The following is a 72,089-nucleotide window of genomic DNA, read 5'->3' as shown; positions in this document are numbered from 1 at the left end:
CCCCAGTAGTGGTCTCCCCACTTGTAGTGCCCCCCCCCAGTAGACACACGTAATAAAAAAATTAAATAAACACTTACCTGAATCCACGCTCTCGCCGCCGCCATCCACTCCTCCGTCTATCCTCCCAGGCTGGCCCGCTCTGCATTATGGGAGAGACGTCATGATGTCTCTCCCATTACCCACTGCAGGAGCCGGAAGATGGAGTGGCTCCGGCAGTGGGCGCAGCAGCAGTCAGTTAGAGTCTGACAGACTCTCATGGCTGCTACTTAAAACAAACACACAGCTGCCGGCGCCACAGCTGTGTAGCGCTGACCAAACTCTGTCCGATCAGCGCTACACGCGCGGTGCAGGCAGAGACACAGACTGCCCTCGGCCCACGACCCGCATGGCTCTGCGGCCCGGTGGGCACATGGCACCCGGCCCAGCCCGCCTCTGCCCTGCCCCATTGGAGCTTACAATCTATATTCCCTACCACATCTACACACACATACACACTAGGGTTATTTTTGTGGGAGCCAATTAGCCTGACAGTATATATTGGAGTGTGTGGGAGGAAACCGGAGTACCCGGAGGAAACCCACACAAGCACAGGGAGAATATACAAACTCCACACAGGTAGGGTCATGGTGGGAATTGACCTTAGTGCTCTGAGGCAGTAATGCTAACCTTTACGCCGTCTGTGCTGCCCAATGTGTACCCATCTTTAAAGGTTAAAGGCTCATATAGAGGAATATTTATTGGTGCATTCGATGCTGACATGATACATTATGTGGATACACAGGGGCTGATTCTAAGTCAGATGCAGCCACGTCCGTGGGCGCATCTTTTATCACTGTAAACCTCTTTTATCTCTGTGACTTTATGCAAATACCGGTACAAGCCCTTCCCTGGCGTACAGCCATGCATCTGACTGTGCAAGAACTGAGACTTCCACTTTGAGCATCTTTAGACGCTGAAATACTGCTTGGTGCTTCTTTGGATGCAATCATCGATCGCACTATTAAAACATGCTCCCGCCCCATGCTAGGTGAAAACTCTCCCTCAGAGTATAGCCTCCATTGTGAGTTCGCAACCACTTCAGCAACACACCCATAACACTCCCATAAGATGGTGCATCTCCATGCGTCTGAATACACACCTCCCAATCATCGCCCAGGAAAGCCCAATACATGTCTTAGACTGTGTGTCTCAATTGGTCCTGCTGTTAATACTTGCATGGAAGCCTATTATACTGAATGCATGGAAACTATAACATCGATTTCTTAACATAACAAAGTTTGAGCTTAAAGAGTGCATGGAATATTATGAGCTTTTCAATAGCTCAATGGAACTGTTGCTTGCACAAATAACTGACTTTTTAACCCAGACCTTTTCAGCTGCTAAACTATAATTACATTCATACTAACAGCTTGCTTGGCTAATCTATTGCTTATTAATATTTAGAGATGAGCAGGTCCAGTTCTCAGAAAACCGGACCCACCCGAACTTCACAATCCGAGTCCTGCTCAGGTTTTCCCGTCTGACTATGATCCCAAAACTAGGCAAAAATATGAGATATGGTAAGAACTTACCCTTGTTATCTCTATTTCTACAAAGTCCATAGGGTTCCACAGGATACCTTGGGGTATAGGTGTGACGTCAGTCATCGGGCACCAAAGAGTTAAGCTTTCAGCCTCCCAGGATGCACTAGGTCCCCCTCCTATACCCCGCCCCCGAGCCAAGGCATCTCAGTTAGTTACCAAGCCATAGGCCGGAGGAGGAGAAGGAAGAGAGAGAACAAAGATCTGGACACATACAAGAATCACATTCTCACCAGAGGGAGACGGAAAACCGGTGACCAGAGCAAAGCCCATCTGCAGCACAGGTGCGACAGGGCAAGTTCTTACCATATGTCATATTTTCTACTTCAGGGTCCATAGGGTATCCACAGGATACCTTGGGGATGTCCCAAAGCAGTATCCTTTAAGGGTGGGGATGCTCCTGTGCAGAAAGGAGAATCCGCCGCCCGAAGGAAGCATCCTGAGAGGCGAAGGTGTCAAACCTGTAATACCTCACGAAGGTATGGACAGAGGACCATGTAGCAGCCTTGCAGATCTGGACTGCAGAGGCACCACGTCGAGCTGCCCACGAAGGACCCACAGACCTAGTGGAATGAGCCTTCACAGAAGGAGGAACCGGCAGGCCTTCATGAAGATAAGCTTCAGAAATAGCCATACGGATCCAGGCTGCCAAAGTTTGCTTTGAAGCAGGCCAACCCTTTTTACGGAAGCCATAGAGGACAAACAAAGCGTCCGACTTCCTAAACGAAGAAGTGCGGTCAACATAAGTCCTTAAGGCCCGCACAATATCCAAAGAGGCCTCACCCACGGAAAGACCCTGTGAGTTAAAGGCCGGAACAACGATTTCCTCGTTAACATGAAACTGGGAAACAACTTTGGGAAGAAACTCGGGCCGAGTGCGGAGCACTGCCCTGTTCCCATGAAAAACCAAGAAAGGGGGTCTACAAGAAAGAGCCCCTAACTCAGAAACACGTCTGGCCGAAGCAATAGCCAGAAGGAAAACAGTCATAGCTGTTAGCCATTTAAGATCCACTGAGCCCAGTGGTTCAAACGGCGGTCCTTGGAGAGCCCTCAGGACCACAGCCAAATCCCAAGGCGCCACAGGTGGAACAAAGGGCGGCTGAATGCGGACAACACCTTGCATAAAGGTGCGCACATCCGGGATTGTAACAATCCTACGGTGAAACCAGACAGATAGGGCCGAAACCTGTACCTTCAAAGAAGCAAGGCGAAGCCCATGATCTAGTCCCGCTTGTAGGAAGGCGAGAATCCGAGACAGACGAAACTCCCTCGGTGCATAACCTCTCGGTCAACACCACTGGAAGAACGTATGCCACACGCGATGGTATATCCTCGCGGAAGACGGTTTCTGAGCTCGCAACATGGTACGCACCACAGAGCTGGAAAACCCCCGGGACCTCAGCATGGCCGTCTCAACAGCCACGCCGTCAAAGACAGCCGAGTCAGGTCCGGGTGAAGACAAGGACCCTGAGACAGAAGGTCCGGTCGTAGCGGCAACCGCAGATGACTGTCCACGGACAGACCCTGAAGGTCTGAGAACCAGTGCCGTCTGGGCCACGCGGGAGCTATCAACAGGAGCGTCCCTCCTTCCTGTTTGAATTTCCGGATTACCCGTGGAAGAAGGGAGACCGGAGGGAACAGGTATGCGAACAGGAATGTCCACCGGACGGACAGAGCATCCACCAGAGACGCCCCTTCATCTCTTGTGCGAGACCCGTACACCGGGAACTTGTTGTTGTGCTGGGACGCCATGAGGTCGATCTCTGGAAGACCCCACCTGTCCACCAGCAGTTGAAAAACGTCCGGGTGCAGGGACCATTCCCCCGGATGAACGTCCTGGCGACTTAGAAAGTCCACCTCCCAATTTAGCACTCCCGGGATGAAGACCGCCGATATGGCCGGAAGATTGCGCTCCGCCCAAACCAGGATCAGAGAGACCTCTACGAGAGCCGCCTGACTGCGGGTTCCTCCTTGCCTGTTTATGTAGGCCACGGTGGTAGCGTTGTCCGACTGGACCTGTACCGGGTGACCCTGGAGAAACCGATGTGCCTGCTGGAGAGCATTGAAGACCGCACGGATTTCCAAGATATTTATGGGAAGCTCCGCTTCTGTCGGACCCAAAACCGCTCCCCAGCCCCGAAGACTGGCGTCCGTTGTCAACAGGACCCAATTTGGAACCCAGAACGGACGTCCCTTGTTGAGGTGGGTCGTCTGTAACCACCAAACAAGGGACAGGCGAACCTCCGGGGTGAGCACAATCGTCTGGGACTTCAGAGACTGAGGCAGCCCGTTCCACTTGGACAGGATCAGGTGCTGCAGAGGTCTGGAGTGAAACTGGGCGTATTCCACCATGTCGAACACCGACACCATGGAGCCCAGTAACCTCATCGCCGAGTGTAGGGACACCCCGCGGCTGTGCAGACAACTGCGCACCCTTGACTGTAAAGCAGAGATCTTGTCCTCCGTCACGAAGATCCTTTGCTGTCCCGAGTCCAATAAGGCTCCAAGATGCAGAATCCTCCGAGACGGGATTAGAGTGGACTTCTGCCAGTTGATTAGCCAGCCATGCCGTTGCAGCAGTGCAATGGTCAGGTCCAAGTGGCGTAACAGGAGCTCTGGAGATCCTGCCACCAATAACAGGTCGTCCAAGTACGACAACATGCGGACTCCCTGCAGCCGCAGAGAAGCCGCCATGACCGCCATCACCTTGGTGAAAACCCGTGGTGCTGTCGCCAGGCCAAAAGGTAACGCCCGAAACTGGAAGTGGTCGCTGCGGATTGCAAACCTGAGGAACTGTTGATGGCGCAAAAGAATAGGGACATGCAGGTAAGCGTCCTGTATGTCCAATGACACCGTGTAGTCCCCAGGTTCCAGCGCCAGAATGATGGGCCGTAGGGTCTCCATCCAAAACTTCGGTACCCGCAAAGACCTGTTGAGTGCTTTGAGGTTGAGAATCGGACGATACGACCCATTGGGTTTCTGTACCAAAAAAAAAGATTTGAATAGAAACCCTGGCCCCTCTGGGAGAATGGAACAGGCACTATAACTCCAGCCTGGAGCATAGTGTGCAATACCTTCCGCTGCTCCGTAGCCTTGTTCCGGTCTGATGGTAGACCCGTGGCGAAGAATCGAGCCGGGGGTCTGTGCCGGAAGGAGAGGGCGTACCCGTGGGAGACCACCTCCAGAACCCAAGTGTCTGTCGTAGTGGTCGACCAACACTGGGCGAACTGCAGCAGGCGGCCTCCCACCCTGGGATCCCCCAAAGGGAGGCCTGGACCGTCAGGCCACAGGCTTGTCATCTGGCTTGGGGGCCGGACGTCTGGTACTCCATGCCTGCTTCCGGGGCTTGACCGATTTCTTAGGGCCAGCCTGTCGAGCCTGCCCTGGGCCCTAGATGACCGAAAGGACGATGGTCCAGAACCAGAAGGAGCAGCGGCCCACGGGAGACAAGCCGATTTGGCTGCCGCCAGCGTGGCCACAATCTTATCCAGATCCGGACCGAAGAGAACTTCTCCGGTAAACGGCAACGCCTCCAGACCCTTTTTGGAATCTGCGTCCGCCTTCCAGGATCGCAGCCACAAGGTGCGATGAGCAGCTACCGCTGCTGAAGAAATCCTAGACACCAGAGTACTAATGTCTAGGGCCGCCTCGTTGATATAGGTGGCCGAATCACGGAGATTGCCAATCAACTCTGCCTGTTCGGCCGGACAGTCGGAATCAAAAGAAGCCTCTAATGAATCCGCCCAGCGCTCCATCGCCCTGGCAACCCAGCAAATGGCCATAGCCGGCCGTGCTGCCCCCCCCCTCAAGGGAATAAGCGGACTTCAGGCAGATCTCCACCTTGCAGTCCGTAGCATCCTTAAGGGAGGACATGGATGGCATCGGCAATGTGGCACTACGGACAAGACGGGTCACGTGAGAATCCACCTGTGGAGGGGATTCCCACTTTGCAAAATAATTATCCGCGAACGGATAAGCCACCGCCAGGCGTCTCTGCGGCTGGTATCTTTTGCCAGGCTGTTTCCATGCCTCCTCTAAATGGTCCACCAACTGACCCGAAAGAGGAAAGACTGTGGCATCGCCCTTCACATCTTTGAAAAAGGCATACTTATATTTAGCCGCTGGGTGAACTTCGTCCTCAATCACCAAGGCTGTGCGGACCGCCCGAATAAGTCCAGGAATATATACTTTGGACTTAGCATCAGCGTCCTTAGCATGGAGAGGTTCCTGATCGTAAGGATCCAGAATCTCCCCATCATCAGACGTCCCCTCGTCATCCTCATAAGGAGCCGACAGAGACGCCACCGGCCGTTTATGCAGCCGCATCACAGACTCCCCTTGCAACACATCCGACAAGTGCTGTACAGAACTCGTCAGGGAGTTAACCCATGCTGGCTCCTGAGAAACCGGGAGCGGGGAAATAAGGAGACTGTGGGGTACCACCAATTGTCGTGGGAAACCCTGCATGGGTGACGACACCACTGACTGCTGGGACAAACCCATCGGTGTAAATGCAGGCTGCGGAGCTAACTGGCCCACTAAGGCTGTAAGAGCTTGAGCGAAACAAGCCCAGGGCGGCTCCTGTACCGGTGCAGTAACCGTAAGAGGCCGCGCCATAGACAAACACTGCCGGCAGAGGCCCTCCGCGCTACCCTCCCCCTCCGCTAACGGTACTTTACTCGTAGTACACTGTAGCCGGAGGGGAAAATCACTTTCAGACATGATGGCACCACGTATGTGACCCCTCTCACCAATTATATATTTAAGAGGCGAGAGACCACCCTGCAGCACCGCACCGCAAGGGCTTAGCAGAAAAAACAGGGACAGTATAAAGCTGACAGTTTAGAAAAAAAGTTACAGGCAGCAGCGCTAGCACAGTCACATACAATGCAGAGAAATAACAATTACTGCACTAACAGCGCTGATCACTCAACTACACAGACACAGGGCCTGGTAGGACACAGCGCTGCATACACAGACCTGACCACAGCGGAGGAGAGGTATGCGGGGGGACCCAGACCACGATGCTTCCAATGCAGGCTTCCAGCAGTGTTCACCATGCTTCAGAAAAGATGGCCACCGAGGAGCAGAGAGAAGGCTGGCCTGGGGGAGGAGCGCTGACACAGGGCCAGTCAGCACAGTGCAGAGAGGGCTGTGTGCAGCGGGGGAGGCGCCGGCTGTGAGACAGGGAAGGCGCGCTCCGCTGGCATGCATTTAACCCCCTGGGACGCCGCAGCACTACCGCTCTGCTGCGGTCCGCTGTCCCAGGGGGTAGTGGAAGCACAGGTTGGTCGCCTGGCTCCACGCTGCAGCCAGTCCCCAGGGAGCCCCCTGCCTGGGGACTTAGGACCATGTGATCAGCGGGGACCCCGCTGCTTACCTCTGTCCCCCTTGAATCCGGCCATGGTCCGGAACATCTGGGGTCACCGCTAGCTGTGACCCCAGATGTCCACCAGCATCCCCGGATCAGTAACGGCGTTCTGGTACCGGCGGGGTGTAGGGAAGACAGCATGGACGTCAGGACTGACTATCCATGCTGTTCATCCAGATGTGCAGCCACAGCTGCATGAAGAAAAAGCTTCAGGGGCTCTTCTAAGCCCCACTCTAGCAGGTGCCTCCGACTCCGGCCGGGCACCAAACGAAACTGAGGTGCCTTGGCTCGGGGGCGGGGTATAGGAGGGGGACCTAGTGCATCCTGGGAGGCTGAAAGCTTAACTCTTTGGTGCCCGATGACTGACGTCACACCTATACCCCAAAGTATCCTGTGGATACCCTATGGACCCTGAAGTAGAAACTTCATCATCCCGCTGTCAGATTCTCATGGGTTTTGGATTGTATAGAAGTCCCTCCCCATGGTGATCAGGGCCATTTGCTTGCTGAGTCCCGAGCTGTGCGGTAGTGCGGTGCTGTGCTCTGTTGAGGGAGGGCTGTGTTGTCCAATACAGGGCTGTGCAGGGGTGTGCTGTGTTGCCCATCAAGGGGTTTTCTGTGCTTGGCTGTGTTGTCCAATCCAGGCAGGGTGTGCTGTGCTCTGTCCATGGGGCTGTGTTATTATCATTGCTAATCCAGGGGTGTGCTATGTTGTCCATAAAGGGGTGTGCTGTCCAGGGGTGTGCTGTCCATCCAGTGAGCCGTCTGTCCATGGGGTGTAAAAAAAAAAGTAACTAAAAGTTTTTTAAAAAATAAGTAAAAAAAAAGTAAAACATATTTTTTTGTGCTGTACCCCACACACAGTGATGCTGTATGCCGAATTCCCCCCCCCCAGTGTATCCAAAGCACTGTGACGCTGCTGTTCATATTGTGAATGATACTGTAGGTTCAGCATACTGCAGTGTATAATTCATAAAGTATTGTGAGTGACCCTGTCGGCCAGTAATACCGCAGTGTAATATTATTCATACAACTATTGTGACACTATTGGTCAGTAATACCACAGTGTAATATATTCATACAAGTATTGTGACACTGTAAGTGGTAGCACAGTGTATTATTCATAAAAAATATTGTGACACTGTAAGTGGAACCGCAGTGTAATATTCATGCACGTTTTGTGACACTGTAAGTTGAAATGCAGTGTAATATTCATAAACAGTATTGTGATACTGTAAGTGGAAATGCAGTGTAATATTCATAAAAAATAGTGACACTGTAAGTGGTAATATACCGTAATTTCATCCAAGTATTGTGACACTGTAGGTGGTACTGCAGTGTAATGTTATTCATACAAGTATTGTGACACTGTTGGTCAGTAATACTGCAGTGTAATATTCATAAAAATATTGTGACGCTTTAGATCATTGATACCACAGTGTAATATTTAAAATTGGTACAAATTTACGTGTATGCTGTACCCCACTTCATTCGTGTTTGTTGAAACGGAGAACGATCAGTTGAGAGGAGAGCCAGAACCAGATACTAGTGTTGGAGCTGCTGCCAGTGCCACCAGTCTACTAAAGCTGAAGCCCAAGGGCATACACTGCTTAAGTCAGGGCACCTAAAATCAAAGAACCAATCTTTTACAGTGGTAAAGAAAAAAATCAAAGGAAAACTTAGCTGCAGAAAGACATAAAATTGGCAATATGCCTTTCACCACACGAAGTGGCAAGGAAAGGCTAAGGCCTTGGCCATTATTTATGACTGGTGGTTCTGCCTCTTATGATGATGTAAGCCCTTTGTCACAATCCTGGCTAGTTTTTACCTTTTGTGACTTACCTCTGCTAGCTGCTCCATGGATCTGTGTTTGTAATTCTCCTGGGACATCTGCTCTGGCTGAATCATGCTGGCTGTTACATCTCTGTGTGTGCAGAGCTCTCACCTCCCCACACTGATTAAACACCTGGACCCTGCACTGTCTGTGAGCATTGCTAGTCTTAATTGGAATCACAGGTGTGGTCCTGATTCTCAAGGGCTGCAGAGATGAATACTCCCTCTGCATGCTGTGCCTTGCTCCACTCTGAATGCCACTGCCAGACCACCTGTCTGTATCCACCAATCGCTGCCAGACTCTAGGTATATAGATCCTCCTCTAATAGCACTCAGGGCTTGAACATCTCGTTACATTCCGTGGTGTACTACTTGTGCTATAGCTGTACCTCTGTGTTCCAGTATGTCCCAGGCTCCTGCTGGTTCCTAGACCAGTGCTATCCGTAAGTCTGCTGCGCTCAGCTATCCATGCTACCAGCTTCACCTACGGCTCCCAGGCCGCTCCAAGTAGCTTCCACGCTACCAGCTTCTCCACACGGCTCCCAGGCCGCACCAAGTAGCTTCCACGCTACCAGCCTCTCACCTACGGCTCCCAGGCCGCTCCAAGTAGCTTCCACGCTACCAGCTTCTCCACACAGCTCCCAGGCCGCACCAAGTAGCTTCCACGCTACCATCTCTCACCCACGGCTCCCAGGCCGCACCAAGTAGCTATCCACACTACCAGCCTCTCACCTACGGCTCCCAGGCCGCTTCAAGTAGCTTCCACGCTACCAGCTTCTCCACATGGCTCCCAGGCCGCACCAAGTAGCTTCCACGCTACCATCTCTCACCCACAGCTCCCAGGCCGCACCAAGTAGCTTCCACGCTACCATCTCTCACCCACGGCTCCCAGGCCGCACCAAGTAGCTATCCACGCTACCAGCCTCTCACCTACGGCTCCCAGGCCGCTCCAAGTAGCTTCCACGCTACCAGCTTCTCCACACGGCTCCCAGGCCGCACCAAGTAGCTTCCACACTACCATCTCTCACCCACGGCTCCCAGGCCGCACCAAGTAGCTTCCACGCTACCATCTCTCACCCACGGCTCTTGCCGCTCCACGTAGCCACCCAGCTACCAACATCTACCCACGGCTATCCAGCCACTCCACGTAGCTACCCAGCTACCAGCGTCTACCCATGGCTATCCAGCCACTCCACGTAGCTGCCCAGCTACCAGCATCTACCCACGGCTATCCAGCCGCTCCACGTAGCCACCCAGCTACCAGCGTCTACCCACGGCTAACTGGCCGCTCCATGTAGCCACCCAGATACCAGCGTCCACCCACGGCTATCCTGCCGCTCCGCGTAGCTACCCAGATACCAGCGTCTACCCACGGCTATCCAGCCGCTCCACGTAGCCACCCAGCTACCAACGTCTACCCGTGGCTTCCCAAGCCACAACAAGTAGCTTCCACGCTACCATCCATCTGCAAGCCCATCTACTAGTAACCCGACCAGCTCAGTCAGCCTTCCTGCCGGTCCCAATCCGGTTCCTCCAAGTCCACTCACCTCACGGCTCATTAGCTGCACCAAGTAGCTTCCGTGCTACCATCCATCTGCAAGCTCATCTACTGGTACCCCGACCAGCTCAGTCAGCCTACCTGCCGGTCCCAGTCCGGTCCCTCCAAGTTCCTTCTGGTCTCATTCCAACGTCTCCAGTTTCCAGTTCCAGTCACTCATCACCAAAGGCAGTTCTCACTGCTACCCACTTCTTATAATAAAAGAGCTATTCATGTTAACCATGGTTCCAGTCCAGCCGGCCTTCAGTGATTCCAGTTCATCACCTGATACAGGTAACTCACTAGCACCAACTGTGACAGTATGTTCAAGCCTAACGATGGTAGCGGATCAAGCACCTAATCCTGGATCAAGTGCTTTCCGTAACCTAATCACTCGTTTGGATTCACAGGAGGCGATACAGCATCAAGTACTACAGCTTCTGCAAATTCTGACTAACCGGCTAGATGATGCCCAAATCTTACCTGAACCCCTAACTACTTTCCATCAACTGCTGGAACAGCTACAGGCTCTACTCAACAAAATCTTTCAGATCATTCCTGAATTTCTTAGAGCTACCTCTGTTTCAACTAAAAACTCTGTCTTGGAATCTCTAAGAACCAAAGATTCTTCCATGCCAAGTAAAGTGAGACATCGAAGTTACCCGTGCTCCAAGCTCTCTGTGGCTGAACGCCAGCGGCATAAAGATTTACATCTCTGTCGCTATTTGGAGCTTCTGACCACTTTATCAAAGGCTGTCCCCTTTGCAATTCCAGCAGTATAACAATGTGTCAACGTCTCAATGCCTGTTCCGGTCCCGTCCCGGATTCTGCCTGTTCCGGTCCCATCCCGGATTCTGCCTGTTCCGGTCCCAGCCCGGATTCTGCCTGTTCCGGTCCCAGCCCAGATTCTGCCTGTTCCGGTCCCATCCCGGATTCTGCCTGTTCCGGTCCCATCCTGGATTCTGCCTGTTCCAGTCCCGTCCCGGAATCTGCCTGTTCCGATCCCATCCCGGATTCTGCCTGCTCTGGTAGGGAGTTGGCAACCCCAGGAGGGGTCTCCAGAGTCTCAACCCCAGGAGGGTCCTCAAGTCTCATAACCCAAGAAGGGGTTTTGAGTCACTCACCCCAGGAGGGAGTCTCTGTCCTCGCATCCCAAAAGGGGGGTTCATGTTCCATACCCCAAAAGGAAAAGTTGAGTCAGCTTCCCCAGAAGGGGATTTTGGGTCCCATACTCCAACAGGGAGTGTCAAGTTCTGTACTCCAGGAGGGGACCTTAAGTCTCTCACCCCAGGAGAGGGTTACAAGAATTATGCCCCAGGAGGGGGTCTCAAGACTCGCACCCCAGGAAGGGGCCTCCAGTCTCGCACACCAGGTAGGAGCCTCCAGTCTCGCACCCCAGGAAGGGGCCTCCAGTCTTGCACCCCAGGAGGGGGTTTCAAGTCTCGCACCCCAGGAGGGGGTTTCAAGTCTCGCACCCCAGGAGAGGGTCTCAAGTCTCGCGCCCTAGGAGGGGGTCTCAGGTCTCGCACCCCAGGAGGGGGTCTCAGGTCTCGCGCCCCAGGAGGGGGTCTCAAGTCTCGCACCCCAGCAAGGGGTCTCAAGTCTCGTACTCCAAGAGGGGGTTTCAAGTCTTGCACCCCAGCAAGGGGCCTCAAGTATTGCACCCCAGGAGGTGGTCTCAAGTCTCATGCCCCAGGAGTGGGTTCTAGGTTCCAGTTCCCAGGGAGAAGTGTCATGTACTAATAATCCTGATCATGGCTCCTGTTCAGCATCTCCTGAAAATATCGTTCCAGAGGATGACAGTTTCTGTATCCTGTTCTCAGCCTCGAATGTTGAAGCTGCTGTCTCTGGCTCCTCAGGACTCCTTCCAGTTCCTTTAGTTGGTCCAAGTACTGAGCAGCTGTCAACTTCAGTTGTTTTGATTCCTCAACAATCAAAGCATTCTCAAGTCTCTTTCAGCCCTGCACCTGAATGTGCTCCACAATCCTCGAACACACAAACTTCATTGGATACTCCAGGATACATATATTTTGATGGGGACTTATCGCAATACTTTGCATTACTGGAGCAATATGCTGCAATCATGGAAGCAGATCCAGCTTGTGGTATCACTCCTACCAACTTTACTAAGTACCTTCTCTCTTCCTTTAGAGGTAAGGCGTTGGACTGGGCCAATCCTCTCATCGAGTCTAAAGATCCTGTGCTTCTAAAAATAAAGACTTTCAGTGAAGCTGTTATTAAAGAATTTGGTCTTAAACCTGTCAAACGAAATTCTAGTGAAATTCTCAGTTCTGAAAATCGGTCCAAGCAGTCTGTCGGTCCTACTAAAGAATCATCCTCTGCTGAGTCCTCCACTTCCCTGAACATGAGATGTGCACCCACCTCCTTGTCCTCTTCATACTGCGGTAACTCCCAAAACACCATCAAAATTGGTTATATTTCGCTTAGTTCCTCCCAGGAGTCCTATCAATGTTCAAGTCCTACTAAACCTTCGATTTTACCTCTAGACACTGACTTGGAGTCTGAACTCGATCCTGCATATGATAATTCTCTATTCCCTGAAAACCATCTGCCATTTGACCCTGTCCTTTCCAGTCATGTGTTTCCACAGGAGTTACCAGAGATCCCATGTCCGTTGGTTGGCACAAAACGTTCTCGCAGCAGAAAGAAGAATCGACGAAGGTCTTGAACCATCCCCTTTGAAGAATTTCCACTCCTGGTATCCCAATAAATGTAAGAATTAAGAGGATGTCTAAAGAGATGTTTCTAGAGTGATGGTGCCCCTATGTTTGAAGCTCCTGTAATGTCATGTTTGGAAGAAAGTTTTTCAGTTTCCTGGGTGTCTCAGTTTTTCATGTTCTCCTATGTATTTATTTGGGTGTTTAGAGTCCACCAATGAAGAGGGGGGTACTGTCACAATCCTGGCTAGTTTTTACCTTTTGTGACTTACCTCTGCCAGCTGCTCCATGGATCTGTGTTTGTAATTCTCCTGGGACATCTGCTCTGGCTGAATCATGCTGGCTGTTATATCTCTGTGTGTGCAGAGCTCTCACCTCCCCATACTGATTAAACACCTGGACCCTGCTCTGTCTGTGAGCATTGCTAGTCTTAATTGGAATCATAGGTGTGGTCCTGATTCTCAAGGGCTGCAGAGATGAATACTCCCTCTGCATGCTGTGCCTTGCTCCACTCTGAATGCCACTGCCAGACCACCTGTCTGTATCCACCAATCGCTGCCAGACTCTAGGTATATAGATCCTCCTCTAATAGCACTCAGGGCTTGAACATCTCGTTACATTCCGTGGTGTACTACTTGTGCTATAGCTGTACCTCTGTGTTCCAGTATGTCCCAGGCTCCTGCTGGTTCCTAGACCAGTGCTATCCATAAGTCTGCTGTGCTCAGCTATCCATGCTACCAGCTTCACCTATGGCTCCCAGGCCGCTCCAAATAGCTTCCACGCTACCAGCTTCTCCACACGGCTCCCAGGCCGCACCAAGTAGCTTCCACGCTACCAGCCTCTCACCTACGGCTCCCAGGCTGCTCCAAGTAGCTTCCACACTACCATCTCTCACCCACGGCTCCCAGGCCACACCAAGTAGCTTCCACGCTACCATCTCTCACCCACGGCTCCAGCCGCCCCACGTAGCTACCCAGCTACCAGCGTCTACCCACGGCTATCCAGCAGCTCCATGTAGCCACCCAGCTACCAACATCTACACATGGCTATCCAGCCGCTCCACGTAGCTACCCAGCTAATAGCATCTACCCACAGCTATCCAGCCGCTCCACGTAGCCACCCAGCTACCAGCGTCTACCCACGTCTATCCAGCCGCTCCACGAAGCCACCCAGCTACCAGCGTCTACCCACGGCTATCCAGCCGCTCCACGTAGCCATCCAGCTACCAGCGTCTACCCACGGTTAACCGGCCGCTCCACGTAGCCACCCAGATACCAGCGTCCACCCACGGCTATCCTGCCGCTCCACGTAGCTACCCAGATACCCACGGCTATCCAGCCGCTCCACGTAGCCACCCAGCTACCAATATCTACCCGTGGCTTCCCAAGCCACAACAAGTAGCTTCCACGCTACCATCCATCTGCAAGCCCATCTACTAGTAACCCGACCAGCTCAGTCAGCCTTCCTGCCGGTCCCAGTCCGGTTCCTCCAAGTCCACTCACCTCACGGCTCATTAGCTGCACCAAGTAGCTTCCGTGCTACCATCCATCTGCAAGCTCATCTACTGGTACCCCAACCAGCTCAGTCAGCCTACCTGCCGGTCCCAGTCCGGTCCCTCCAAGTTCCTTCTGGTCTCATTCCAACGTCTCCAGTTTCCAGTTCCAGTCACTCATCACCAAAGGCAGTTCTCACTGCTACCCACTTCTTATAATAAAAGAGCTATTCATGTTAACCATGGTTCCAGTCCAGCCGGCCTCCAGTGATTCCAGTTCATCACCTGGAACAGGTAACTCACTAGCACCAACTGTGACATCCTTCTCCCTGTAAACGTTTCAAAAAAATTCAAATTGTTAAGACACAGGAACCAACTGTGTGCTCAGAAATGTCACAAATCCTTGAGGAGAGTCTAAGGGGTAAATTTACCAAGATTCGATTTGGTCCCAATTTGCATTCTTGGGTGATAATACCACTTTTTTGCAAATCGTGAATTTACTATCATTAAAGTTGGGTGATTTGTTAATTTTTTCAGTTTGAAATCGGGTGGTTTTATGCCGCAAATTCATCCATTTTGAACAATAGAAATGATATCACCATTGGCTCAATTCGGAAGTACTGTACTTTTCATTCATTTCTGCCATATCTGGAATTTACCATTATTCGTGTTGCTAATTTTCAGCCATTTTACACTCAAAACGGGGACTCAATAGAAGTTTTAAATGCACCACCTCCAGAGCTGCAATTTGCAATCCAACATGCACAAATCAGTGTGATTTGTGTATGTTTATGAATGTAAAGTGTGTTGTAAGGGCTAAGTTTGAAAAAAAATTTACGTGGGGTCCCTCCCCCAAAAGCCATACCCAGCCCCGGACTTGTCAGCCAGTCCTGGTTCCTAAAATTACGGGAAACAAAATGAGTAGGGTTCCACCATAATTTAAGGCCTGTCCTGGTTTTAAATATAGGGAGAAAAAAATTGCGTAGGGGTCCCCCTATATTTAAAACCAGCACTGGACCCAAAACGACTGGGGTGTAATGCCACAGCCCGGAGACCCTATTACTGGGTCTCCAGGTCCAAAGCATTATCACCTCAAGCCACTCAGGCCAAGCCGGGGATGTCAGGGGAGGTGGGAACTCTATAAAAAAGGGGTCCCCCCTCTCCCGGCTTGGTCTGAATCCCGGGGCTCTTCCCCGCACCCCTGGAGTGGTGGATACATGGGTAATGGGGGGGCCAAATAAAGTGTGACTATTGTATTTTACCGTGGAACTACAGTGCCAGCTGACGTGTCTGCCATTTGGCACTTGTGGAACTACAAGTGCCAGCTGACATGCGGCACCCATACCTCCACTGTAAAATAAATACTTAAAAAACCACATCACTCACACACCATAGAAAGTAGAAGTTTATTGCACACCTACCACACTCTCACATACTTACCTGCTGCCCAATGTTCACGTCCCCTTGTCAACGTAAAGTATCCATGGATGTACCTGCAAAAAAGTTTCAATACTCACCTTTTGTCCCACGATGTTCTCCGCAGAAATCCATTATGGACCACAGACTCACTGTAAGTACATGCTGAAACATGTAGTTACATTACGCGAATGACAGCTCATGGGAATGAGCTGTCATTACTCCTGGGCCGCGAGCCAATGAGCGGCAGCTTTACATTAGCCCCCGCTCATTACCTTATTTTTCCTGCCAGTAGCCAAACGGACTGTCTGACATGCCTATTTGGATGCTACCATTAACATTTTTTAAATAGTTCTCAACCATTTGAATGGTGACCATATCAGATGGAGTCACGGTAGAGGTGTCATTAATTGTAGGCAATTCTGACTCGACCAGATGTCAAAACTTGGTTGTGTTAACTGAACTGCATCACCAGTGGGTGTGTTGAAAGTTTAGTTTTTTCTCAGCAGATGCACTTGCTGGAGAAATTGAAGGAGAAGCCATCGCTGCATCACATGCCACTTGAACTGACAATTTGCTTATCAACAGCTCTTTACATGTCTTCAGATCTGTGTCCATTGGGAAGAAGAAACAACGTCTTCATCCCTTCTGGGATGAAAATCCACTCCCAGCAGCAGGCATGGCACTCAAGGATTCTCAAGAAAACACAATCTGAAATCTTGCATTTGCTCTGTTCCACTTGTCCATCTGTGCTGGTTAAGTAGACAGTGGGTAAAACGGCAGTTTGAAGGCCACTAACTATGTTTTTTCTAATGTCCCTGTACAGGTTGGGAAAAAGTTTCAAGTTAAATCTTTGCAAAGGATTATTTAACAGTCAATTGTTTTGGAAAGCACTCTTCCTGGTCCCCTTCTGGATTTAAAATCCACTCCTAGCAGCAGAAGCAGGCAAAGGATTCTCAAAGAAGACACGTAAGATTTTAAATTTGAAATCTTGCATTTGCTCTGTTCCGCTTGTCCATCTGTGCTGGTTAAGTGGACAGTGGGTTCAATGCCAGTTTGGAGGCCATTAACTAACTATGTTTTTTTAATGTCCCTGTACAGGTTGGGAAATGCTTTTCAAGTGGAATCTTTGCAAAGGATTTTTTAACAGTCAATTGTTTTGGAAAGCACTACTAAAAGTCTTCCTGGTCCCCTTCTGGGATGAACATCCACTCCCAGCAGCAGCAGGTATGGCACTCAAGGAGTCTTCTGGGGCAAGGACTGATGTGAATGAATAAAATATTTTTTGTAAATGCCACCCCTCCCCTTCTCCCTCATAAATTTACTTCAGAATCAAAAATTTTTATAATATTTACTACCAATTAACCCTTCCTATCCCTGCATTCAACTACATACATACTCCAACTCCCTCAGGCCTCTTGAATAATAAAAACATTTGTTTCCTGATGTGCCATGTTGGAAGTTGAACTGCCACGTGTTTGTGCCGCCCACTGCTGCCGTTTAGCTTAGTCAGCCAGCTAGCTTGGTGCAAATTTTGGGCCTTAACTGGATCAAAACAATATTGTGGGCTGTGTGGTGGTCAAAAATGACTGGAAGTGAGTGGAAACAAATGTTATTGAGGTTAATAATACTGTAGGAACAAAAACAGACCCAAATTATGTGATTTTAGCTGTTTTTATGATTTTTTTTTAAAAAACTACAGATCCAAAAAGCAAAACATGCAAGGGCGGTTTTGGCAAAACCAATCCAGATCCAAAACAAGAGGAGATACAGATCCAAAACCAAAACACGGGGGTCAGCACACGTCTCTAATTTAAACTAATACTGCCAACACAGTTACAATGCTTTAACTTACATTAGTAATGTGTCGGCATATCCTGCTGGACATGAAGCTGTTGACAAAATAATTGTCGACATTGTTATGGTACCTCTGAAGGTGTACACAATTGGGGTCCTCCATTTTTTTTTTCTAAACAGGGCCCTATAGCAGCCCATTTAATTGAGTTAGCAGAGCTGCAGTGAACTTTGCATGACCCCTTCTATACTGCGCATGTGCACTGGCCGGCAGGACTCCACGGCCACTCAATAACAGAAGAAACCTGGAAAAATTACCCCCACCTGATTGGTGGTCCCGGTCTCAGGGCAGAAGGTGCAAGGGGCTGGCTGGTCTACCCTAGCCAGTGAGGAGCCTGAAGGTAGGTGCTGGAGGCCAACCTAGGAAGGACTTGGTGAATAAGAGGCTCTGTGGAAGGCTCGGGGGTCTGCTGAGGCTGCTGAATTGTGACAGTGCTGCTGTCACAGAAAAAGTGACTGCTGCTGCTTGATTTCAGAGGGGAACTGCTGTTGACTGGTGAGGGATCCCTTCCTGTGCAGGATAGTGGGAGCCTGGAGAAGAAGACCTGCTGCCACTGTAAGGATTGACAGCTGGAGAAGAGGACCCTGCAGATGCCACTGCCACCTACCTGCTCTATGGACCTCTCCACAGGTGACTGCATGCAGAATACCATGAAGACCCCATCGAGTGACTGCTGCACTGCCATACCCAGTGCACCAAGGAGCCTGCACTGAGGGCTGCCGAGGAGGGGATCCCGCTGAAAGGACTTATGCCAGACTGGTGCAGGAATTGCCTGCTGCCCAGAAATCCTCGCCGGACAGACGAGCTGTGCCTGATGGAAAGAGGAGGGGACTGCTGCTCAGGGTCAGTGCAAGGTTTCTTGGCAACCTAGTCATAGCTTCAACCTTGCGCCCCCTCCACCCTCGGATAGCTACACAAGCCCTTATGCAGTGCCCCCAGTAGTGGTGTCCTCTATGCAGTGACCCCAGTAGTGCCCTTTATACAGTGCCCCCAGTAGTGGTCCCCCCTATGCAGTACCCCCAGTAGTGGTCCCCCCTATGCAGTGCCCTCAGTAGTGGTCCCCCCTATGCAGTGCCCCTTATATAGTGCCCCCAGTAGTAATCCCCCCTATGCAGTGCCAGACAAAGACACACAAAACCCCCCAAAAAAACACCTGAATCCCCACTCCTGTGCCCGCTGCCGTCCTTTCATCTGTAATCCCAGGCCAGCCCACTCTGCATTATCGGAGAGATGTCATGACATCTCTCCCATCACCCATTGCGGGAGCTGGAAGATGGAGCTCATGAGTAAGTTCCAGCCCGGTTCCGGCAGTAGACGCAGCAGTCAATGAAAGTCTGTCTAACTCTTATCGGCTGCTAAAACAAACACACAGCTGCCACATAAGTGTGGTCCACACTAAACTTAATGAAACCATCGGCGCCCTCCAGTGGCCGGCGCTCTAGGCAGCTGCCAAAGCTGCCTAATAGTAGCGCCGGCCCTGCTGCCACTGCAGAAGGATCACTGGAGCTGTGGACTGCCCTGTCTCCGCCTGCTGGGAACAAGACTACTTTTGCTTCCACTGGCTGACTGGGGAGAACTGGACCCTATAGGAAGGAAGGAGCCCTCGGGAAATTGGCTTCCCCACTGAGGAGACTGCCATCACTGATCACCATGGAGGACTTCTGCCAGGAAGAAGAGGACCCAGCACCTGCTCCTCTGGACATAGCACAGCCCGGTGTGGTGCCTTGCATCCCGGGTCTGCGGCCTGCTGTTACTCTGGAAACGTATTGGGTGGAAGAGCCCATGCAGGTGGTCAGAACTTCTGCCCCTACCCCTTTAGTGCCCTTTCAGTAATATACTCCCTCCCCTTTATGCCACACTTAGGCTGTTTCCCCTTTTGCATAAGCTGCAGCTCCATTGTTATGTAATGTATAATGCTGCAAATGTTTTACGGCCTGATTCGGTACAGATCACAACTGCAATCATGGCTGCGATTACGCACGCAGTCTCACTGCAATGATATGCTAATCCACTGCTTTCGCTATGCCATCGCAGCACTACATAAGGACGCCCACCTTACCTTACACACATCCGTAATACTTTGCAAGTCGGCAAAAACATTGGTAACATAGGCCCTCATTCAGAGCCGTACGCTCTGAGCAGAGCGCACGCTCTGAATGAGGGCCGTCCTCCATAACTATGGAGCGTCCTCCTGGACGCTCGTATAGCTGTGGGTCACCACCCACAGCCTATACGAGCGTGCAGTTTGATGGCCGCGATGATCGTGACCATCACGACCATCGAAACTGCGAGCCGGAGCCTGCGGTTGAGGTTTTCAACCGCAAGGCCCGGAGTGATTTTGGCTCTATCAGAGCCAAAATCACTCCCATTGACATCACTAGTGATGTCAGTGGGCCGGCTTCTGACGGTAGGCGTTCCCTTAGGAACGCCCCCATCAGGGAGGCACGCCCCCGGCACGCCCACCAAAGGGGGCGTGCTGTCAATCAACATCGACAGCACGCCCCCTTTGATCAGACACAACGAGCGAAGGACTTTCCTTTGCTCGTCGCGTCTGGCGCATGCGCACGACGGAGCTCCCTCCGTCATGCGCATGCTCAGTGCAGAACATCGACCCACTTGCGAGCGGACAGCCGCTTGCGAGTGGGTCTGAATCAGGCCCATTGACTACAATCGGAGTTTCACGCACACTTGCACAAGGTAAGATCTTACTAACCTCATCGCACGCAGTGATACCCCAAGCTGCGTATGCATTGCAATGGCTAATTTATGCATGCCCCTGCAACACCGTTCAAACGCACCGGCATGCCTGCATTTCGCCGACAACCCCCCCATCACTTCCCCCAAATGGTACTTCCTTTCAATCAACTCTGCAATGTGTCTGCATAGTCTCTGCGATCGCAGTCCCGATCGCAGTGGCTCGTTCGTGCATGTGCACTGTGATGCATGCGCAGAACGCAACATTCGGCCGATTGTGGGCGTAATCGCAGTTGCGATCCTTGCTGAATCAGGCCCTTAGTCTGCATAGTGTACCTCTGCTTCTCTACTGCACACTGTTTCCCACCATTGGACCGCATTGTTTCAGCTTAGCAAAGTCTGTGTTATCCCAGTGGTCTCCAGGTGCCCTGTTGAAGTTGCCTGGTGTATATCTAAGTACCTCTGCTTCTCTACTGCACACTGTTTCCTGCTATTGGACCGCATTGCTTCAGCTTAGCAAAGACTGTATTATACAAGTGGCCTGTAGGTGCCCTGTTAAAGTTGCCTGCTGTATAGCCAAGTGTCATAATTGCAAAGTGTACCTCTGCTTCTCTATTGCACACTTTTTCCGGCCATTGGACCGCATTGCATTAGCTTAGCAAATACTTTGTTATACAAGTGGCCTGCAGGTGCCCTGTTAAAGTTGCCTGCTATATATCCAAGTGTCATAAATGCAAAGTGTACCTCTGCTTCTCTATTGCATAGTTTCTGGCCATTGGACTAGCTTAGCAAAGACTGGCCTGCAGGTGCCCTGTTAAAGTTGTCTGCATTTATGACACTTGAATATACAGCAGAGTGTACCTCTGCTTCTCTTCTGCACATTGTTTCCCGCTATTGGACCGCATTGCTTCAGCTTAGCAAAGACTGTATTATACAAGTGGCCTGCAGGTGCCCTTTTAAAGTTGTCTGCTTTATATCCAAGTGCCATTACTGCAAAGTGTACCTCTGCTTCTCTACTGCACACTGGGCCTGATTCAGGTTTGTTGGCACGGAAGCGATCGCACGCACCCGGTCGCTGTGAAAATATGCTAATGAATGCACGGCAACTGCAGCACTAAATCAAGACTCCCACCACTGTATAAAGCCTGCCCACTTCCCATGACATGCATCATCAAGTCAGCGAAAACATCGGTAACATTGAGTAACATCGGAACCACTTGTACAGTTGTGGTTGACCTGTCCCTGCCGCACAAGCTGCTAAACTTCCTGTCATCTGCTTCTGCAATCGCAGGGGCTTAATTATGCACGCCTCTGTAATGGCGTTCAAACGCACAGGCATGCCTGCGTTCCACCGACTACCCCCCTCTCCACCCCCAAACGGTCACTTCATATCTATCACTCTGTGAAGGCTTTGTGTGCTCGCTGCAATCAGTTCCCGATCGCAGCGGCCAGTTCGCGCATGTGCACTGCGATGCATGAGCAGAATGCAAACATCAACTGACTACGTGCGAACGCAGCCTTGCGACCGGGTCTGAATCAGGCCCACTGTTTCTCTTCATTGGACCGTAGTGGCCTGCACGTGTCTATTGTGTATTGCCTGGCTATATACATGGTAGTTACATTGTTTCATTGTGCAATTCTCTTGTTACAATTTAATATTCACTATCGTACCAAATTGTCCAGCTCTCATTTAACTGGTTGTGTTTTTTTTTTCTCTTTTCTTTCCCAATTGCTGTGAATCTAAATTAGTAAATAAACATCTTTGTTTTTCTAACAATTCTGTGTCAGTCTGGTTTCTGAAAAATGGGGATCATCCACCAGTTTGCCGCTCTTCCACGGTGTGATAGGACGTCCTGCGGCTACCAGATACCACAAACCATGGGAAATGGTCACACCCAGAACCTATCCTGTAATATTCTCACCTCAGTAACAGTAGAGTGTATTATATTGTGACTGTCGGAAACCTCACTACATCTCTCTATTTAGGGCTGTTTTTACATTGCATGAATTGCAATGTGTATATCATGTATAGTACAATAAAGAAGGCTTCGACTTTTCCTTTGAATTAAATTGGATGTACAGTAAGAACTTTGCATGACAATCTCTCAGTACGATTTACAGATCGCTCACACTTTCTATTTCACTGGTCATGTTACATGAGTTTTGATTCTTCCTTCACTCCTCCTCCATTGTTTCTGTTTCTCTGTATTATGGCCCTCATTCAGAGCCGCTCGTTAGCGGCAGTACGCTCGTTCCGAGCGATGTTTGCACATCTGCGCATGCGTACGCGTTTTAGTACGCATGCGCGAACCAGTCAGTGCGGCCGAAAATCCTTTGTACGCTATATAGCGAGTGCCTGCTATTTTGAGTGACAGAATGAGGCGTATGTGGGTGGTAACAGGGGAAGGTGCTTGAAAATGGGGAGTGGAGATCCGAACGCAGGCGCGCTTAAAGGTCAAAACGGGCGTTTTATGGGTGTGTATATTTAAAACAGCAGCGTCATTGACCACGTCACTGGGTTATTTTATAGCCAGAACTGCACGCAAATTTGTGGTAGCAAACACCAACCACAAGAATAGCGAGCAGTTCATACGCTGGTCGATGTACTCGATTAATCTAATAAATAGCGGACATGACGTAGGATGCGAGCGGCCAGGGGGCGTTTTTAAGAAATAAACGAGCGTATGTTTTGCACGCTCGTTCAGACTTAGAGGTGTGAACAGACAGCAATGTGCGTACGGATCATTTGAATAGCCACCCCTTGTTTTTAAACGAACGACCGCAAATAGCGAACGGCTCTGAATGAGGGCCAATGTTCCTTCAGTTTCATTTCTCCCCTTACTCCTCCTCCCAGTACTATCCATTAGCAGACTATGGCCCTCATTCAGAGCCGCACGTTAACAACAGTACGCTCGTTGCGTTCCGATGTTGACTAACTGCGCATGCGTCGGTGTTACACTGCGCATGTGCGTACGGCAGATTGCGAGTTTTTTTTCTCTCGTTCCTAAAATAGCGTACAGGAAGTGACATGTCAAATGTGATTGACAGAACAGGGCGTTTTTGGGTGATGACGGGGGTGGAGATGAAAAAACGCAGGCGTGGCGAGGCGTTTTTGGGGCGTACATACATTAGCAGCTGCGAACGTCAAATGTGTTCGGACCGTCTCATACGTCAGTGGAACATCCGCTTTCCCTTCAAAATGCTCGCACAGCTTAGGGTCAGGATTACTCGACCACATTGGCGATGGCCTTCTCCTCCGTCCCGGGACTCAACGATGGTGCTGCGATTAATCGCGGCTGGTCAGTAAAGTAATTAGTGTTGGATTGAAAACCGGCTTGGTATGTGTTTGGAAAGCAGTTTATTGGGATAGCACAAAAGCGTACGCAGGTGGAAATCAGAGCTGCTAATGTCATGATTACACAATCAATTAACGTACATTTTTGGTGTTTTATTTTGGCCACAATTTGTTGGTTATGGCCTATTGTAACAATAATGTCATCATGTTTTAATTAGCTCCCCTTTGTTTTGGTTTACTGTGGAATTTGCATCGCTATGTGATTTTTTAAACGTTCCTTAAAGAGGCCTTTTTTTTTTTTTAGGAGGGTCAGTTTTTGCCTTTAGGGCCAGGATTAAATGTAACCCATTTGTACAATAATGTCACAATACAATGTCAGTTTTTTGTTTGTTTTAAATTTATTGTTTAAACACAAACAAATTGGCCTAATATTTTGTTGCCTTTTTTTTGTGGCAAAGATATTTGGAAAAAAAAAAAAAAAAGCCATAACTGGTAACATAAACGTAAATACCAAATTAAAAAAAATTTCACAAGAAAGGAGAGGGAAGTTTTGACCAGAAAGGAATATGAGCCAAGCACAGAAGGAGTGTGGGAAAAGTCGCCATTGCTGTCACCGTTTTCTCGCCCGTTTGGCTGGGTGAGGGTGGGCGCCAGACCGGGTCCGGGATGCCATCGGGCTGGCCTGTCCAGAGGCAGATGTTGTGGCCTCTGGACTAGGCACAGGGCTAGGCACATTTGGAGGATTGGCTGATGTTGTGCCAGAGGTGGAGGATCCGGATGTTCCGGCAGGAAGGGAGGTCGTCTCCACCATGTGCTGGCGAACGAGCTGCTCCAGGGCATCGGCGATGCGGATGTTGGCCCTGGTATTTTCCACCAGGGCCTGAGCAATGGTCACGTTGGCCGCAGCATTTTGCTCCAGGGCCTCAGCCACCCGTATCAGACTGGCGTCCATCCTCTGCAGAATCTCCGTATGGAAATCCGATTTAAAATTGAGTTCTGTGAGGAGGCCCACTGCCTGCGAGGGGGCACGCCCTGGACTGGCTTCTGCAGGGTCCTCAGCCGGATGTACTGGTTCCTCCCCTGCAGAGCCAGCAGAAATTCTGCGGCCAAGGCTCCCCTCTGGAGCAGACTCATCCGCCTCTGTCTCTGTTAGGAAAAATGCGAAAAGACTCACATTAGAATGTACATATTGGCACAATAGCATTTCAGAGTTGGTGACATCACAAGACTTACCTTGGCCAACATGAGGAGCCGCAAAGTCTGGCATGTCCGTATCCATGTTGGACACGCCAAACACCTCCACAGCCTGCACACACCCCTGTGCCAGCTCTTCTAAGTCTGTCAACTCCAATGACACAGGGGTGGGACCCCCACCTGTCCCCCTTGCATGCCTAGCCCTGTCGGCAAGTTTTTGCTTGAGACGATATTTGAAGTCTGCCCATCTGTGGAATGAAATTGGAACCATTATCCTTTTTTTTACAATGGGGTTTGTTTATAGGATGGGAAAGTGTTTACTTACCGCCGTTTGACATCCCGGGCTAGACGGACATAATCACCCACCCTATTGACAGCAACGGCGACCTCCTCCCACATTCTCCACTTCTGGCTTTGGCTCATATTCCTGGCTGCCTGGGGCAGGATGTCAACGCACTTCTGGATCAAAACCTCCATCTCCTTGCTTGTGAAATGTGGCTGCCTTTTTTTTTTGGCAGCTTTGGCGGGTTGACTGGGGCCAGCAGTCTCTTCCATGTCATCCTCCTCACCTATTTGGGTAAATATGCAGATTTAGCCACTTCACAACTTGCACAATATTATGTTTTAAAAGAATCATTGAGACAAAATGCATGAAGGCCTTACCGCCGGAATTTTGGCCATTGTTTCCCTGGTCTGAAGCCATGTCTCTGCTTCCAGAATGAAATCAACCAGAAATTAAATGTGATTTCGTGACGTATTTATACATGCGTCCTTAGTTTGCGGCCGCATCATTGATTGTGCGTCCCTATGATTCATCCTTAATTTGTGCGGGAAAATAAACACTATTTATGGCTTGGTGTGTGTGGAGTCGAGGTTGCGTTGTTGGATTGTTGGCGGTTAAGTTGGTTGGATTTGGTTGTTTGCGGTTGGAGGATTTGGCGGTGTTTGTATTTTTTTTGGTTTGCTACAGTTGTTTTGGTTTTCCGTTCGCATTTTTTTTGTTTATTTTTTGCCATCGTTTCCTGATTTGGTAAGTTTTGTGCAGTCTAATTTGTGGCCAATTGGTGTCTACTTCTATTTTTTTGTTTTATATTTTTTTTTTACACTAATTTCATCTATTTTAGTTTGTTTTGGCTTTCGGACCCAAAGACCTTTTTGAGGGAAATCTTATATATTCGATTTTGGTAAGTCCATTATTTTTCTGGCATTTGCGAACTAATTAACGCATTTTTGACTGTTGGTGTAGTGACTTGCATTTGCGAACTAATTAACGCATTTTTGACTGTTGGTGTAGTGACTTGCATTTGCGAACTAATTAACGCATTTTTGACTGTTGGTGTAGTGACTTGCATTTGCGAACTAATTAACGCATTTTTGACTGTTGGTGTAGTGACTTGCATTTGCGAACTAATTAACGCATTTTTGACTGTTGGTGTAGTGACTTGCATTTGCGAACTAATTAACGCATTTTTGACTGTTGGTGTAGTGACTTGCATTTGCGAACTAATTAACGCATTTTTGAGTGTTGGTGTAGTGACTTGCATTTGCGAACTAATTAACGCATTTTTGAGTGTTGGTGTAGTGACTTGCATTTGCGAACTAATTAACGCATTTTTGACTGTTGGTGTAGTGACTTGCATTTGCGAACTAATTAACGCATTTTTGACTGTTGGTGTAGTGACTTGCATTTGCAAACTAATTAACGCATTTTTGACTGTTGGTGTAGTGACTTGCATTTGCGAACTAATTAACGCATTTTTGACTGTTGGTGTAGTGACTTGCATTTGCGAACTAATTAACGCATTTTTGACTGTTGGTGTAGTGACTTGCATTTGCGAACTAATTAACGCATTTTTGACTGTTGGTGTAGTGACTTGCATTTGCGAACTAATTAACGCATTTTTGACTGTTGGTGTAGTGACTTGCATTTGCGAACTAATTAACGCATTTTTGACTGTTGGTGTAGTGACTTGCATTTGCGAACTAATTAACGCATTTTTGACTGTTGGTGTAGTGACTTGCATTTGCGAACTAATTAACGCATTTTTGACTGTTGGTGTAGTGACTTGCATTTGCGAACTAATTAACGCATTTTTCGAGGCTTATTCATCATGTAAACCAGTTTTGCTTTTCCCTTTTCCATTTTTGGGGTCCATTTGACCCTTATTTGACGTACGGTGTGCAATGTCGTTTTCATCGATGGCCAAATGTGTGTTTCGCCTATTTTATGTGTTGGCTTGCACCAATTTGACAAACATAAAATGACCCTCTAAATTTTTGATGTCTCATTTTTGGCTTTTTTACAGTTTATACGTATCATGACAATACCCCGGCATGTAAGCAGCTATGGATGGTATCATAAAGCTAAGTTGTTTTATGTTACTTTTGGGGTGGCTCAAAAGCCTTACATTGTAAACTTTGAATTTCAGGTAGATCTGGGGCGAATTGTTCTGGCCCTGCTCCCGGAAGACGACCAACCTCAAACTCGTCCCAGGCGTAGGCATCGTAGGCATGCAAGGCCCCAGATATTTCGAACACGTGTCACCCTTTTTGGAATGCCCGATGATGAGGTTTTAAGACGCTACCGTCTACCTCCCAAAATCATCATAGACACTCTCTCATTAATAGAAAGTGATCTTGAGCGGCAAATTGACAGTCCAACAGCAATACCACCACTGACGCAATTTATGGCGGTGTTACATTTCTGTGCCTCAGGATCGTTTCAAACAACGGTGGGAATAGTGGCGGGCATCTCCCAATCCTCCTTTTCCCAGATCCTGAGGGCAGTGATGGAGGCACTTTTCAAGCACCTCCATCATTTTATTAAAATGCCTTTGGATATGGGTGCCCTTAGTGTGGCCAAGGCCAATTTTTACCAAATAGCTGGCTTCCCACACATCATAGGGGTTATGGATGGTACTCACATACCACTTCAGCCTCCAGCACGGCTGGAGGCAATATTTAGAAACCGTAAACACTATCACTCCCTGAATGTAATGGTGGTATGTGATGCCTCCCTCCAGATCCTGTCCCTGAATGCTAAATTACCAGGAAGTGCTCATGACTCCTTCGTCATCCGGCAATCAGGGATATGGCAGAAATTAACCAACCTACAAGCTGGTGATGCGTGGCTTCTGGGTAAGTGGAGACCTTTAGTACATAACAATGTTAAGCTTGATACACAGTGTTCCTGATGTTGTCTATTTTTTTTCACAGGAGACAGTGGATACCCTTGCATGTCCTGGCTGCTCACTCCTTATTTGGCTCCCACACCAGGGCCACAAAGTGCGTATAATTCCGCACTTACAGCCACCAGGCAAGTGGTGGAGCGCTGTATCGGCCTTTTAAAAGGCCGATTCAGATGTCTCCACCGCTCTGGTGGCGAGCTCATGTATGTGCCGGATATGGTGTCTAAAATTGTGGTCCTGTGTGGGATATTTCACAACATTGCCATAAGGAGTGGTGTCCCAATGCAGCCAGAGGATGCCTTACCTGAGGATGGCCCCCCCGAGGTTGGTCGGAGGTCAGTATGTGGGGGGGCCATACGCGATGATGTGGTGGCCAGATTTTTTAGGTAAGTTGTAACAAAACTACAGTGTTTATACCTAATGTGTTTGTGTTTGTTTGCGAACATCTAATTTTGTGTTTTTTTTCTCACCATCTTCTGTTTGTTCACATAATCTTTGGCACTCCAACGCTCACTACTTCCTGCTACCCTTACCAAACCTGGATCTGGTCCTTTTGGGCATATATTCTGGAACCCATATCGCAACGCCATGTTTGTGGAATCATGTTGGCATGGTCCTTCATCAAACAGTTCTTGATTTTTTGTTTTTATTTAATTATTTCTTGGTATGTGTTGTATTTGAATTTATCACTGTGTTCTTTTTTTGGGAGTGACCACTTTGTTTTCTCTGTTATGTTGTGAATAAATGTTTGGAGAGTGAAATGGTCTTCCTTTTTTGGGACGTTAACAGCAAGTGTAACCAGGTTAACACAAGTTACATTTGACTAAGGGGTAATCCAGTACTGACGCCAGTTGAGCTAAACTGAAATATGTTTTCAGCTTCCCAACCCACACCAAAAGGAAGCCTGGCCCAACCTTGGGATTTGTAAGATTGGCCTAAGCAGCTTGCGCACCAACTAGGAACCTGTAAAATGTAGAAATATGTAATTGACACTACACCCAAAAAGGGAAATGACATTGTTACTGTTATGTGTTTCTTGTGTCTGTTTGACATACAAAGACAAAACACAATCTAACTTTTAAAAAAGGGAAATCCTTGCAGGAACAGTCTACTTATGTCATGCTAAACTATCTTGTTTTTGGATTTAAAAAATGAGCCAGAACGTATATTTGTCTGAAAAAATTTATTTTGAAAAGTGAACAAAAATAAAAAAACTACTGGCGAAGGAGGCCAGACAGCCGGTCGAGGGCCACAAGAATGCCAATTACATGTTGGCGCATCTGGCCAACACAATCCGCCACCTCTTGCCGACGCCTCTGTTCCTCTGTGGGTGAGAAAAGTGTGTGGGTTAATACAACAATAGGGAATCCACATTAAAAAAACAAAAACACAACGAAATCACTCCTAAACCTAAAAAAAAAAAAAAAAAAAAAAAAAAGGGGGTGCTGCCAAAAATACAAGGCCTATGTACAAATTCCCACAGGTGTGATATGTGTATGTTGAAATCACCAGGAAGAGGTAAAGGCAAACTGCAAAATCACCAAAAGTCAAGCCACAAAAACACGAAGAAAGGCACGACACATGATTACATACAAACAGTTTGTGCTTTAAAAAAAAACAAAATAAAAACATACCGGGAGCCAAAACGGGAGCTCCGGAAATGCCTCCATGATCCTCCTCGGAGGATCCGTCATTCCCCAAAGAATGGGGAGGAGTTATGATGGACTCCGGGGAGGGGGTAATTGGAAGAGGGGTGGGTGGAGGAGAGGGGGAAGTGGGACGGAGGGGAAGGAGGCCCGACATTTCCGGGAGAGGGTCTGGGAAGGATGGGGAGGAGTGGGGAATAGGGGAAAGATTTGGGGTGGAGTGTTGGCTGGGGGTTGGGGATAGTGGCCGGGAACGCCGTCTGGACGGACGGTGACGGCGGAGTCTTGGCTGTCCCCCTAAAATATGTCAAAGAAATTGCGGTTAGTTTATGGACAAATCCGGGGACCAAAACTAAAAACAAAAAAACCCCCCCAAAAATAAGCCAAATAGGAGTAGAATGAATAAATCAGAAATAGAGGGAAAACATGCACACGCAGATATGAGTACAAATAATAAATAGGACAGACAGGAAAACATGCACACGCAGATATGAGTACAAATAATAAATAGGACAGACAGGAAAACATGCACACGCAGATAGGAGTACAAATAATAAATAGGACAGACAGGAAAACATGCACACGCAGATATGAGTACAAATAATAAATAGGACAGACAGGAAAACATGCACACGCAGTTTGCCCCACAAACACAAACATTAAAACCACAATACATAACACTTACTTTCCTCGATCTGCATGTGAAAGCATGCCAGCAAGCGGGGCGTTCGCCGTTGCAGGTCGGACCACCTGCGCTCCAGCTGCCCGATGTTGCGGCGTGAGCCGAAGGACCGCAGGCGGGACCGTGCCTCCGCATACGCGGAGCGCTTCTGCCGGTTGGTCATGGGTTGAGGTTGGCTGGTGATCCGGCGATCCATGACCTCCGTAAGCACCAGCAGCTCGCGCCTGGTGAATGCGGAGGCTCTCATGATGGCAATGGTGTTTTTCTTAAAAATCATTTTTGATAAAGTGTGTAAAAATTTACTGATTGGCTAATGTATTTTGGAAATTAACAGGAGCAATTTTATTGGTTAGTGTATGAGTCATGTGTTCGACAGGGCCAGAAATCTCTGGAGAGTTATGATAGGCTTGATGCAGTGACATGCGTAAGCAAATTTAAATAAAGAAATGAACCCAGGGAAATATGCGGGGATCCACAGCAATAGAACAATTGTTTAATTGTGGTTCACATGTTTTTTGAACAATAAAAGCGAATGTTTCATCCGTACGTATTCTGCGGGTAAACACAAACACGGACAAGAGTAAAGTTTCTTGCATTGTGTTGAAAAAAAACAAACAATTAAGCTAATTGATACATTGATTGGCATGATACGATTGATGGAGGTAGGCAGAATAAAGGAGCAGGTAATCGACATCTGACAAGGCCACTTCCTGTTTATACTTGTGCGTGCGTTCCTTTCAAGCCATTTCGGGGATGTACGCTCGCTATTTCGTACGCTCGTTAGTTAGAGGAGGGGTCGTCAGAGTTTAGGGAGGAATTTTAGATGCGAACGAAAATACGAGCGAGCCATTGAATTTAAATATTTTTGTACGTACGCCTAACGTACGTGCGCCCGCTTGCGAGTGGGTCTGAATGAGGGCCTATAAAAGCAGTGTCATAGTAAGCAGCTCATTCCCACAGCATTGAGAAGTTGCCTGTTATCTTACTGCAGTGCTGAGTGTGGTGACACAGACCCTGACAGAATGAGGTATAGTAATATAACCAGTTCCTTTATGATATTACCACATTGCGAGTAATTGTTTTATTTAGTATTTTATAATGATTTATTTAGTTACAGTATTTTTAAAATACATATATGACAGTGATCTGGAATCAATGTAGAACTTTTATGATTAATTACACTTTTAAAAAGCATTTGCACTAATTCTTCAGAGTCATATTGTGTGCAGTTATCTAGCTGTGTGGTTGTAAAGTGGAATTTTCTGTACTCACTGTACAGTATTATTATTCAGCATGCAGTAAAAGAATAGCCTTGAACAGTTATTGTATACTTGCCTACTCTCCCGAAAGTTGCTGGAGGCTCCCATTTTTTCGGGTAACCCCCCACACCCCTGAAAGAGTAGGCAGATCTCCTGCATTCTTCCTATTGAAGTGGGCACGATGGTGAAATTTTATGGGAAATTTGCAGGTCTGTGGGGAGAGGCAGGGCTAAATGACACTAATCGCGTTATTTAGCCCAGCCCTCTCCTTGCGGACCCACGAATTGGGGACTTTTCCTGTGATGGCTACAGTCTGGTCCCGCCTCCCAAAGCTGAGAGCACCATCTCCTCTTCAAGACCATCGCGACCATCGGGCTTGCGACGAGACCCTTGCGGTAGAGCCAAAAGCACTCCCACTAACATCACTTGTGATGTCAGTGGGGCCGGCCCTAGACGGTAGGCGTTCCCATGGGAACGCCTCCACCTGGGCAGCCACGCCCCTGGCCCGCCCACCAAAGGGGGCGTGCTGTCACTCAACATTGACAGCACGCCCCCTTTGTAGCGAGACCCGGAGCGACGGCTTGCCCGTCGTTATCCGGGTCTCGCGCATGCGCACGACTGAGCTGGCACCCGATGTACTGATGCTTGCATGCACTTCCTGGAGATTACGTGCATTAGAGGGCGTCTTAAGACAGTTTGGTGGGTGTCTGCATACACAAAGTGAACGCACGCCAAGACATAGTGGGCGTGCTTATGCCTTGCCGTGGGATCACCTGCCATGCCGTCACTTAGCTGAATTTGCATACGCTGGGAGCGAAAGATCGCATCTAGCAAGCGGGTTTGAATGAGATCCAGAGTTCCCTTACCAGTTTTATTAATAAGGAAAAAAATATCACACTAAGGCCCTCATTCAGACCTGCTCACAAGTGCTATGCGCTCGCAAGTGGGGCGATGGAGGGGCACTGCGCACGCGCCACGTGCGCACTGCGCGTGCGCAAGCCCCGGAGCGAGAGAGAAATTCTCTCACTCCGGGGCTCGCTACAAACGGGGCGGCTGTCGATGTTGATCGACAGCTCGCCCCGTTTTGTAGGTGGGGAGGGGGCGTGGCTGGCCAAACGGAGGCGTTCCCGAAGGAACACCTGCCGTTTGGGGGCGGCCCTACTGACATCACGAGAGATGTCAGCAGTGAGCTTCCGGCTCTATTAGAGCCGAAAGCTCACTATGGCTTGCGGCAGACGAGACCCTACCACAAGGGTCTCCTCGCAAGCCGCGATGGTCACCCACAGCTTAGTGAGCGGCCAGGAGGCTGGCTTTCAAAACAAAAGCGGCCACCCTCATTCAGAGCGAGCGCTCGCTTTTTGCGAGCGGCTCTGAATGAGGGCCTAAGGCCTTCCGAGCGATGTTCGCACATCTGCGCATGCGTACGGATTGTAATACGCTTGCGCGAACCAGTCAGTGCGGCCGAAAATCGTTTGTTCGCTAAATAGCGAATGCCTGCTATTTTGAGTGACAGGAGGAGGCGTATGTGGGTGGTAACAGGGGAAGGAGCTTGAAAACGGGGAGTGGAATTTAGAATGCAGGCGTGCTTAAAGGTCAAAACGGGCATTTTAAGGGTGTGCATAATTAATACAGCAGCGTCATTGACCACGTCACTTGGTTTTTTATAGTCAGAACTGCTCGCAAAATAGCGGTAGGAAAAACCAACCACAAGAATAGCGAGCAGTTCATACGCTGTTCGATGTACTCGATTAATCTAATAAATAGCGGACATGACGTATGATGCGAGCGGCCAGGGGGCGTTTTTTTCAAAAATACGACCGCAAATTTTGTTTGCTCGTTCAGACATAGAGGCGTGAACAGACCGCAAAGAGCGAACGGTTCATTTGAATAGCCACCCCTTTTTTCTGAACGAGCGAGCGCAAATAGCGTCCGGCTCTGAATCAGACCCTAAATTCAGTTTTGAGATTGTTCCAGAGTTTCAGCAGAGCTGTAGGAAAGGTTATTAACCTAACAAATATTTTATTATGAAAAATATTTGATGAATAAAGGAGACATGCTGTACATTATTTTCAAAAACAGCTTAAGAACAAAATATTTTAAATGGAATATATTCGGCATATCGGCGTTTGGGATGCCGGCGGTCGGGATCCCAGCGGTCAGAATCCAGACACCGGCATCCTGACAGGGTTAGAATACCGACACTTTGTCCCTACCCAAACCCTAACCCTCCCTTCCCAGTGCCTGAACCTAACCCCCACTAGTGCCTACACCTAACCTCCACCTCCGTGCACCCTATACATCCCCCTCAGTGTCTAACCCACCCCCTAACCCCAGTACTTACCTTTGGGATCCTGGCAGTCGGGATGCCAGCTCCGGTATTCTGACTAGTGTCAGGATTCCTGCATCGGCATTCTGACCGCCGGAATCCCATCGGTCTGGATATTGGCCGCATCCCTTTTTAAAGATGTACGCTAATGCCCTTGCAGCTGCAATCTTGTACTCAGCTTCAGGGCCTGATTCAGAGCCGCTCGTAAGCGGCCGCTCGTTCCCTCTGAGCGATGTTCGCACAACTGCGCATTCGTAGGGGTCGTAATGCACATGCGCAAACCAGTCATTGCGGTCAGAAATCGTGTGCTCGTAAAACAGCGAGGGGCTGCTAATTTGATTGACAGAGTGTACCGTTTGTGGGTGATAACAGGGGAAGGTGCTTGAAAACGGGGGAGTGGAGATCCGAACGCAGGCGTGCCAAACGGTCAAAACGGCGTTTAATGGGTATGCATAATTAACAAAGCAGTGTCATCTACCACGTCAATTGGTTGTCTTTTAGCCTGAACTGCTCGCAGTGATTGCGGGAAGTAAATCCTACCACAAGCACTGCGAGCAGTTCAGATGCCTTTCGATGTTCCCGATTAATCTAATAAATACAGGAGATAACGTATGATGCGAATGGCAAAGGGGCGTCTTTACAAAATAGCGAGCGCATTTTTCGGACGCTCGCTCAGACATAGAGGTGTCCACAGACCGCAAAGAGCGAACGCTCAATTTAAATATCCAGCCCTTTTTTCAGAACGACCGTCGGCAAATAGCGTCCGGCTCTGAATCAGGCCCTCTGTGCAAAGATATGCAAATGTTACAGATTCCAAGGAATGTACTGAGCTGCCCATCTATGGCTTTGCAAATCCAAGCACCTGCATATAAGATGCAGCATCAAAGGCAGATCATTTCATTATCGATCTTCTGATCTTCTGATCTTCTGCACACGTTTATCGGGAGGCTCCCGCCCGAATCGGGAGGGTAGGCAACCCTGCGTTAATGTGCCTTGAGGCATGCATAGTTTACCGATAATACTCAACTGCGTAAATAATGGTATTGCGTACATCTTTGAATCAGGAAGTATGTTGTCAAAGCTATCGATCATCGGTGGCTTTGACCAATAGATTTAAAAGAGTAATAACGATGAATTATAAACCAGTCTTGTTTAGCATTTATTCCTATTGCTGTTTTAAATCCATTGGTCAAAGGTTCCTGACAGCGAATTTTACAACCCACTCTTTAGTAAATCTACCTGTGTGACTATTAGCAATGTCAAAGGCTGGCAATGCTAGATAGCAGTGCCGATATGCTGGGCAATGTATGAATGGTCAGTGGCACTGACTGTTCCGACAGCTGGAGCTACTGTCCCTGCAGCGGTGGCTCCCGGCTCCGGGCTGCACGCAATATCTCGCGATGCTTGTAAGATCCCGTGCATGCCCATCGCAGCGGGCTGGGAAAGGAGACTCAGCTCATCAGCACTAGGTTGATTCACTGTGTGCTCAGGCAGGGATCACCGGAGGAGGGAGTTTTCACTCTCTCACTCTGGCAGATGAGATGTTATTTCATCGGTAGTGTAATAGCAGCACGATGCGTGCCACTATAATACATTTACCCCAATATCAGTTGTTGTTTAATGCTGTATCCTCTAATTAGCCTGTTATCCTGGCTTATAGGTTTATAACCCAAAACTTACCTAAAGGAAGCAAGAGAATCAGGTGCTAAAAAACAAGAAATAACATATTTTCCCACTTTGGGACACCACCTTGGCACCAGACACTAGGGGCCCTGATGAAGCCAGTTTGGCAGAAATCCTTGATACAATCAGATAAGCGCATTAAATATTTTTTAGAATATATGTACTTTCTTATATATATTATCATTGGCATAGAAGTTTGCCTAAATGGTATTATACTATGTACATTTTTATCTTTTTATCCTGAGTGATTAATAAAAGAAGGTTTTGACTGATCTTACAGTTTGCTGATTCCTGGAATTACGTTTAAGACAAACAGATAAGCTATAGTTTATATAACTATTGGTACAGAACCACTTTTTTTAAAGCACATTGGTGATTGCACAAACAATATTGCACTACTTTATAATTTTTAGGTTCAGTGCAGTGGCGTAACTAGGGTATTTGGAGGCCAGGGCAAATTTAAAAATGGAGCCCCCCCTATATGTGTATGGTCACTGAAAAATTGGGCTTGTCAACATGACACACACCCCTTTCTCGTCACCTTAATGCAGTCCCCCTATGCAGTGCCCCAGCAGTGCCCCTTATACAGTACCCCCAGTATGCAATGCCCCCAGTAGTGGTCCCTCTTATGCAGGCCTCCAGTAGTGCCCCTTATACAGTACCCCCAGTAGTGGTCCCCCTTATGCAGCCCCCCATTAGTTCCCTTTATACAGTGCCCCCAATAGTGGTCCCCCTTCTGCAGGCCCCGAGTAGTGCCCCTTATACAGTACCCCCCAGAAGTGGTCCCTCTTATGCAGCTCCCCATTAGTTCCCCTTATACAGTGCCCCCAGTAGTGGTCCCCATTATGCAGGCCCCCAGTAGTGATCCCCCCCTATGCAGTGCCCCTTATACAGTGCCCCCTGTAGTGGTCCTCCCTATTCAGTGCCCCCAGTAATGATCCCCCCTATGCAGTGCCAAAGGAGTGGTCCCCCTTATACAGGCCCCCAGTAGTGCTCCTTGTACAGTGCCCCCAGTAGTGGGCATCCTTATGCAGGCCCCCTTTAGTGATCCCCCCTATTAAGTGCCCCTTGTACAGTGCCCCCAGTAGTGGTCCCCCCTTTGCAGTGCCCCTTGTGCCCCCAGTAGTAAGCCCTATATATAGTGCCCCCAGTAGTAGTCCCCCCTATGCAGTGCCCCTGATATAGTGCGCCCAGTAGTAGCCGCCCCTATGCAGTGCCCCCAGTAGTGGTACCCCCTATGTAGTGCCCTTTTATATAGTGCCCCCAGTAGTGGTCCCCGGATTCAGTGCCCCCAGTGGTAGACCCCCCTATGCAGTGCTCCCAGTAGTGTGCCCCCAGTAGTAGTCCCCCCCAGTAGGGCCCCCAGTAGTGGTCCCCCGATGCAGTGCCCCCAGTAGTAGTCCCCCCCAGTATTGCCCTCAGTAGTGGTCAGCCCCCAGTAGTGATCCCCTGATGTAATGCACCCAGTAGTAGTCCACTCCCCCCCAAAGACACAAGTAAAAAAAAACACTTACCTGAATCCACAATCCTGCTCCCGCCATCCGCTCCTCCGTCCTCCCGGGCCGGCCCACTCTGCATTATGGGAGAGACGTCATGAGGAAGCCGGAAGATGGAGCTCATGAGTGAGCTCCAGCCCGGCTCTGGCAGTGGGAGCAGCAGTCAATGAGAGTCTTTCTGACTCTCATTGGCTGCTAATTAAAACAAACATGCAGCCATTGGCGCCGGCATCTGTGTTGATCAATATAGTTCTTATATTTTACTGTTGTTACTGTGGGCAGAATAAGGAGAATTTTCTTGCGGACCAGCAGGTCCGCGATTAGGGGGCGTGACCTAATGGCGCGATTCTATGAGAATCGTCTCATTTGGCCATGCTCCTTTATTTAAATATGCAGCATTCATGGCAAATTACAGTGTGGGGGCGGGGCTTAATAATGCGACCCATCCAGCCCCGCCCCCAACACCTCCCACCTGCTACTCCTCCCCGGGGCTCCCCTGGGGAGGAGAAGGCAAATGTCGGCAAGTATGGAATATATGTTGCTGTTAGTGTCATCAGATCTTGGATTATGATATATATATACTGTATATACAGGCCCGGTGACAGGGGGGTACAAGAGGTACACCTGTGCCGGGCCCCGATGTCCTGAGGGGCTTCGAGGGCTTAGGGGCACCAAGAGCATCTGCCGTGGGTCCGCGGCTAACAGTAAATAATAAATTCCCCCCCGCCGCCGCCCGCCTGGCACGTATTACCCCTGGCTCTCCCCAAGGTTGGTATCCCCGGTGGCCCCGTCACCTGTACTTTGTGTGACCGCGCTGCAGGCACATTGCGTCATTACGTGACTGTGCGCCGGCCCTCTGTGTCCTTGGCCTGCTGCTATGATGTCGGAAATGTATAGACGTCCAGGACATGGAACCGGCCGCCACACTGAGCACACAGACAGTCCAGCACACTAGTTCAAGCTGTGCCTGCAGCTCTGCACCTCCACTGTCTGCCCCAGTGGATGTTTGTGGGGGTAAGTGACATCCATGAGAGACAGTGATTTATTTTATTTCAGATTGATATTAACAAAGTGCCCCTTTTATTAATTTTATATAGTTTTGTTATATATATATACAGTATATATATACATATATCTACAGTATATATACATATCTTTAATTGTGCATATATTGATATATATGTATAGATACATATAGTATATAGCCCACATTGATCTAAAAAAATATATAATTTCACTATAAGGGGTAAATTTTCTAAGCTGAGAGTTTGGGCATTTTTTACCACTCTCAAATTTACTAAAGTCAAACTCGGGAGAGAAATCTCCTTTGCTACGGGAAAATACTGGAGAGTTAGCAAACTCTCTTCAATTAACCATCGGCAAAACTCGAGAACCTTTTCACTGGTGAAGATAGGATTCTGGAATTTACCAAGCAGAGAGTTTCTGAACTCTCATGAGATGGAAAAACTCTCCTGTAAAAACTTGTGAAATAAATTTACCTGCCTGTGATCTGAGAGTTTGTCAGAAACATACACAGATCATTGTGACCCATGTATGTTTCTGCCTGTAAATTTTAGAAAAAAGGTTAAAAGTAAAAAAAAAAATGACAGCCAGTCCTGGTTCTTAAAATTTACAGGGAAAAAAATGTGTAGGGTTCCACTGTAATTTAAGAACCAGCACCAGGCAGCAGGGACAGAGCTGGTTTTAAATATAGGGATAAAAAAAATTGGTGTGAGGTTACCCCTATATTTAAAACCAGCTCCAGACCCTTTCTAGCGCGGGACTGATGCCACAGCCAGGAGTGCCCTTTCACCAGGCCCCCCAGCCGCAGCATCAGCCCTGACCGCTAGTCAGCCCAGGCCAGGGATCCCTGGGGAGTTGGGAACCCCCCCCAATAAAGGGGTCCCCCTCTCCAGGGCACGCTTGTCCTAGGCTGATAGCCTGGGGCTATCCTCGCCACCCCTGGGCGGTGGGTGGCAGGTTGATAGTGTAGGTGTAGTGTGTAAAAATAAGAATAATTCACATTGTCTTTACAGAGGAACTACAGGTCTCAGCAAGCCTCCCCAGCATGCTGGTACTTGGAGAACCACAATGCAGGGCATTAAGGGTCTGCTGGTCCATCTAGTTCACTGTAAAGAAATGTGCAAAAAAAAGACACACACCGTGAATATAAAGATTTATTACATCCATACACCATGGACCTCATTCAGTCTCTCGCAAGCGCTGTGCGCTCGCAAGCGGCCCGATGGTTTGCAAACGTGCATGCGCATGCTACGTTCTGCACGTGCGCGAACTACTCTGTGCGAGCACAGCCCGCTCTCTCGCCCAGCAAAGACAGCCCAGTGAAATGAGTGACAGGAGAGGCCGTTTGTGGGTGGTAACAGGGGCAGGACACTAATAACGGGGGAGTGGAGTTGCAAAAGCAGGCGTGCCTGAGTGTTTCAACGCCGTTTTTAAGGCGTGCATAATTAACAGGCAGCGTCATAGTACACGTCACCTGGTTGTTTTTTACACTGAAGTCCTCGCAGTGCTTTTGGCAGGGTAAGGCAACTACAAGCGCTGCGATCGCTACCGATGGTGCTCGATGTACCAATGTTTTAATACACTTCCTGGAGGTGACATGCGCAAGTGGGCGTCTCAACATAGGCTAATGAGTGTCAGCATACACAGAGCGATCGCTCGCACAGCCAAAGTGGGTGTGCTTATGCTTTGGCGAGCAATCGCTTCCCATGGCGTCACTTTGAAAAATTTGCATACGCTGGATGTGAGCGAGCGGCCGCTTGCGAGAGACTCTGAATGAGGTCCCATATCTTTTTTTACACATTTCTTTACAGGTGAACTACACGTACCAGCGGGCCCTTAATGCCCCGCATGCTGGTTCTCCAAGTACCAGCATGCGGGGGAGGCTTGCTGGGACCTGCAGTTCTACTGTAAAGACAATGTTGTTCAGTCTATTTTTAACACTACACCTACACTATCAACCCGCCACCCGCCACCCACCACCCAGGTAGATCGTCAGATAATAATTGCAAACGATCATACTCAATTATTTGACTTCGACACTGTCAACCCGCCACCCACCGCCCAGAGGTGGCAGGGATAGCCCCGGGCTATCAGCCCAGGTCAGGGGTGCCCTGGAGAGGGTGACCCCTTTATTGGGGGGGTCCCCAACTCCCCAGGGATCCCTGGCCTGGGCTGACTAGCGGCCAGGACTGATGCAGCGGCTGGGGGGCCTGGTGAAAGGGCTCCCCTGGCTGTGGCATCAGTCCCCCACTAGAAAGGGTCCAGAGCTGGTTTTAAATATAGGGGTGACCTCACACAAATTTTTTGCACCCAATATTTAAAACCAGGTCTGGCCCTGCTGCCTGGTGCTAGTTCTTAAATTGCGGTGGAACCCTACTCATTTTGTTTCCCGTAATTTTAAGAACCAGGACGGGCTGGCAAGTTTTTTTACAGGCTAGAACACAAGCAGCTTACAAATATCTCACTGATATGTGCAGGCTGCTTGCTCGGGAGAGTTTTGCAGAGAGAAGACACTGCAATCTCGGGTGAGTCATCTCCTGCAAAACCTGCTACTCGGGTATATGGTGTACTACTGTGTGGCATAAAGTGCATATGGGGTACTACTGTGTGGCATAAAGTGCATAAGGGGTACTACTGTGTGGTGTAATGTGAATGAGACACTTCTATGTGGTGTAATGTGAGTCTGGGGCACTACTGTGTGGGGTAAATTGAATTGGGGGTACTATTGTGTGGCGTTATGACACGGGATCCCGACACTTGTTGGTCAGTATGCTAACCATCCCCCTCCCCCTACCCTAACCTTCCCCCTAGTGCCTGAACCTAACCACCCCATCCCCTCCCCGCACCCTAAACCTAACCCTCCCCCCTTAGTGCTTAACCCTAACCCTCCCACTAATGCCTAACCCTAACACCTAACCCTTCCCCCAACCCCATTACTTACCTTTGGCATCGGTATTCTGGCACCGGTAATGTAAGCATCCGCATCCTGACCGCCGGGAAGCCGAAAGCATACCAATTTGGCTAGTCTAAACTTTTCTTATCAAATAGGACAATATCTTCTCAATAGCAATTACAGTGTCCCGGTCAGAGGTCAAGCAGCCACTCGTTTGAAGTACAACTGTTCTTCAAGCAAGTGGCTGCAGCCTGAGTTCTCAATTGATTCCTCCTAATCACTTTAGTACACAGGTTCTCAAACTCGGTCCTCAGGATCCCAAATAGTGCATGTTTTCCAGGTCTCCTCACATAATCGCTAGTGAAATAATTAGTTCCACCTGTGGATCTTCTAAAATGTGTCAGTGAGTAATGAATACACCTGTGCACCTGCTGGATGAACTGGAAAACGTGAACTGTGTGGGGTCCTGGGGACCGAGTTTGAGAACCACTGCTTTGGTATAAGGCTAAATAAACCTTGAACTTATTCATCTGCATATATATCCTGCTGACAAGGCTGTTACCTACTGAACTTTAGATGCCAATTCCTGCTTGTTCCTCCCTGGTAATCCATTGCTGACTCAGCAATTCCTGGTGGGTGAATCCTCAATGACCGCAAGCATACAAGAGTGAATGGCAGCCAGAGGCATCCCTGTCTGGTGATACCTGGTGTGCACTCTGGGCTGCCCCCAGAGGCTTGTGCCTGCACTGTTGGCTCCTCCTCTGTGACAGGAGCTGAGTGTTGCAGGAGAATGTCACACTGCAGCATCCGGATTCTGTCACTGAGGAGGAGTCAGCATTTTGGTGTCACCCCCTCTGAGGGAGAAACTTAGCGGATACTGACTGATTTTACTTTAGAACAGTCGTCATCCTTTCACAATGTCGACTGTTCAGTTTTTCAAAGTCCAGTGTTCAGAGATGGCATGGCAGGTAGTCACTTACCAATATAGTTGCAGTGGGTAATTTACATGCAACAAGTTCACCCCTTCCCCCTTTATGCACTTCTACATGGTGATACTGTAGCCACTTTTGTTGTATAGCCTTTCCTGCAAAACATAAATGCAATTTGAAACTTTTGCAAAGCTCTGAGCCTTGGGACTTAAACTCCATCTGCTATATACACTATGTGGAGTGCTAAATTATTGTCTTGACGTATGGAGAATGAATTACAGTATTAAATAATCTGCAAATGTTGTGTACCAAACTCATATTTGCAGCATGTGTGTATTTACCAATCTAACAATACTAACCACTTCTCTTGTTTGCTTACTATAGCGATTCTCTAGTGATTGCCTTGAAATCTCGCCTGCTGCAGCTAAAATGCCATTTCACTTGGAGGCTTCTGGAAAAGGACGCTGATATTGATGAAATAGAAGAAAGACTGCACAACCAGTTGACATTTTTGGTCACCAAAAACAAATACATGGTGTACAATCTACTGGCCTACATAATGCACCTTAAAGGCGACTACACAAAAGCCATTGCCAATCTAGAGGAAGCGGAAGGAAAGATTAAAGAGAACAATCCAGATGGGACAGACAGAAAGTATCTGGTGACATTTGGGGACTATGCCTGGGTGTTCTACTACTTAAAGCGATATGAAGATTCTGAGAAGTACATAGATAAGACAGACCAAATTATTACAGAATTAAAACTTTCCCTGAATGATAGTAAAGACATAGCTGAGATTTATGGGGAACAAGGTTGGTCATTGCTAAAATTTTGTGGGCAATATTATGAAAAAGCTAAAGAATGTTTTGAGAAGGCTCTTGAGCTAGACCCAGAAGATCCTGAGTGGAACACTGGCCACGCAACAGTGATTTATCGATTGGAAGGATTTAATGGCAGAAAATGTACTGCTTCAGAATGCAGATCATTACCGCTGTTGAAACGTGCTGTAGCACTAAATCCAGAGGATGCTGTGGTGAAGGCACTTCTTGCACTGAAGCTACAAGACCTAAACAAAGATGCTGAGGGAATAAAATATGTTGAAGAAGCTCTAGAACAAGCTCCAAATCTTCCATATCTACTTCGCTATGTGGCAAAGTTTTACAGACGAGCTGGACTGGTAGATGAAGCGCTGCGAGTCCTAAATAGTGCACTAGATCTTATACCTTCCTCTGGATTTCTACATCACCAAATAGGACTATGTTACAAACAGAAGTTAAATGATAAAAAGAAGATATTTGGCAAGATGAACAACCAAAGTAGACAAAGGAACACAGGAGAATTTGATGAATTCATCCAAAAAGCCATATTTCACTTGGAAAAAACGCTGGAATACAAGAAAACATTTGTATATGCATACATAGACCTAGCAAATATGTACAAGGAAGCAAATGAATATAAGAAAGCAGAAGATACATTTAAAAAAGTTTTGCCATTCTCCGATCTTATAGATGAAGACAAACAGGCGATTCACTTCAATTATGGACGTTTTGAGGAATATAACAAGAAATCTGAAAGTGATGCTATAAAACATTATAAAATGGGCCTCCAGATAACCGAGCCAAGCCGAGACCGAGATAACTGTGAGAGGGCTTTAAAAAAATTAGCAGAAAGGAAGATTCGGGGGTGGCACACAGATCCTCTGGGGTTCGGTTTGCTTGGATTTGTCTATAAAGCTAATGGGAAAACCTCAGATGCAATTGAGTGCTATGAAAAAGCCTTAAAATATGATCCTTACAATGAGGAATATCTGAGCGATCTCTGTGAGCTGAAGTTGATGATATAAAAAACTAATAGATTTGATTATAAGAAGAGTATTATGGGAATCATATAGAGTCAGAAGCATAGCCAGATACAGAGCCTAAATTCACTAAAGGGGAAACCACGTTGCAATTCAGGGGATAAACATGTAATCTTCTTGCATGCATGAAAAATGCTCCTTGCATGCAACACATATTTACTGGGCAATTTTCATATACGCTACATATGAGATCTCATTTAGAATGTAACCACCACCCAATCCTGACTCTATTTACAGATTTTAATCCAACATAGTTTGCCAAGGTGTGAAATTGCACACTGCACCTCAATTTATTCCTGACTCGATATGAGGTGCAACAGTATATGTATAAATAACATTTCATGCTGATTTAGAGGTAGGTACAAATTTTACTAGAGGTGAGTGGTTCGGGTTTACTCGGTTATGTTAAGATCTTAAAATCAATAAGCGTTTCCTATCTAAACATGTATACCAAAACCCAGATGAGTAATTCTATATTCCTATAAAATACTCGTCCCAATGATGTCAGGTGTCCTTATTCTGAAACAACAAGCGTGTCTCTTGGGGTAGTAGCTGAATACTCCTTTTGTGCAATTTCCAGTTGCATACTCTATTTTGAACAGCACACTGTTTATAGCACTTTATTATCTATCAGATTGTAAAATCGGCATCAAATTGATTATCCAGCTCTCACGTGTTTTGGATAACCAATAAGACCAATAAGATAAATCTGAACTAATATGAACTTGTGCTTATATGGCAAAAAGAACCAAGTCACAACCAAACCTCACATCTCTAAATATTACCTTATTGCATAATCTGCCGTCTATCACACCACGTTGTACTGCAAGGGGTGGAAATGCATACACTTGGAAACAGGGCAAATCATACTTACCACTCATGAGACATCATAGGGGGTAGATACATGTGATCGCTGTGGGGGTCGGGGCTGGGCGTTTTGTGTGAGACTCTTTAAGAATTACATCATTGCAAACCCAGTTATACCCATTTCACTAGGAAGTGGGCAGGATGTGATCTACGATGCCATATTTGTGAGTCCCCTGGACATTCTGAGACTGTAGGGAGGTATGGGGCAAATACAGCATCATTTGCATGCTAGCACACATACCAGCCGGCTCCATTTTTGTACTGCATTTAGAGCAGGGCTAGGCTACTTTCCCTCTCACAACTATAAGTCAGGTTATGTATTCTACATTTTCCACTCTGCAACATAGAATAGTTTTCCATGTGCAAATGATGCACCCAGCACCTGGATTAGCTCCTGGCTCTACATCATCCTCTGTATATGTAAAGAAGGTCTTACCATGTAGCAATATGTAACTATTTGTGTGTATACTATAATTAAAGGACATTCTTGGTAAAAATAAATTGCCCTCACAGAGGTCCAGCACACTGAGTGCCCATATACTACAATGTACTATATGAAGGATTTATTAATAACAAATTAAAGTGCAGCTAATATTTTGAAACTGATTTGCTCCTTTCTGTTTATTGACATCTCAGCATCACCAGCTGCATTATAGGTTGAAAGTCTGGAGCTGGAAGAAATAAATGTAGAAGACATTCTAGAGAAAGGCCCAGACAATCTGCATGAGTTGCATGTAAATCCATTTAGTAGATGGATTTTGCATCATTTCGCATTATCCATAGCTATGTGCACGGGATAGGTACGGAATGCCAGTGCCCAGGATCCCGGTGGTCAAAATCCCGACGCTGGCATCTTGACAGGGTTAGGATACCAACAACTGTCAGTAGGCATCCTAACCCCTCCCCCTACCCTAACAGCCAGGATACTAAACATATCTTATGTGTACACCAACAGATAATTCTGAGTTGTATACACCTCAGTGGCATCTCCATTTGTAACTAAATGGTTGTACTGTAACTAGGCATTAACACGTAGAATAAGTTTAATGACAGCGTGTCATTGGGATTGTGCAGAGTTGTGCATAAGCTGTCAGCTGTCTGATTTCAAATGCATCTCTTGCACAATGGATAGGGCTAGTGAAGCTTGTGCTTACAATGACAATGAAAACTCTGAAAGCGGCCCTATGTGCGCGAGCCAATGGTGCACACCTGAAAAAGTGGGCATGGCCTCCTGGCATGGGGTGTGGCTTAATGTGAAATGCCATGCCTGCAAACCATTCCCCATGATTTGTCATACTGGTGGCATGCTCACCGCTCCAGGAGCTGGTAGCCATGCTCACAGTCCCTCTCTTCGGTGAATAAGAACAGCAAGCATGTGAATTAATATTTTCTTACCTACTGTATATGATTTCTCTGCGATGAGGGAGCCTCTAAAGAAATTGATCCTCCCTGGACAGTTAGTGTCTTGAGTTGGTATTCACTATTCATGCAGGAGATCACATGGTCTGGAAGCCACCTGTTTGTGTCATAATGAAGCCAATGTCATTATCATGCAACATATGTTTAACCAGATAGTAACATTGGGAAGGACAAAATGAGAGTTTCACATGTCAAACAGTTTTATATTAATAAAATATATTTACTCATTTGGTACCATTTGCATCAGTAATATGGTTTAATTAAAATTGTTGTCTTAGTGAAGATTACTGACCCCCAGTCTTTTCTTCTAAAAGTACCAGTGGTCCTACAAGTCTCCAGCACCATCGCCTTGGTGTGTCTCCAGTCCATCCATCCCCTATGTGTCTCTCCAATGCCACACCCCTACCTCTCTCTAGCACCATCCTTCTGTGTCTCCCCAATGCCATCATCCTAAATCTACCCAGCACCATCATCCTGTGTCTTCCCAGCACAATTATCCTGCATCTCCCCAGCACCATCCTCCTGCCCTAGCACATCTTAGCCCCCTCCCCCACAGACAGATCATCATCTCCCCTTAGCACAGAATAGCCCTCTCCCCCACAGACATAATTTCCCCTTAGCACAGAATAGTCCCCTCCCCCACAGATCAACATCTCCCCTTAGCACAGAATAGCCCCCTCCCCCACGAACAGATAATCTTCCCTTAGCATAGAATAGCCCCCCTCCCCCACACAGACAGATCATAATGTCCCCCTAGTACAGCAGATCCCCCTCCCCCTTAGACAGACCATCAACTCTCCCTAGCATAAAATAGCCCACCTCAGACAGATCATCTCTCTTTATCACAGTATACCCCCAACAGACAGATTATCATCTCCCCCTAGTACAGCAGACCCCCCTCCCCCTCAGACAGATCATCTCCTCCAAGCACAGAAGAGCCCCCCTCAGTAAGATCATCTCCCCTTAGCACAGTATAACCCCCCACCAAACAGATTATCATCTCCCTCTAGTTTAACACCCACTATATGGACAGTTCTAGATTTGGTGTAATGGAATAGTTACTTACCAAGTAAAACTGCTTCTGGATCGTTTTTAAATCTTCTGAAATGTTATGAGATAGATATAGGCAATACATTTAACAATTGGGTAATTTATTCAACAATATTTGTTGAACCAAGAAGCAATTTTCACACAAGTATTACAATACATCAGTTACAATACGATTTGTTCAACACACTTTGAGCAAATAAATCACACTTGGATCTGTAAATTTTATTAAAACTGGAACTCGGAAACCTCGGATCCGACTGTTGAGAGAAGGGTTAAACCATAGACATGCAAACAGAAAAACGTCAATATGCAGTGTCAATAATAAATTCACTATAAGGTGTAAACTTACTAAAGCGAGAGTTTTTAGAAGTGAGTTTTAGAAGAGATGTTGCCTATAGCAACCAATCAGATTCTACTTAACATTTAACTAGCACCTTCTAGAAGATAATAGCTAGAATCTGATTGGTTGCTATGTGCAATATCTCTTCTAAAACTAACTTTTAAAAACTCTCAGCTTAGTAAATTCACCCCTAACTCTCTTTTAATTTTGTGCACAAAACAAAATATAACTTCAGTTACTTTTACATGCAAAAGAGAGTCTCGTGGTTTTTAGTGTTTGCAAACAGTGCCTGGGATAATTACTGTAGTCACAGCTGTTAAAATCCTAGTGATACTGCAGACTGAATTAAAGTTTATTGGAAATGCAAAACAAGTCTATCTTCTCCTGCCTCTTTACTTTCCTGGCATTATGTTTGCAGCTAGTGGACGTTAACACTAGCGTATTATATGTATCCTAGTCAGATAATTATTAATATGCATTTCCTCCTTGTTACTTATCCTGACTCTCCTTCTCTTATTAATCTATACCAGGGGTCTTCAACCTTGGCCCTCCAGCTGCTGTGGAACTACACATACCAGCATGCACTGCCATAGTTTTAGCATGCTGTTATATCAAAAAGGTGGCAGTGCATGCTGGGATGTGTAGTTCCACAGCAGCTGGAGGGCCAAGGTTGAAGACCCCTGATCTATACTGTGGCGTCTTTACTAAATTATCTGCGTTGATGTGGGGGTCACACTCAGTAGGTGAAGAAATTTACTGCTGAATATTACACTCTTGTCCTCTGCTAACATATCCAACATTAAACTGAAGTCTATATCAGCTGGAGGATTACAGTATACTGCGGTATGCTGATATTTAAATTCAAGCTGACTCCTCACAGGTACAGTATTACAGATGTTGCGGCTATAAATTTATTTATTTATCGCAAGGGATTGGAGTTGTTACTCACTGCTCGGCCTCAGTCCTGCCCTGAATGAAGCCGCGCCTCCGTCCTCGAAAACCCTTTGGCCCCGGCTGTCAGTTAATTGGAAGGGGAAGGCTCGGGGGTGGTTCCATGGATGCAACTTCCCTCTATAGACCCAGCAGCTTCCTGTCAGCTCCAGTCCCTGTGCTCCCCTCACGGCTGCGGATCCTCACACTCAGCCACCGGTGAGTCCTGCTCTCTTCACCTCAGAAAGCTCTCTCCCTGTCCCTCCGGAAAGCATAGTACTTCCCTCACTGCTTGCTTATCTCAGACAACAACCCCCAATGGCTCCCGCGAGTCCTCCTTATATCTCAGCTGTCGTGTTCCAGGCTCCGTCCCTCCGGCTGCACGTGCCGCTCCAGCCTCCGCATCCCCTTAGCCCTCTATGTGCTAATACTCCCCTACACTGCGGCTAAACATCTGATGTCCGTGCTACGTGGCCACAAGTCAGTCTGTTGCAATTTTCCCCTGGGAGGGGGGTTGTGGATAGAAATAAACAGAATGTTATTTTACTATAAAAATTGTGTACATATATTAATTATATATTTTTTAACTGTATATATATATATTATATATCAATTACAAGTATCTTAAGTGTTTATGAATTAGACAGTGAACACTTAAGAGGTATCACAATAGTACAGCATAACCAGGCCTGGCCACAGTTTGGTACTAAGGGTATCCCTGTCCCAGGCCCCAAGGTTTAGAGGAGCCCCGAAGTTCCAGTGTTCAAAATCGCGTTACAGTGGCACTGCTGCCGGTCTGGGTAACCCTCCCGCCCGGTAACTCCTCCCCTCCGGTGAGTGGCACCCTCCCCGGCTACCCTTGTCATTTAGTACGTGCCATATTAGGAATGACCGACCTGATGATGCTGCGCGACTTTGCGCCAGCCGTTCTGTCATTGCCTCCTTCCTTCCCTGCAGTCGCTGCCGCCCGCGGCCACCTAATAGGAGCAGAGGGAGGCAAGAGAAGTGGCTGCAATCTGCTTCAGCAGCAGCCCCACCAGTATACACTCTACAGACTGCAGGCATCCTCCGAGACAGTTTTATGGTAAGTGGACTTTTGCTTCATTTAGTCAGCGATGCACACTGTCTTTTAATATATATATATATATATATATATATATATATATATACATATGCGCACACATATAACAATGCAGAGAAGATGGGCACCACTCTATGGACTTATATGAGAAAAAATCACCACACTGTCACATCATAAGTGTGTCCAATGTTTCAGTTTTAATAACCTTCTTTAAGAACCGCAACATTGGACACACTTATGCTGTGACAGTGTGGTGATTTTTTTCTCGTAAAAGTCCCGTGAGTGCTGTCCATCTTTTCTGCATTTGTTTACTATCTTCGTAAAGGGGATGCTCTCAATACCCCAGCACATGGGATACCGACGCTTAGAACACGGGCTCCAGAATCCTGACACCTGTCAGATTCTAGGCACCAGAATCCTGACCGCCGGTAAGTAGCCGGGTTAGGGGGAGGATTAACGTTAAGGTTAGTCACTAGGGGGAGGGTTACGGTTAAGCAGTAAGGGGGGGTTAGGTTGCGGGGAAGGGGGTTTAGGTTTAGGCACTAGGGGGGGAGGTTAGATTCAGGCACCAGGGAGGGAGGGAGGGGTAGGGAGAGAGGGTAGGTTAGGATACCTACCATCAGGTGTCGGTATCCTTACCTTATGGGGAAGTCGGCATCGGGATTCTCACCGCCAGATCACGAGTGCCGGCATTCCGTACCCAACCCTCGGGAAGGCACCTGGGCATCTAAACCACTCTTCACAGTTTGTGCATCTATATTAATATTCATTTATCAGCAGACGCAGGGGAGGGATATGTGGTTGCGGGGGTCGAGGTTAGTGGAGTCAAAGGTGGTGGAGGGGGACCCCTACAGACATCAGCGTACCGGGCCCCAAGATTTCTGTTGCCGGCCCTGAGCATATCCCCCCTCTCCCTCAGACAGATCATCTCCCCTTAGCATAAAATGGCTCCCTGCTCCAGACATCATCATCTCCCCATAGCAATAATTAGCTCCCTCCCTCCACAGACAGATCATCTCCCCAAAGTAGAGAGTAACCCCCCTCTCAGATCATCATTAATCCTTCCCCTTACATCTGCCCTGATTCAGATCTCTCCATGACTCGTGTCTCCATCTCTCTTTCAGCCTGACCTGTCACCTGACAGTCCTGCATGCTGCAGGTGCCGATGGTAGTCTGAGTCTCCCAGGCAGCCAGCCAGCCTAGCCCCACTGCACTGTGGCCTCTCCGGCCGGGGCTCTCATGATGGTTTAATAAAATCCGGTCTTCCTGAATCCCGAGTCTCCCAGTCACTGCAGCCAGCCGTTTGTCTCCTCTCCACTCTGCCCCCTCCCCAGGCTGTGAAGTTAAACTTTATCTTCACACTTAACAGCCGGGCGATGTGATTTGAGGGGTGGGGCCAGAGTTGAGAAGCGGCCCCACAGACCAATCAGCCCACCTGGATTTTTCCAGCTAAAGGTAAGGGCCAATTCGCCCCTAGCCAGTGCGGTCACATAGATACATATGGGAAAATATCTGCATTTAGGGCCTGATACATTATGGTTCGCAACTGCGATTGCGGCTGCGATTACACACACAGTCTGACTGCGATGATATGCTAATCCACTGTGATCGCTATGCCGTCGCAGCACTACACAGTGACGTCCACCTTACCTTACACACATCCGTAATGTTTAGCAAAACTATGAAGCCATCGGTACAATTGAGTACAATCGCAGCCTCACGCACACTTGCACAAGCTCTGACCTTACTCAGGATATGCTAACTTCATTGCACGCTAAGAGTACTCAAGCTGCCTATGGCATTGCAGTGGATAATTTATGCATGCCCTTGCAACGGCGTTCAAACGCACTGGCACACCGACAAAATTTGCCGACCACCCCCTGTCACCACCCACAAATGGTACTTCCTGTCAATCACTCTGCGATGGGTCTGCATAGTCCCAATCGCAGTGGCTAGTTCACACGCATGCGCAGAACACAGCGTACGCATGCGCAGAACACAACAAGTGGCCGATTGCACGCGTAATCGCAGTTGCGATTATTGCTAAATCAGGCCCTTAGTTTTGTGCACACAATGCAAATGTACAGTAATAGCTGCTGAATGCTTGCAACTCAGAATCAGCGCCTATATGCGTGTTTTACTGTCTTGTTAAGGTTGACAACATTTCAAAGCATATATAATACATATTTGTTATAATTATTTGCATATGTTTTGATAATAATTGTGCTATTGGTACAATTACTTCACTAGCAATGTATTATGTTACAATTAATCAATAAGGTATTCAATATGATTACAATTCGTCTCTGGAAATAACATGTTTCTATATTCCCAAACTACTACACCTAAGGTCCTCTGAACTTAACTTCAACACTCTTTATTAAGTAAATTTAATTGAAGGTTTTTTGCAACATTATAAAAATAAACAGTAATATGTTTGTACATTAGTTATAAATGGTGAAAAGCTAAAAGCTGATTTTAGGAGGGGAGGAAAAAGGGAGAGGACAGGAACATAAAGGAGCTTATATTGTAACAGACAGGGCCTTTGAGATCAGTCATGGGGCCTGGTTACTGAAGGTGGTGTAGCATGGCAATGTCCCCTTTAGAAAAAACATGGTAAATACTATGTGCAGCTGGCCTGGGCCCTCCAAGAGGCTTGAGCCATGGCCGGCGCTAGGCTTCTATGTGCCCAGCGCCACCCCGTTCTACACTGCCGCACCCCTTCCCCCCCCCCGAGCGTTTACCCAGTCATACCAGCGGGAGGGTGGAGGGCTGGGTTTTTGGCCATGCGATGTAAGTGAGGCAGGGCTGCACTCCAGGTGACGGTCTTGCTAGCCCATGCCTAGAACCACCATTGGCTCGAGCATGGTAATTAGTACCTACATTACCCCCCACACCCTCATGGCACCACTGACAACAGATAAGTTGCTAAATATCAATAACATGTTATTATGGAGACAAGACCATTTAGGCCAATTAACCAACATGAGAAATTAGCATCAATATAAGTTAACATGTTTCTTACAGAGATACAGAATATGTGATAAATCGAACCAAACATTACATTAATGTGCAGAGTGAATAAAAAGGTCTACAGTCGCTGCATGCAGGCCCGGAGACAGGGGTACAAGGGGTACACCTGTGCCGGGCCCCGAGGTTCTGAGGGGCCCCAAGGGCTCTGGGGCACAAATTACATCTGCCATGGCTAATAGTAAATAATAACTTGACTGCCCCGCTGGCCACCCAGCTAGTTTCTGTGAAATTATTACCCCCACCCCCCACAAAGGGCATATCGCTTCATGACGTCATTTTGCTTGATGCTGAGCGGCTGCGCCGGCCCTCCTCCCTGTATCCCTGGTCTCCTGCTGCAATATGATTCATCCACAGAGGAGCAGGGAGGCCAGGAACTGAAGTAGAACTGACTGCTGCCACCGTCGCCCACCGGGCACACAGACAAGCCAGCTATGTGCCTGCAGCTTTGCTTTGCATCTCCACTGTCTATCCCAGAAATTGTTTATCGGGGCAAGTGAAAATGACATCTAGGACAGACAGTGTTTGTTTTAGTAACATTGATAGTGCCCCTTTTCCTAATTCTATATATATTTGTATCATACTTGCCTACTCTCCCGGGACTGTCGAGAGCCTCCCGAAAATCGGGTGCTGGTCCCGACTCCCCGCCAGAGGAGACAAGTCCCCCGCATCGTCCGCCGACACCCCGCAACTGCATGTGAAAGTGGGCGGTTCGGGGGGGGGGGGCGATGATGCAATTCGTGCTGAATCGCGTCATCGTAGCCCCACCCCAGCTTTGTAATGCCGGTAATATCGTCATTATAAAGCTGGGGGGGTGGGGCAGCGATGACGCAAATGTGCAGACACGCCCCTGCTCTGCCCATTTCAGCTGCCACTACCCTCCCTGCTGCACCGAACTGGCAGCCCCCTCCCAGAAGTGGCTGCCAGAAAGTCGGCATGTATGATTTGTATATCTATGTACATATGATACAGACAGGGGCATATCTATAATGGGTGCAGGGTATGCAGGGAACATGGGCCGCTGGGTCCAGGGGCGCCCCGCACCGCACACACTGCACAAATAATATTACTTACCTCTCTGGAGTCCCACGTCGGCGCGGGGGTCCAGCGCTGTAAAACGACTGGAAAATGGCCGTGGCGGCCATTTTCCCGTAGTTTGCGCATGCACAGTACAGTAGAAATGCCCGCCGCGGCCATTTTCCCGGTGATCAGTGCATTCATTATAGACTCTAGGCACACTCTAGTACCCAGAGTCTATAACTCCAGCGCTGGCCGCGCACAGCTCAGTGCGCTGCCAGCTGCCAGGCGGAGAGGAGGGTGCCCGTGTCGGAGACTGGACACAGGCCCCCTCCTCTCTAGAAACGCCCCTGGATACATAAGGTACTGAAACAGCGCTACACCCTGTGGAGATCTGTACACTATAGTCCTGTTCCTTCAGTGGCAGCTATATGTTCTCCAAATGAACCATTTGTTGTGGGGTCCCAAATTTATGAAACACGAAAGGGTGAGAACAAGCGCCTTTATAGTGTAGTAGTTAGTAGTATGCATCACACACTATATATGTACTGTGTTATCCCAATTCAGTAAGCACTGGGCATAATATCTTTTCCTGGTTCTGTGTCAGTGAACACTCAATCACCCCGACCTTCTGTATATGATGTTAAGCTCCAAATGTACAAGTAAAAACAGGAAGGGGGGGAAGGAACACTCTCATAGTGTAGTAAATCATGTATTTAATCACAATGCAAACAAAAACACATAAAAATAGACAATTACATTAAAAGATTTTTCAATAGGCTTATCTGATCGTGGTGTCTGGTTATAGATACCGGAGGTCACTGGTTTCCTCAACGCGTTTCGTTGCTTGCGCAAAAGTCACCAGACTTCTTCATCTATGTATATCTACAGTATGTATGTATATATATATATATATATATAATGAACACATGCACACAGTGGTAATGGGAGGGTAAAGGAGCTTCAGGCGCCCATAAGGGGACGATTCTTGTCTTGGGACCAGATATGGGAGTGCAAGGGGTGGCGAGAGATATGGATATAAATTTGCCGCTAAGCTGTGTTCTGTATGAGGTAGTACAGAGTTGAAGTCTGATATGTAGGTTATAGATACTAAGGGCTCTATTTAGTAAACAAAAACAATAATCTCTTCTCTGCCATTTTTGCTGGATAAAGACTTTCATTTTGTTTGTCACTACATAGAAAAAAGAAAAGTGCGTCAAAATCACTGATTTCTCCTTCTGTTGTTTTCTCTAATAACAGTGCTGCAACCCCTATAGGTTTTAATGGGGGCTTCACACAAACTGTATTTAATAAAATGAGAGAAGTGAAGCTTCTCTTTAAAGCTGGGTACACACTGACACATGTAGCGACAGCTGCGGGGAGGGGGTTGGATGCGCCCCCGGCCCGCCCCCCTGGCCAGCAAGACCCGCTGCTGTCTGGAAGATGATGGTCACTCAGTGTATATGAACGACCATCATCTACAGATATCGATCTGCAGATATATCTGCTAGGTGTGTGTGTACCCACCTTAACACATAACACCATAGCATTATGTGCGCCCTCAGGGTAGATAAGCAGGAAGGGAATGTTCTCTTCCTGGTCTCTTTCATACTATGTAGCGTCCCCACCATGCACACAAGGTACATGCCTTTCATCTCTGCAAAAGACGGCAATGGGTTTCTTTAGCTCCTCGCCAGGACAGACCTTTACTGCTAGGTCTGTCCTGCCACCTAAAAAAAATGAAATCTGGAGATATTAGGAAAGCGATAAATGGCAAAGGTTTAATGCCACTTTTTGTTTTCCTTTTTAAATAGAGCCCTATAAATGTAATCATACATGATTGCAAATTTAGAACATTTTCAGAGGGTGCAATGTTAAAGTACAAGGGGTTGATTTTTCAAAGGCATATTTTTGCAAGCTCCAGTCATATTAATCATTCTATACAAAAAAATCCTATATATGACTATGAATATGAATGGTCCAGTATTACCATTGCAGATATTTAATTTAATTTTTAAAAGGAACAGCTAAAAAAAGGCAGTTCATTTATTATTTTACTGCAGTGACTAGGGATGTGGGATGAACACTTATAGAAATATGGCAATAATCAGTAAACAATTTACATTTTTTTTATTAATCTAAAGAATTCTAGTACTCAATGAAAGGCAGACAATACAGTTCATGCCCTTTCACACAGACAAAAAAACCCTTTTTCTTGTTATTGCTCCACTATAGCGACACCCATGACACAGGCCACACCCCATGAGGGCCGCACCCCCGCCAGTTATGCCCCCACATCACTAGTTACACCACCGCAGCGACTGTCGCACTCCCTGCAGCGGCACACAATAGGCCCTTCATAAATTTCAGCTCCAGGCCCATAAGAACATTAATATGCCGCTGCAGATAATTATATGCTGGTTGTCACCATCATTGTGTAAGGTTGCACCAGCACTCCAGCCACTGCAAAATGCCTTCAGGTCTGCTTCAGTCAAAATTATGAAAACACGTCCCCTTTCCTTCCCTTCCTCATGCCACTGCTCCAGGGCCTAAGAAATCCTAAGTGTAGGTGGCGCCAAAGTTTGAGTATGGAGGTCTATACATTTTTATGGTATGTAGATGCAGGATGAAAATGCATATCTGACTCAGAACAATAGATATACGTCCAACACTACACAAGCCTCCCTCTGTATATGTTTCCACTGATACATAGTATGGGCCTGAATGTATCACAGACACACACAGCACACTGATAATATACTGCTGTGTGTAATGATTACATTTCTGCTCATCCCAATTAGGTGTTTTTATTTACTGACATGTAGTCATCACATCGTATTTACTATAAACCCCCAATGCCCTGCCTGAGATACATAGCAGTGCCACCCTGCCAGGGCACCTAGTGATGTCATAGTGGCAGCTGATGATGTCACTATAGGAGGTGTGATTGGTATAATAAGGCAGCTGGATGCTTCCTGTGTTATATCTGATATTGCTGGACTAGTGACAGTACAGATATTTGGTCTTCTCATTTCTGAGTTGATAAAATTATTTTACGATGAAGAAGACAGGAAATAACCATCCTAAAGACCATCTAATGACAGTAAGTATCTCTTATAGAGCCATGGACTCACTGTATTATTGATGGCTAATGATAATAGGTCACTGTTATATGATTTCATATAAGTTCGGGGTAGAGTTAGATACATTAGTTTTAAATACTCCAATTTCTCAGAATTTATACTATTTACTATGGAGTATTTATGTTTTGCTTAGAAGCTTTCCAGACTTTATAATAATTATGTTAAGGTTCTGAAAATAATTAAAATAAAAGCAAAACTATTGTGAAATGCTGTTATACAAGGGGAAGTGCATCTATATCACTGTTTGGTTTGCTTTGCTTTATATTAGTGGTTTTTGTTTTTGCCTCTATAGTGGGGCTTCAATTAGAAGTCAAATTTGAGTGTTAAAAAAAACGTCCAATTCAATATACAGGCGACAAGGGACATTAAAGGGCGATAAGCCCTTTAAGTTAATACACATTAATGTTTTATCGCATGTAATTGGATCCCCCTATGACTTTATTCCTGCAGCCAGTTATCCTTCCTGTTGATTTCCGATGCTGCCATATTCCTGAGATACTAACTCATCTCGCTGATTGGAGTTTTACAACTGGCTCCAACTGTGAAATTGTCCTTTATTTATTACACATAACCAAGTCAGACCAAGACAATTGTCCTTTCTCTCGGCACATAATACGCTAGGTTGGGAGATTACTTTGGCATTAAAAATCCTTCATTGTTCTTATGTCTGTTTCATTATTTCACAGGTCACTCTGCGCATCCGTCCATTTAATAGGACAGAGGCTAAGAACAGCGCCCGACGCATTATACACTATATTTAACACAGTTCATTTTAAAATAGCTTTCTTACCAATACACTATTATTAGATTTATTTGTTGTTTAAAGGACATTATTTTACATTACAGCACATTTACTTTGCTTTTTCATATTGTATATATATTTGTGTTTATATAAATAAATATGATAAAAACTAAATATTTTGCTTTGTGTATCAGAAGTGGATCGCTATCCAAGGTCCCCATATACTCATAAGCAAATTAGAGTAATTACCTGCTGCTCAGATAGTGCCAGGTTTTGTCTCTCTGTGCACAAGAAATGGGGAAATCATGGACCATAGTTGGCTTATGCAAATGCAGGGCCTGTTTCAAAACACCATTGCAGAGTTCCTAAGGTGCTCCCCCCTCTTTATATTTGTCAGACAGGGGTGTGACCTCACAGACCAGTAGGAATTGGTGAGCTCTCTGCTTGTGGCTTCCTATTGGTCTGCATGATCACACACCCCTAGGCTGCACATGCAGCACCACACCAGCTATTGCTATATCCTATGAAGATAGTGATAGGAGAAGATGTATCTATGTTTATACTGCAGAGAGGCCGGACAACATCTTCCATATTGCCCTATCTGCCCAATCCAGGCTCTCGGTTAAGTAGGGAAAAAAGATGTCATGCACATATTTTATAAACAGTAACATATTGCATTTCCCTCCAATAATGAGGGTATGCTGAGACTTGTAGTTCCACAATAGGTAGCAAAACACTTGAGGCACAATCCAATAAGTTATTATAATATGTCTCACTCACAATTGGATGGACCCCCAGGCTTATGAGTTAGACCATTCTGTGTCTTAAGGGCCTAAGAACCAGTGACTAGTAGAGCTTTTATAGATATCAGCAAAATGTTTCTGGAAACTGTGCTGAAATGCTGACAAATATCACTTTATACTCCCGGATCACGTTCCTGTGTGTGACTTCGCCGTCATCCATTAATACAAACTGGACTCAAGATCTTCTGCTCCAGACACAGAGATGCTTGTAGAACCTGGTGACATCTACTAAACATGTGTTTTCTCTTTCCTTACAGACAGTACTACTGCAGGACCCTGGCGAGGATCCTGATGATGTCCTGCGTTGCTGCAGGACCAGAGAGAGGACATTTACCTTTAATGAGGTGTTTGATCAAGCAGCTACCCAGGTGATTGTAATCCTAAGATCAGTCACATCAAGAAGGGGGTGCAGGGAGTGTGGTCTGCACCTGGGTGTCACATGCTAAGGGGTGACACCAAGGTGCAGACTCCCCCTCATTGACAGGGGCCGGGTGCTGCACTGTAGCATTAAGTGCAGCACTTGGCTCCTGACACTGAGGGAGCCAACTAGCACTGCACACAGGTACCTCATGCACCCCCCTGCTCCACCCCCAAGTAATAGGTATGAGGGATTGGGCCGCAAGACCACGACCTCTGCTCACAAGGCCACGCCCCTTTTCAGCAGCGGACACCACTGCCTCAGATATTTACAATGAATAATAAAAGTTAATAGTATATATAATACAGTACTCAGGGACATCTTATGAGAGGAGGGTTCCTGTGTGTAGTCTCTGAAAGGGTCCCCCCAAACCATTGTATGCGAGGTGTAGTCTCTGGTACTGTGCCAGAGCCTATTGCACATGAATATATCTTCAGGAAAATGGTGCCACAAGGTAGATTTCTTTTGAGGCGGCTGCATGGTAAGTACATTTAATGGGTGTATGGAGTGCGGTGTGGGCCCCCTGGACTCAGGTGCCCATGTGCACCACACACCCCACTCCCATTATACATATGGTAACGCTGCTCATGCTGCATATTTTAAGGGAGTAAAATAGCACAAGAACAATTTATCATCACATGTGAATGTAGCATCAGACATTAATGCCTGTACAGCTGTCATTTCTCCTTATTCAGTATAGAGCATGAGAACAATTTATCATCATCTGTGACTGTAGCATCAGATGTTAATGCCTGTACAGCTGTCATTTCTCCTTATTCAGTATAGAGCATGTTTTAAAAAATATTTGCATAATTTCTTATGTACCATCAATAAACGTGTCTCATTTCAGGAGCATGTTTATCAGTCCCCAATGAAGAACCTAGTGGATGGTATAATTTTGGGGTACAATGCTGCCATATTTGCCTATGGCTCAACAGGTAAACTTAATGTTATTAAACTATAAGTGTAATTGTTTATATTGTATTTGTAAAAGTAGTGAGCTGGCGAAATGAGTGCTGGTAAAACATGTGGACCATCTGTATTGTTAGTAATTGTGAGCTAGTAGTTTCCTTATGGGCTGTGCAATTATCCATATCATTCCAGAAAGTGAGGGGTTAGGTGCATTCTCAGCTTGTGAATACCACTGCTTCTATACTCTCACTGACCAGGGAATAGGTACCACATTTGTTAGGCAGCATTTTATGGACAGAACAAATATACAATAGTGCACAGTCTATCCATTCACTAACAAGCGGTGACATCCCTGAGAGAGTGAACTGATGAGCAGCATCATGATGAATATTGGTTTAGTCACATGATGTCTGTCACTGTTCATTACTGACACGACACATTGTATAATTGCATATCTGCCATTCTTTCTTGTAACATCAGTGAGTGTATGCTTAAAACCTTTATATTTATTACAGGCACCGGGAAGACGTTTACCATGATGGGCAATGGTCATGAACCCGGAGTAATATTCCACACTCTGAAAGATCTATATAAGACCATTGAGGAGCAGAGAGGGACAAATAAATTCTCTGTTTCATTGTCCTATGCTGAGGTAAATATGTGAGGAATATATGCTTGGTTTATATTCTATGTGTCTTATTTGGAGTTGGATGGTACTCTGGGGGTTTCTGCATAGGATATGCATTTACATACCGCACATGCACAGGCAGTGAGAAACATGCATTGGCCAAGTATATTGCAGCACATTTAGACATGATGCATAGGCAGATTTGGGGATGTGCATCTATTGCCGGTGCTGTAGGGCCAGTTGCAACTACACAGACTGATGATGTAAATGACCCCTCTATATGTGCAATCAGGGGCATATGGTACTCTAAGGGTGCCAGTGTTAGTGACTCTCTGCTGTCCACCCTTCCTCCTGCAGGTGAAGGCGCACCATGTGAGTCTGGCCCACAAGATCCCTGAGGACGCCAGAAAAATCAATGTTCAGCTAAGACTCCTGGCAGTACCCGAGGTTGTGGTCCCTAAGCTAAGAAAACACCTGGCAGTACCTGAGGCCATGGTTCCTATGCCTAGAAAACAGCTGGCAGTACCTGAGGCCATGGTTCCTATGCCTAGAAAACAGCTGGCAGTACCTGAGGCCATGGTTCCTATGCCTAGAAAACAGCTGGCAGTACCTGAGGCCATGATTCCTATGACTAGAAAACACATGGCAGTACCTAAGGGCTTCCAGCATGGGCTTTTTTAGAGAGGAGGGGGCCCGTGTGTGGTCTCTGTCCAGGCCCCCTCCTCTCTTTCCGGCAGTCAGCAGTGCTCAGCGCTGCACCTGTAGACTTCGGGCACTAGAGTGTGCACAGATCACTGGAAAAATGTTGCACCCGCCATTTCCCCGTGATTCCCAAAGTGCGCATGCATAAAATGCCGGAAAAATAGCCGTGGTGGCCATGTTTCAGGTGTTTTGTCCAGCACCACAGTCTGACTCGGGACTTCAGAGGGGTAAGAATTAAAGAATATGGGTGCAGGGTGTGAAACTGTGATTGTTTAAACTTTATCATTGTATTTTCTTTGTTCCACCTCTTTGGGGAATACTCCACCATTGTATCCTAGTCATTCTTGTTACTACTCCATATTCTCCTGTCTCCCTGTGTACTTTAAGTGTGCCAGTGTTAGTGACTCTCTGCTGTCCACCCTTCCTCCTGCAGGTGAAGGCGCACCATGTGAGTCTGGCCCACAAGATCCCTGAGGGCGGTAGAAAAATCAATGCTCAGCTGACACTTGTCCTCCAGGTATTCATGTACTGTACCATGCAATTAAAATTTAGAGGGTTCTGTTTATCATATTTGTGGACTAACACTCTGCATCACGGCTTATCGCAGCCATACAAATTGTAGTTGCCCCAAAAGTTACCATGCTTTGACGGTTGGGAGGTGTGTACATATGCTGGTCTTTACAGTTGTCCAATATATTATCTATGGTACATTTTGTGACTATAAAAAAAAAACTTCAGTGGTTACTAGAAAATATATTTTCAAAAAAGTAAGGCTGCTTTGGGGTATGCTGTAATGGAATAGTATCTAGGAAGGGACTGACCTGGGAACAAAAGGAACTAATATAGGAGAATTCAATATGGAGCGAAAACTCAGTTTTTGCGTTAATATCGCACCTATGACGTCATTATCGCAGGTTTTAGTTTTACACCGTATTCAATTTCAAAGACTTTTCGCAGGTTCGAAAAGTGTTTGATAAAAAACGGGGATAACTTTTCACCATTGAATAGGTGTCGAAAAAAAGTGCAGAATTGGGGTTTAGGGGTGCAGGCTTAAAAAAAATAGCCTGCACCCCTGGGAATGTCATTTTAAAAATAACTGTGTCAAAAAAAATGTAAAAAAAAAAATAGGGACACCCCAAAAAATTAATTTAAAAATTGGGGTGAAAAAAAAAAAATGGGAAAAAATTGTTAAAAACTAGGGAAATAGGTTCAGGGCTATTCTGCAAGTATGCGGCAGGTGTATTCTAGAATAGATTTATAGCGGCAGGTGCACAATTGCAGAATGTTTAAAAACTTACTTTAGGGACATCAAAATATGCTAGTACCCATTTTCATGTACCCCAAATTTGATGGGACCACTTAAAGAAACGAAAAAAATAACCTAAGTGCTCTTCTGCATCACTTCTTCAATGTCGGGAAAAAAACACCTGCCGCAGCTATTTAAATCCCCGACTTTCATTTGCAGGCTAAAACGGGGGTACCCATAGTGATCCCCCATGTTTTTACAACTTTAGGGGGGTCCTACAATTTTTTCAAGGTAAATTTAGTTTTTTTACGCAAATCCCACTTCGCAGGTTCCCGTTTTCTGAGGTTTTATATTGAATACGGGGATAAAGCGGGCGCGTGCCCGATACTTTATCCCAGAAAAATCTCTGAAGTGGAGCATAAAGTCCAGCACGGACTTTTCGCTCCCATATTGAATACCCCTCATAGTGGTTTATACTTTCAAACTATAATCCATTGACTAACTGAAGCAAAACATATACCAGACACAATAATAACTGTACTATTTCTGTATTCTTTTCCATAGGACCAGACTAGAAGGACAACAGGCTCAGTTCCAGGTACATTGGAGCTTATTCAGAGGCGGCCGTACGGTCTACGACCGCACGGCCACCTCGATGTTTTGCCAGTGCGCATGCGCACGAGGGAGCCGGCTCCCTCATGCGCATGCGTGTGACCCGCTACGACCGACAGCGCTGGTCGTAGTGGGTCTCTTTCCAAAGGGGGCGAGCTGTCGATGTTGATTGACAGCTCGCCCCGTTTGGAAGGCGGGCCGGGGGGTGGCAGCCCAAATGGAGGCATTCCTATGGGAACGCCTGCCGTTTGGGGGAGGCCCCACTGACATCACTAGTGATGTCAGTGGAGAGCTTCCGGCTCAGACAGAGCAGGAAGCTCTCCGGGGCTTACAACAAGTCAGACCCTACCCTAGGGTCTCGTCGTAAGCCCCGATGGTCGCGATGGTCTCTGACCATCGCGACCACCACCCGAGCGGTCGTTAGAGCTGTGGGTGTTAACCCACAGCCTAACGACCGCAACAGAGGCGGGCGGTCAGGATGCAAGTGGCTGCCCAGTTTCTGAGCGACCGCTTGCATCCTCCGACCGCCTCTGAATGAGGCCCATTGTGCTTATGAGATGCACGTACGTACTTTATGCAGATATCACATGAACAATATGTAACAATGTGATTTATGGATAGAAATTTAACATAATGACAAATAGTGTAATTTATAGAAAAGAATAGAATATTTTAGCAAATTCTATGTAAATGTTAATCATATACCATTATATATAGTTATGGATCCCATTCATATACTAATCTTACCTATTTTTGCATCTCAGTAACATATAGCATATTACATTTTACTTAAAATGTCATTATAATATATTTATTTTTCTGTATAATAATATAGAATAACTGATGAGTATAAAATGAGATGGACAATGTCCCACTGAAGTGAATCAGCCTAGGAAGGTTGTATAATTGATGTTCTCATGGAGTCATTTAGATACAATGGTGTCTGTTTTCTCTTTTTAGGGGTGCGCTGCACAAATTACCCCCCGTGGTCCCTATGCCAAGAAAACACCTGGCAGTACCTGAGGTAAGTGCTTTCAGTGTTATTGTGGCTACTTATTTTTTCCTAATATCCTAGTATTTATATATCTCTTGGTCATAACAATCTAATTTTTATATTTTTTAACGTAGTCTTTATTGGATTTTCAGAAAAAACAACATGGGGGTACAAAAAAAAGGGGAAAAGGTAAACAATAAGGGTGGGGGGTACAGGCACAAGATAGAATGATATAAACCATGAGCGCCATTAGTCACAACCAGAATAAAAATAAATAATAATTAAAAAAAAAAAAACAAGAAAATACGGATTGGTATTACAGGTTGAGTCTCCCACATCCAAATATTCCGAAATATGGTATATTCCGAAATACGGATTTTTTATTGGCAAGACTGAGATAATGAAACCTTTGATTTTTGATGGTTCAATGTACACAAACTTTGTTTGAGACACAAAATTATTGAAAATATTGTATAAAATTACCTACAGGCTGTGTGTATAAGGTGTATATAATATATAAATGCATTCTGTGTTTAGATTTGGGCCCTATTCCCAATATATCTCATTATGGTATGTAATTATTCCAAAATACGGAATATTCCGTTATCCAAAATACCCCTGGTCCCAAGCATTTTGGATATGGGAGACTCAACCTGTATTAATATACAGGGCAATCAAAAGGTGAGGAATTGAGGACAGGGGAGCTCGACAGTTCTAACATCCGTGAGGTCAGGAACCCTCTGTAGAATACACAATTTGGAGAAAGGAAAAATAAGTTTCTTGTAATTGAAATTACCTTGCAGGAACATAGGAGCTCATTCAGACCTGGACGCTAAGCTGCGCTCACACAGCTAAAAAGGGGCCGGGTATGCAAATGGAGCAATCACACTTTCTGGTGTAAGGACACCCTCTATGTCTTAAAGAGTGAAGGTAGAGCGAACGCAGGCCGTTATGAAGACGCCCACTTTTCTCTCTTAGCACACGTCATCTCCAGGAAGTGTATGGACAATCAGAACCATCGGGAGCCATCGGAGCTGCACACAGCGCTTGAGGTAGACCTTACCCCGCCGCAAGCATTGCGATCACTGCAGGCTGAAAAACAACCAAGTGCCGTGTACAATGATGCATCTTTGCTAACTATGCACACCCATAAAACTCAATTTTGATGGCCAGACACGCCTGCGTTCGCAGCGCCACTCCCCCGTTCACAAGCACCTTCCCCTGTCACCACCCACAAATGGCACATTCTGTCACTCAAAATAGTGTCCAGTCTCTGTACTATGAGTGCACGATTCCGGGCCGCAGTGACTGATTCGCGTACTTTGATGCATGTGCATGCGCAAACGTGTGATAATTGCCCATAGCGTGCGTTCGCAGCTTAGCGAATGGGTCTGAATCAGGCCCATAGTTCATTATAATTGTAAATTAAATAAAAATAATAAAACTTAGAAATGTGAACATAAGCATAAAGATCCTCCAGATAAACCTGTAAAAACGGATAAATTCCAATATTATATAATACATCTAGTCATTCATTATAATTTTTGAGAACTAAGCCATTCTTGTAGTAAAATATGCTCCTTTATTTCTATATAATTAATACTGCCCCATTACCATATACTTACCCTCTTCATGTCACCTCCTTGTGCCACCACTTCAATTTTTTTAATATAAGCTTTCACAAGCAGGGCCCTCATACTTTTTGACTAATTTACTAGGCAGGATGGAATCCTTTCTGGTTAAAAAATAAACCAGACCTACTATACACAGTATATATGTAAAATAAATATATGTTTCAAGTCCTCTCCTCTACAGTTAAGTCTCCCACATGCCTCACTGATAAAACTCTGTCCATTGAGAGTTGAAGGAGGCCCCACGTCCCTCACAGCTTTCACTGGCTGCCTGATGCCCAGACACGGCCCTTTTATTTAAAGAAATTCAGCCACATATATATATTTTGGATCTTAATTTCTCCATAACTCTAACTATATTAGTATGTGTATTGCAAATTATATATACATACTGTATATGTAAATATATATATATATATAAATATAATTCATACACTAAGATCTGCTTTTATATATATATGTATGTGTGTGTATATAAATATATGAGTATATATTTATTTATATATATAAAAGGTGTTCTTAGTGTATGAATAAAAATTCTTCAGTACATGCAGGTAGTTATATAATATATAAATGAGCAGAGCCGTAACTAGACTTTTTGTTGCCCTGTGCCAGAAAGAACATTGGCACCCCCCTCATTTTTCAAAGGGACATAATGCACCCAAAAAAGGGCCATGGCTTTATGGGGAAGGGCCAGGGAAGATATAGGAGAGGCCAGGAGATGCTGGGGATGAAATAAGAGGAAGCTACAAGCAAGAATGATAATAAACAGAAATTTGACAGGCCCAAACAGTGCCCCCTGATCTGTGGTGCCCTGTGCGATGGCACCGGCCGCACTACCCGAGCTACGGCATATCCACATTGGGATTTAAGAGACAGTTTTATAGAGCACGGTCTGTTACGGATAGTGTCCCAAATACTCATGAGAACCACCAGATGTAGCGATGAGTTCACTAGTCCACAATCCTGTTCTCTTGTCATCTCAGCAAAGCAAAAAAAATGTTCTTAATTTTGAAGAAAAATAATTCTGTGTTCAAACAAGTTATCCCAAGGTGGAGATGATCTGCATGTATGAGGAATCTAGTCTGGTGACCTGTATACTAAGCAACCCCAATCTGGTGGCTAGCATATAAAGCAGATACTTTTGTATAAAACAGTTCCATAATCTGATGGCTAGTGTATAGCCATCATTAGTGTATAGTGGCTAGTGTATAGCCATCATTAGTGTATAGTGGCTAGTGTATAGCCATCATTAGTGTATAGTGGCTAGTGTATAGCCATCATTAGTGTATAGTGGCTAGTGTATAGCCATCATTAGTGTATAGTGGCTAGTGTATAGCCATCATTAGTGTATAGTGGCTAGTGTATAGCCATCATTAGTGTATAGTGGCTAGTGTATAGCCATCATTAGTGTATAGTGGCTAGTGTATAGCCATCATTAGTGTATAGTGGCTAGTGTAGGATAGGATGACAAATTAAAAATATTTTCCTGTGGATTCCTTACACTGTATAACACAATCCCATTGGATTACAATTTAAGAGTTGGGGTTAAAAAATAATTCTTTGTATTCTGGGTACAATTTTCCATTCATTGCTGTTATTTTTAGAGTATTCTCACTATTGTTAAAACATAAATGATTAATTCTTCTAATGAATTGATTATCTAAAACTTTAATCGAACTCCCTTTAGATCAAGACTACAGCTCATTGTAGTGCACGTTCTGTCATCCATCTGGAATGTGCCCCTAGAAGGTGATGAAAAGATCCGCTTGGACCACTAACACAATCGACCACCTATAAAATAAACATCTTATCAATTACATAAACATCATTTGTGATTTTACTCGTTTCAATTTATTACATTTCACAATTTAATTTTATTATATCCTTATTTTACTGTATTCTTTTCATAAGGTTTATGTTAGGTCAGTACCCATAGAGAGATGATAAGACCTTTAGAACTTGAGGTCTTCACCCTTAGCAAGATGCCTTTCCCTTAAAGCAAGATGTGCTTAAGCCCTAGGGATCGTACGGTCTACATTTCCCACCCAACAAACACACTAATATATAGTAGGTTTTTGGACTGTGGGAGGAAGACGAGGCACCTGGAGGAAACTACACAAACATAGGGAGAACATATAAACCACACACATATAGAGCTCTTGTCAAAGTATAACCCATGACCCCAGCGCTGTGAGGCAGTAGAGCTAACCACTGTATATTCATAAGAAGGCAGTTAATTTACCAGTAATATGTAACATCAAAGAGGCACTGAATTAGCCTGAATTAGCATTAATATGGACTGTGTACAGGGCCAGCACTATCATTAGGCAGCTGATTAGGGCGCCAGCACATGAGGGGATGGCACTGAGGTCCTTATTTTACTGAACACTGTTGGCAGCCACAGTTTGCATAAACCATGGCCAACACCCCTGTACTTGTCACCGGCCCTCTTTCCACAGTCTCGGCATGATGGCTGCTTCCTCCCCTGGAACCTACATCCACAGATATACTGTTGTCTTTTTCTCCCTTCTCCTTTTCCTCTTAAGGCTCTATTTTCCTAAGAGACCCATTTGCTGGTGGTTGTGCAGATCAGTCAACAAAACCTAATGACATCTGGATGGGTCTGAAAGAACAGCCAACAATTAGTGACTTGTCTACCGTAACTTTGTCTGATACTGTCACCACTCAGAGAATATATATAGGGATAACATCTAAATAAGTATGTCAGCAGTCCATTTCACTACTGGCAGGAAAAAGAGGCAATTTGGTGTCCCTTACACAAACTGGCTTTGCTTTACTTAACTTGCCCACTCTCCAGTGTGTACTCTGAAAGAGTTTTCAGCGCAGCCGGGAACCTTGTCAGTGATCGGCGTAGGAGGTTACTTCCCCAAAATATGGAATAGATGATGTTCATCAAAATGAATAACAAATTTCACGAGGAGGACCTTTACCAGCAATTAAGTCAAAAATATACAGAGGCGCCTGTAATGGTGGATTCCAGCAGGGACGAATTCATATTGTGTGAAGAAAAGGATGTACACACTGATGGAGATGATGATGATGACATCTGATCTTACCTATGTTGTAAAGCCAGTTTGTGTATGGGATCAATGGCACCAATCATTGGCAGCTTGTTTTGTCAGGGGTCCAAACAAACCAATAATTTCAGCCACAAGTGTCAGTCCCTTTCGCTGAAGTGATTGGTTTGTTAAACTGTGAATGTCCTGTTTCATATATATAACATAAGTGTGGGTTGGAGGGCCCAAGGACAATTCCATCTTGCACCTCTTTTCTTTATGTGCTGTTTGGGACATTGCTGCCTGACATTTTTAACTTTATGGTTTATGAATGTCCAGAAATTGTAATGGCCACAGACAGCATCTCCTGTATGCCCCTTTCATTTTTTTTAAAAAAAATTCTAAACCACCAAGTTGGTGGGGTGGGCAAATATGAGCAGCAGCAGCACAGAGCACCTTCCTGTCAGGATGTGTACAATAAAGTGCAAATACATTTAATACAAAAATTAGTTGTGTACATTGGTCACAAACAAATATATTTACATGGTATATATAGTGCGTAAAGCAGGCTGAGGTAACCTGAAGCACGCTGCCTGTTGACAAATAACTTCCAGTAGGCCCAGCAAACATCACAGATGCTGTTAGTTCTAATTCAGCCGGGGAACTACAGGCTGCTTTCCTCTGATGTAAACAGCAAGTATTGGTCCCATTATCCCTAACAACCTCCCTGAGTACAAGCTAGTAAACTTCTGTTTATAGCATGTTCTAGCAGCAGCTCCACAAGCAAGGTTACCTCATTTTTTTTATTAGATGTATAAAAAAATTAAAAACCTCCTCCAGATCAAAGATGTCTTTTAGGAACTGAAGAACTTGATCCTAGATTGATCTTCCCTCATAAATCTTTTAAGAATAAAAACATTAAAAACTAACCAATCCTTCTGTCCTTTCCCTGTCTTCAGTCCATAAACATATTCCAACTCCGTCAGGCCACTGACCTAGTTAAGGAAAACATTCTTGGTTTTCAAAATAGCTAGAGGTCGTATAGTTTATTAAACTTCCATCCTGTCTACCACTGCAATGTCACTCTGTGCCATGTTCGAAGCTGAACTATCACATGTTAGTGCCGCCCACTGCTGTTGCTTAGCTTAGTCAACCAGCTAGCTGGATGCAACCTTTTGGCCCTAAACTAGCTGAAAAAATCAATATTGTTAGCTGTGAGGTGGTCAAAATTGACTGGAAATTATTAGAATTAAATGTTATTGAGGTTAATAATACTGTAGGAACAAAAACAGGCCTAAATTATATGATTTTAGCTGGTTTTATGACTACTTTATAAAAAAATACAGATCCAAAACCAAAAACAAAACAGTAAGGGGCGGTTTTGGCAAAACCAATCCAGATCGAAAACACGAGATACAGATCCAAAACCAAAACACGGGGGTCGGCGCACATCTCTTCTATAAAGGTAACCTGGTCATCGGGCTCATGTCACTCCGGCTATGGAGAGTGTAGTGAATGGATGTGTGTGTCCATCCAAGAGCTGCTGTATTTGTCCAGGGCAAGGGCTGCTTTGTCCATCCAGGGGTTGCTGTGTCCATCCAGGGCAGGCACTGCTGTGTCCTTCCAGGGGTTGCTGTGTCCATCCAGGAGCAGTGGTAGCTGTGTCCATCCAGGGGCTGCTGTGTCCATCCTGTCCATCCAGGGCAGGGGCTGCTGTGTCCATCTAGGGGCAGTGGCTACTGTGTCCATCCTGAAGCTGCTGTGTCCATCCATGAGCTGCTGTGTCCATCAAGGGCAGGGGCTTCTGTGTCCATCCAGTGTCTGCTGTGTCCATCCAGATGTTGCTGTGTCCATCCAGGGGCAGTGGCTGCTGTGTCCATCAAGGGGCTGCTATGTCCATCCAGGAGTTGTTGTGTTCATCTAGGGCAGGGACTGCTGTGTCCATCCAGGACAGGGGCTACTGTGTCCATCCAGTGCAGGGGCTGTTATGTCCATCCAGGGGTTTCTGTGTCCATCCAGGGACAGGGGCTGCTGTGTTCAACCAGGGGTGTTCTGTCCATCCAAGGGTGCCCAGTGTGTAAAAAATTAAAAGCTAATAATATAATAAATACAAAAATAATATATTTTTTTATGCTGTACCCCAGTATACTATATTATTATTTTTTTACTGTGACGATGCTGGTCAGAACGCAGTGTTATATTCATACATGCATTGTTTGTGACACTGTAAGTGGTAGTGGTGTATAATAAATATTGTGGCACTAAGTGGAAAACTCAGTGTATTCGTAAAAAATATTGTGATACTGTAAGTGGAAAATGCAGTGTAATCGTAAAAAATATAGTGACACTGTTAGTAGAAACGCAGTGTATCCACAAAAAATATTGTGACACTGTTAGAGGAAAACGCAATGTATTCATAAAAAATATTGACACTGTTAGTGGATATGCAGTGTATTCGTAAAAAATATTGTAACACTGTAAGTGGTAGTGCAGTGTGTTTTTCTTTTCTTATTCATAAAAAATCTTGTGACACTGTAGGTCATTGATATTGCAGTGTATTATTTAAAATTGGTACAAATTGATGTGTGTTCTGTACCCCTCTTTATTTGTGTTTGTTGATATGGAGAACGATCAGTTAAGTGGAGAGCAGGAACCACATACTAGTGGTGGAGCTGCTGGCAGTGCCACCAGTCATGACGATACTAGTCCATCTACATCATCTACTAAAGCCGATGCCCAAGGGCATACAGGGCTTAAGTCAGGGCATCTAAAATCAGGAACCAATCTTTTACAGTGGTAAAGAAGAAAGTTAGCTCCAGAAAGACATAAAATTGGCAATATGCCAATTTCACCACATGAAGTGGTAAGGAAGGCTAAGGCCTTGGCCTTTATTTATTATTGGTGGTTCTGCCTCTTATGATGATGTAAGCACAAGTGAACATGCTGACATAGAAATCAAGGATGCTTCAGTGGAAGTGCACCAGGATGAGCATGATATTTGTGTAGCTGATGCTAATGAGGATGTTGATGATGAGGATGTTGTTTGTATAAATCAGGCACCAGTGGATGAAACAGTTGTTGCCATGATAAGGAAAAGCCTATTGTCATACCTGGGCATAGACAAAAAAACTTGGTTGTGTTGACTCATCTGCATCACCAGTGGGTTTTTCTTGGGGGGGAAAGTTTAGTTTTTTTCTTGGCAGAAGCACTTGCAGGAGAAACTGAAGGAGAAGCCAATGCTGCATTATGTGCCACTTGAGCTAACAATTTGCTTACAAACAGCTCTTTGCATCTCTTCAGACCTGTGTCTGTTGGAAAGAAAGACACAATGGCCCTCATTCAGAGGCGGTCGCAAAAAGCAAGCGCTCACTCTGAATGAGGGCGGGCGCTTGACTTTTCAAGTGCGGTCTCCTTGTCGATAGCTAAGCTGTGGACTACCACCCACAGCTTTAGCGACTGACCAGGTTGATGGTCACGATGGTCAAGACCATCGCAACCATCGGGGCTTGTGAAGAGACCCTAAGGTTGGGTCTCGGCAACCGCAAGCCCCAGGGAGCTTCCTGCTCTGATCAAGCAG

The 72,089-nt window shown here is 46.4% G+C and overlaps 1 pseudogene across 1 annotated transcript; it reads left to right on the top strand.

The window, feature by feature from the left end:
- Positions 1 to 17,110: 17,110 nt before the first annotated feature.
- Positions 17,111 to 45,349, top strand: LOC148508585 (interferon-induced protein with tetratricopeptide repeats 5 pseudogene; annotated as a pseudogene). Its single transcript, XR_015869576.1, has 2 exons — positions 17,111 to 17,133; positions 42,454 to 45,349. The product of XR_015869576.1 is annotated as an interferon-induced protein with tetratricopeptide repeats 5 pseudogene (transcript).
- The last annotated feature ends 26,740 nt before the right edge of the window (positions 45,350 to 72,089 follow it).

The sequence above is a fragment of the Taudactylus pleione genome, unplaced genomic scaffold, assembly GCF_031769625.1.
Source record: "Taudactylus pleione unplaced genomic scaffold, aTauple2 ptg000354l, whole genome shotgun sequence".
Taxonomy (NCBI): Eukaryota; Metazoa; Chordata; class Amphibia; order Anura; family Myobatrachidae; genus Taudactylus; species Taudactylus pleione.
The sequence above is the reverse complement of the archived record's forward strand: the minus strand, read 5'-3'. Positions and strand labels throughout refer to the sequence as shown.